Here is a 72089-nt window from a genome sequence, read left to right as displayed (position 1 = left end):
AAAGAAAAATATAAAAAGCAACAACAACAACAAAAAACCCCCCCACAAAAAACAACAAAAAAACTAACAAAAAAATTTTAAAATGAAAGATAATACTGTCAGCTAAATGATATTATAAAAAACAATAATAACGATAGCAATAACAAAAGACAAAAATAACAAGAGTGGTGGTGTGTATCTGTGTGTGTGTGTGTGTGTGTGTGTGTGTGTGTGTGTGTGCACGCGCCAGTGAGTGAGTGAGTGTATAATATAGTGTAGCTAATAAATCTGTGAGAGAGAGGAAAGGGAGAAACAGAAGAAGAAAAAAACAAAAACAAAAAAAGCCTCACCGAAAGAGATAATAATAAAATAACAGCCTAAGTGTAAAATTCACAGCCAAAAAAAAAAAAAAAAAAGAACTGAAGATGGTAATAAAGAAAACAAAACGGTATGAAAGAAGAGAAAAATGTATATTTATTCATAAAAATAATATGTAAATCAATCAATAAATAATAATAGTAGTAATAATAATAATGACGATAATGGTAATACTCATTGTAATAAAATGAGAAAATTGAAAAAAAAAATACAAAGATAACAGATAATACAGCCATTGTAATGTTATCACAGAAACAATTATAATAATACTGATAGTAACAAAGAGCAGAAATAACAGGAATAGTGGTGTGTTTGTGTGTGTGGAATTGATGCATTTTATGGTTAATAGATGCAGTTAGTTTTTCCATGGTAATGTGTTCTATGAAGAGGTCTATCCATACTGAGGTATTTAGTTTTTTTATGCTTTTCCAGTTAAGGAGGATGGTCTTTTTGGCGACAGTGAGAGCAATGAGTATTGTTTTTATGCTGTGATTGGGGAGTGAAATTGATGATAAATCGCCTAACAAGCAGAATGATGGGGAGAGTGGAATCAGGCAATTCAATATGAGAGACAGTTTGTCAGTGATTCCTTTCTAGAGGTGTTGTACGGGTGGACAGTGCCAAATTGCGTGGATGTAGTCATCTAGGGTGTTAGGGGGCATAGTGGGCAGTTACCTGAGTCTGAGAGACCCATTTGGTGCATTTTGAGTGTGATGTGTGGTCTGTACTGTTGATCTTGTACTGTATGAGTTGGAGGTTGAGTTTATTTGTAAAACAGTAGTCCTTGCTTAAGGGCGAGGACCCTATTGTTTTTCATGTGTTTGTTTCTTTCTTTCTTTCTTTTTTTATTATTACGCCACTTAAACCCTAAATTTGACCCCCTAAACATGCTCAAAAACTCACCAAATTTGGCACGCACATCAGGTCTGGTGAAATATTTGATAAAATGTAAAAAATTAAACCCTAAAGTGCCAAAATGTGCTCTCTAGCGCCAAATATGTAACTAAAATGGCCGCCACGGCCCATGGGAATGTCGTAGAGAGATCAAACCAAAACTCAATTATTTGTGTCATCAAGACCTACAAACCATAAGCTGACACCCCTGACCTAAATCCAATAGGAAGTCTGCAATTAGCCTTTCAAAATAAGACTTTGCCCCAATTTTGGCCCCCGAACAAACGCTATCTCCTCCGAGGGCGTTAATGGTATTGGCTTCAAACTTTAATAGGTGACTTATGACACTGTGCTGAAAAAATGTTGTTAAAAACTTTGTAATTACTCGAATGGTTTGGATTTTATAAGCCCTGAAAGTTGCAGTGCCACATCACACCTTACAATGTAAAACAATGGGGAGGCAATCTATGGACATGAACTTTGTGTCAAACAGAGGCTTCTGACATCTAAACTATAAGTCTGACCACTTTCAAACCTATATCAATGGATTTGCCACGAAATTTCCTACTAAAATATGATTTTTAATGTTAGATTTGGCCAAAGTCATGGGATTTATGAGGATATTTCACAAGAAGTGTTCTCTAAAATCCTCCTCTCCAACCGCTCCTGGTGATGTCACTCCCTCAGTGCTGTGAAACATTCTGCAATACACACTCATTATAAAATCACAGGAGGAGCAAGAAAAGACTTTAAAAGTCAAACTCTAATATCTCAAAAACAGTAAAAGAATAAACATGTAAATTCAAGATTTGTGGGTCAAAGTCTCGTGACTCATTTAAGGTTCAAATGTAGTCTGTATCTAAAACTATGTGGAAACAATAAATGTTCAAAAAGGTGTGGGTTCGCTCACACTCTCCATTCAAACATATGAGTATTTTTCTGTGTCCAGCTGCAGTTACTTATTGACTCTCCACACCGACAGTACACATGTCAATCAAACTTTCAAAATAAAAGCACACCACACTTGTAAGAAATATCCCTCATTTTTAAAAAGCAAAATGATCTGATCCTGACAGGCCAGAGTGCGAGGTCCCGACCAATGCTGCTTGCAGCTTTAATTGTATGATTGTCTTCCTTTGATAAAACTTGTTTGGTCAATATGGATTATGGATAGAATGACGATTTCAATTCTAATGGATAATGCTTTGCTGATGATTTTTATGTCTGTGTTGATTAGGGACAGAGGGCGATAGCTAGAGGGAAGCGTGGGATCTTTATCTGGCTTCAAAATTACTGAAATGTTAGCAGTGTTCATATGTAGTGGAATTTTACCGGTTTTTATTAATTCTATGTCATTCTGAAAAATAGGGGTGAAATGGTTTGCATCTGTGAATATTTTATCTAATGTTTCAGTTTGGGCTTCTGTTAATATAGGTAAGTCGATGTTATGAAGGAATATATCTGTATCTTTAAGATCTGGTTCATTACCTGATGTGTATAATTGTTGGTAGAATGATTGAAAGGTGTGTTTTACTTCCTCTGGTGAGATCAGGGTTTTCCCCACTGAGTTTTTTCTAGCTGGAATGATGTTTTTTTCCTTCTTTTGTTGGAGTTGATTTGTGAGAAATTTTCCTGATCTATTATCATATTCAAAATGCTCATGTTTGAGTTGTATTAAAATTTGGATTTTTCTATTTGCTATGTCAGACAAATCTAATTTATATTTCCTAAGTTTATTGAGATTTTCTTCTGTGGGAGTTTTGGCATAAATATTTTCTAATTCTTTGATTTTTAGTTCCAAATTATTATTATTTATTTATTTTTATTTATTTACTTGTTATCATCATTATCATTAATCTTTTTTCTTTTCTTTTTTTTCAAGTGGTTGAATGATACATGGCTATACATGTTATCACTGGTCAGATTTGGCAGGGGCCCAGAGAAAACTACAGAGTCTGACATTGTCTTTGCATATGTACACACTGACTTGACATTAATTTTAGTGACCTCTGATTGGCATAATCGGGAGTCATTCCCGCCGACATGAAAAACAATCGTACCATATTTACACTGAGCCTTAGCCAGCAGTTTTAAATTTGATTCAGTGTTACCTGCTTTTTGTATGGTCTCTTGTGAGTCCCTCAACTTTCAGGGAGTGCAAAACAAAATCACTGGATTACACCTTTACAATTATTCCCCAATATCACATGTGATGCAAGTCCAACTATAATGTATCATATGTACCAATACCAATCTAATAAATCTAATTAAAACATTCCAATGAAAATGTTCATTGAAGTTCATTGTAATTAATCCATTAAGTAAAATGCTGGACCTCCTTCACCTATTTATATATCATAATCCCTCATGCATGCTCCTGATAGCAGAAGGAGCAATCCAACAACAATTGAGATTTTCATGTGTAATTTAAGTGTAAGTGATTACTGAAAATCAAAGTGTAATGTGTTATACTGCTAACTGCTTCTCTTGTACAAACAGCAGGGTTTCCCATACATTCATTAATTTGTGGTGGCCCACCATAATATCAACATTGACTGCCACATATTGATTTTCTATTTTTAAAAAAAAATTTTTTTACTAAACTTAAAATGGGTGAAATGTGATTTCACTGTAGAGCTGTGTGCAGCGCATTGATTTGTTCAGCCCCTTGCCCCATTGTCACTCTCCTCTGTCTCTCCCTCTCACAAACACATTGACAATGAACATGATCATGCCCAGGAGGAAGGATTGTTGTGTTATCAATACTTAGTTGGATGACTGACACTACAGTTATAAACTAAAGTGTCTGCTCTGTGAGTCCGCAGCAGCAGCAGAGTCGCAGCACAGAGTAGTGGCGTGACCACACACTCTCGACCACACACTGAGTTATTCCTTAAAGTAGCTAAAACTAACTTGCAATACACACTGGCAGAAACCCTGCAACTTAGGTAAGTCTATGTTCTTAACATAACAGTGTTAAAATACATACCCTAACCCCAACAACTACTAAAAGGCCAAACTAGGATTGCAAAATGCTCCAGTATACAAATTGATCTGATATTTACTAACAAACCAGAAAGAATAAATAAAAGTTATAATTTAATCACTGGCTTATCAGATCATAACCTAACCCTATGTGAGAGAAAACTGACTAAACGTAGATTTAAGACCACGGCAACTAAGACAATGATCTCTTTAATGCATACCCAGAGCTAAGCAAGAAGAATTTATCAATTAAATTAACAGCTTGAACTGGGGTGATGTACTGTCCCCTGATGATCTGGTCTATGGCTGTGATACTTTTGCTCACAGAATCAACTCCATGAGGGAGAGATTTAATGTGAGGATACAGATAAATCTAAAAATAAAAACAATTTACCGTGGTTTAATGAAAATTTGTGGAAACTAATGAAATCTAGAGATGCTGCACTAAGGAAGGCAATTAAAACTAGAGACACTGACATGCTGATCTATAAAGGTTTACGGAACAAAGTTATCCAAGAGCTAAATCTCATTTTTATAATATTTTGAATGAGGCAAAAAGCAACAGTAAATTGATCTGGAAAAACATTGATAATCTCACAAGGAGGGACCCAAAATTTTTAGGAGATTTTAAACTCAAAGTACAGGGAAAGTTAATTGAAGATAATCTTACTGTTGTTTCTATCTTTAATATTTTTTTTCTTGAGTCTGTATATGAGTTAGGAAAAAAAATTATGAAAAGGAAACTTGATATTGTTCCTATAGATGCTACAGGCCAGGTTTTCGAGCTGGAAGAGACTAATGAGTTACAAGTAAACAAAATCATCAGCTCCTTAAAAAGCTCCAAAAGAAGAGATGCTTTCCAATTTGACACCATGTTTGTCAAATCACACAAAGATATTTTAACTCCCCCTATTGCTCATTTAATTAATTTGTCTTTTAAACACTGCTCCTTTCCTGATGACTGGAGATGTGCCATTGTCACACCTATTTTTAAATCTGGAGACCGCCTGAGGCCAGTAACTACAGACCTGCCAGTACTCTCAAAGGTTGCTGAGAAAGTTGTCATTAAACAGCTGACAACATTTCTTAATACAAGCAATTTTGGTCTACATTGTATGCAATTTGGCTTTGGAGCAAATCATTCCACCGAAACTGCTACCTTGCACTTAATAGAGCAAATTAAATCAAGACTTGACAAAGGAGCAGTAGTTGGTGCTGTATTTTTAGATGTGCGTAAAGCATTTGACACAGTCAATCATGATGTTTAATACTGAAACTCTCTAAATTTAACTTCTCACCTAGAGCACTGGCATGGATGTCTTCATATTTATCTAATAGGATACAATGTGTTAAAGTTGGTGACACACTGTCCAGTAACATGAAGTGCACAATGGGTGTTCCACAAGGGTCAGTGTTAGGTCCCCTGTTATTTAGCCTATATATTAATGATCTCCCTCAACAGTGTCATGATGTAGAACTACAGATGTATGCAGATGACACCGTTGTGTACACACATGCAAAAACAGCTGAGAGTTAGCAGAGTTAGCTGCTGCTAAGCTAACAATTGCATTGGAAAGGATCACACATTGGCTTGATCAATATTGTCTGAGTCTAAATGTAAACAAGATAATAGGTATGTTTTTCTCTAAAAAGATGATACAATCTCCTAATGCTGATATTTTCATCAAAGGTGAAAATACTGACATAGTTAGCCTACTGATTTTAAATATCTTGGTCTGACACTTGGTCCAAATTTGAACTTTAAGAAACATGTTAAAAAATGGTTAAAACCATAAAGTACAACTTAGCAAATTTTAGACATATTGGAAACTGTCTCTCTTTGGACACAGCCAGGATATTTATGCATGCTATGATTCTTTCCCATATGTCTTATCGCATCACATGTTGGGGGCAGGTTGGTGAAACAGCCATAAAACCTCTTGAGTCCTTACAAACAAACTCTAAAAACTCTGGAAAAAAAGCCAATGCATTTCCATCACTTTAGGTTACTGGAGAAATACAGTTTACCTCCTCCACTATGTGATTTTGTGTACACTCGCTCAGTAAGTTATATTAGATCCTCCAGAATATCCTCTCTACAAGATTGTACCATACCATTTCGTCGCACTGCATTTGGGCAGTCAGCTCTCTCTGTGAAAGCCACAATTCAGTGGAATATCCTACCTGATGATATGAAGAACTGTAGTTCAATCAATACATTCAAGTCCAAGAGTGTGTGTATGTGTGTGTTTGTGTGTGTGTGTGTGTGTGTGTGTGTGTGTGTACCTTGAGTGTGTGAAGCTCCTCAGTTATAGTTACAAACCATTCTGGCTATTACAGCTGTTCATTAAATAAATGAATAAATTTGATGTACACATCTGTATATATTTAAAAAGAGGGCATATGAGACAGAGAAAAAAGACTTTGTTGTCATTGACCTAGGTTTGCACTGGCATGGCGTTTAGCAGAACTCTGTCTGAGGGCATTACATAGAAAAACTTGGCTCAAGAACATGTTGCGTCAGATGTTTCTATAATTTCACACAGCCTACTGCTACTGTTCTCTCTCTACCATGTCTTCTACTGATAAATAAATGCAGCAAACAAGGAATGGGAAGGTGTAAAGTGAAAGAGAGACAGAGACAGTAATGAACAGATGTGGAAAAGCTGGTTGCTAGTATTATAATAAAAGTCTACCTCCATTACAGATGAAATAGCCCTACCCCAGAAGACAATCACAGAGGCTAAACTGCAACCAAAAATAGTGCTTATTTATGAATTCTCTGCTTTGTCCTCTGTATTGTTTGTGGGGATTAGCAAGTTTTGGCAATCTACAAACTCACACAAATTGGTTTTGAAGGCTGACTCATATTTTGTTGACTAAATATCTTTACATTTCAGAGTTTTTAGAGAAGAAGAAGTAACATATAGTGAAAGGATTTAGTATTTTTTCAACAATGTGGGTTTAGACCATCAGGTAAGGAGATACAATTTACAGAAAATGTAACTGAACAGTGGAATTGCATAACATATTGCAACAAATGATAAAAACATTATGAAAAATCTCTATCAAATCACCAATTGCAAACAAAGCCCTGCAGCCATCCCAGACAGTGCCAGTCAACTCCCTTAACCACTTCAGTTGGGGGGGTTTTAAGAATCTCTAGTACCTACAACCCAGCTCTGCGTTTAATATAATATATATTTATATAGCACCTTGGAAGTTACAAGGGTGCTTTACAAGTAAAAACAAGAAGTCAAAAGTAAATAAAATCAAAAACATAACAGCGGAAATAAAATAGTCAAGTTACACAACCACAAGTCAAAAGCCATAAAATAAACAGTGAAACTCTTTCATGAATTACTGGACATGAACATTGACCCCTGCATATGTCACTGGATCCATAACTTCCTGTAGAATAGACAACAGCAGGTAAGGGTGATCAACACCTCATCCTGCCCCCAACCCTCAGTACTGGAGCCCCTCAGGGTTGCATGCTCTCTCCTTGGCTCTTTTCACTATACACAAATCAACTCACATCCCACCACAGCTCCATAAACATCTACAAGTACGCAGATGACACAACCATTGTACGTCTCATCTCCAATAACAATGAAATACTCGACCATAAACAGGTTAATCAAGCAGTTATCTGGTGCACAGACAATAATAAACAGCTCAGTCCATCCAAAACTCGCAAATTTATTGTTGACTTCAGGAGCAAAAAACACTTCAAAAACCCCATTATCATCAAATCCAACACTGCCTCATTCAAATTTCTTTCTATTTCCTAGCACCCATATCTGCAATACACTCAAATCAGCTTTACTGTCCATGTCTGTTTACACATGGAAGGAATTTATCTAGTTTCTAGTGGCTTTCAATGTACATGCACACAGTTCCAAGATCAGTGTTCAGGAAGATACACAGGGACATACAGCCAAAACAAGGGCAAGAAAGCTGAACAAGGATAAGTAAACATAAACATATAACTATGATATGTCTGTGTATATATGATATATCCTCATATTATCTGTAACAATTCTGATGGCCAAACTCAAAAAAGACTCCAGCAAATTGTTAAAAGTCATTTTAAATAACTGGCTCTCTACTCCCATCAATAAAATCCCAATATACACTATACCGAAAACACAGAGCAGAAAGAGCTCATAAAATCATCTTGGACCCCACTCATCTGGCTCACCTTCCGTTCCAGCAGTTACCCTCCAAGAGGCACTATAAATCACTGCCAAACATTAATGCCAGACATATTCAACAGTTACATAATAATCTACATTATGTGAGTTGGCTGACTGAATCAGTCACTCAACATATTTTAAAGTTACTAAATAATCCATATAGCAGTGACCCTCATACTGCTAGTATACTATGTGTGATGCCAAGAAATGCCAACAACACACAAAAGAAAAAATTTGCAGAAAGTGGCTGTTAGGGACATTTAGTTAAAGGAGCATTAACTCGACAGTAGTGTTTATGCTTGGATGTAGTATACAGTATTGTGACAAGCAGTGTGGAATGAGAGGCAGGAAGCAGCTCAAAGGTAAAATACAGCTGGGGTCAAGAAAAGTAAGCAAACTAATGGTTAATCCATCCCACTGCTTTTTTGATATCTCCAACAACTCTGTCTTTTGCAAGTCTTAATAAGCTTGACATGATTAATCATATTTTAGTAAATCAGCAAGTGCTGACAACATGTAAGAAAATGGAGTCCTGGAGTCTTTATGAGGTGGTTTGTAAAAGGAATGCTCAGTGCTAGACACATATGAACACATTAACGGACATTACCCTAGGTACAAAAAGTATGTCTATGACTCGTGCTACATATTTAACAGCTTTACCATTAAAGCTAATTTTAAAAAGGTTTTACTCTTCTTTCTTAAATCACAGTGACACAGATATGAAAAACACAGACATCTCAAATCTTGCCAATGACTCATGGTAGTAATCCTCAGTAATCTGTCAAACAGCTCAAGACAGCAGGCTTCAAAATTCACTGAACATAAAACACACTGTGAATAAAACACACAAGCACTGAAGGAGGTTGTGATTGGAGTAACATCACTTAAGTACCAAGGAGAGCGCAAGCAACTGTTATGAACTGATCAATAGACTGATTTAACCATAGACTGTATATAAAGATGGATGTCATGACAGCTCCCCAGAGGTGAAGCCAAAACATCTCGATCGCCCCCTGGTGGCTGGCTGCAGTATAGGTCATAAGTCCCACCCCCTCCATGTTAGTGGATGGGACATGAGCCAAACTAAAAAATCAAAGTACACTTCAAATAAATTTTTCCAAAAGATGGTCTCTACCATTTCAGGTAGTTCTTATCATGCTGATGTTTGTCCAAGTGCTCATTTTTCTTATAAGTTTGTTTTTAATTAGTTATTTGACGCTATAGAAAGGGGGTCTGACATCATGATTGACAGCTGTGACAACTGCTCTCAAACCTCTGCCACTGGAGATAAACTGTTGGGCTATTATTCAAAATATTAGTCATAACTCATCATTTCATTATAATGTAATTATAATTTTAATCAAACCCATTCATGGGAAACCAAAAAGAGATATATTGACATAATAAGACAAATCAAACAAAATACACACAAGCCACCGCAACCAGGGAGAGAGAGAGAGAGAGAGAGAGAGATGGAGCAGCAGCAGGTGGAGGTGGAGATGGTGTTGATATGGATGTTAATACTGATGTAAATGCAGCCAAACACACACTTAACAGAGGAAAGAAAAATTAAGTGGCAGCCTGTAGGGATATCTGGCCTCTTATCTTCTAGTCCAACATTTAGGCTAGTTTCATCATGCAGTCTCTGACCATAAGAATGGTAAATGTTAAGTGGACTGCACTTATATAGTGCCTTTCTAGTCTTTTGACCACTCAAAACATTTTTACACTACAAGCCATATTCACCCATTCACACCATATTCATACGCTGACAGCAGGGACTACCATGCAAGGTGCCAACCTGCACATCAGTAAGAACTAATCATTCATACACACATTCACACACCAATGTCACAGTCATTGGGAACAATTTGGGGTTCAGTATCTTGCTCATGTGGATTGGATGAGCCAGGAATCGAACCGCTGATCTTCCAATTAGTAGACAACCCATTCTAGCTCCGAAGCCACAGCCACCCCTGCCAGAAATAAAACTGACAGGTTTAAAAGGCTTAGTATAGTTGCCTTTGAATGTGGAAGAAGAAGTAATACATCACTTTTAGCTTCTCTTACTCTGCTACATTTTTGTTTTGTCCTGTTTCCCTGTTTTCCTGCAACCAACTGTCAGAGGATCACCAAAGTCAGTTCTGTCTTAATACAATACTGATGTGCCGATGTATGTGGAAATGAGTCTTAGTTGCTATAACAATTGCCACTCTGTATCCTGGCCTTGAAGCTATTCCCCCCAGATTGCAACTACACCATAAGAAATGGGGGAATTCACTTCCACTTTCCCACACTGTCAAAATTCCTTCATTCACAAATCCAACATCAACATGACCAATGATATTTTTTTCTATCATTCTTATCTTTCAGACCAACTAGTGCTCTGCTACTCACCATTTCAGCCATGTCTGATCATTGAAGAAGATCCTGCTGACATTATATGCATTGCCTGTATGGGGTGTCCCTGAATACAAATACATTATTCGGCAAAGCACAAATAGTGGGTTTTTTATGAATATTTATTTTGTACAAATATTTTTACAATTATTTGTTTTTGGGAATTACATGTCTAATACTAGCACGCAGGTCAGTTACATTGCTATCGCAGTCTCTGTCCTCTTAAATTTTGGATGTAGCTAAAAGCAGCCCAGCTACATTCAATGCGGTTTCTGAAGCCCTCTATTGGATCTTGTTGAATAATGTCAAACTTCCATCTGTCCTCACTCCTCAATTTTCTCCTCATAGACTCCCCTCTCTCTAAACTAAAATCCACATTTAGCCATTAGGTATCCTTCTCTCAGATGAGAAAATGCTAACCTGCTAATCTGCAGTCCCTGGGCTCACTACTAATCTGCAGTTCCTGAGCATTACTCGCCACAGTCACAAAATGAAAGTTTTAAAACAGTAAGTGAACACGTCACCTTTCAAAGGAATGTATCACTGTTCAAATGCACCTCAGTACTTCCATCAGTAGGGGAATGCTTATAGTGCTGGGAAGTTCGAGTGTTTGAGCTGCTGGAGCAGCTCTCTGCTCCAGCTGCAGCTGCACACACAGAACTCTTTTTCTTTACGTCAGTGGATGCAAGACATCACATGGTCTGGCCTTTTATGTCTGTAGTTCCCTCTGACGGCCATATTGTCTCCATGCCATGTGCTCAGTCACCAGGTGACTTCAGCCATTTTGCCATTGTCTTCCACACACACACACACACACACACACACATACACACACATACGCTTGTACATAAGTACACTTAGCTAGATTAATATTGTGTGTTTTGCTCTTTTACCTTTTTGTTAAATAAATGCTTTTGGATATACCCGTTGTCTGTTTTAATGTTGCACAAGAATGAGTTTTGCCAACCTCTGCTCTGCAAAGAACTCCAAAATCCTTCAGTCTTAACTAGTTATTGATATGGTGATTTTGTTTATAGTTATTAAGTTAATTATTAATCAGAGTTCCAAATTGATAGATTGGTACACTTTGGACTGAATTGACTCAATTTTTCCCTGAGTCCAGGGTGGTGCCCTGTTATTATTAATTCTTAATAACAATTTTATTGATTTTAATAATTAATAATTATCTTGATAAACCTTAATTATTGCTGATTGCCAAACTTGTAGTCAAGGCCCAACACTAACCATATGTGCGTATCAAGTGGTAGTAGATCAATTTATGCTTCAAATGTTTTCCCAAATTATCAAGCTGTGTTCAAAGCAAAATTTTGCCTTGCGTTACTTGTTCGAATATGGCTCGTGTTTATTCACCAGAAACAGCCAAAATAAATTACTGTCCGTTAGCTGTAAGCTAGCTAGCAACGGACATACCAACTGTGTCAGTGGGTGTTTTGCTAAGGAGAAGCTCCCAAAACACTGTTTCTACAGTGGAAACCAAACAGAAGTGAAGACAAAAGGTTTTTGTCTTACACTGAAACTCTTTCTGGTTCTGGGGTAGATCTCATTACAAAACACTATGTTTTCAACATGAAAGTGGAAAAGTGTTTTTTTTTGTTTTGTTTTGTTTTTTTTAGGGATAAATTTCAATAACAATGTTTTTATAGCAGAAACAGTGTAAGACAGTCAGATGTGAAAAAAACATGTTATTTAACCAGAAACTCTTTGCGGAATCACTGTTTTTCTATGATACTGTAGTAAATCTGATGAGAAAGCACTATTTTTCCACCATAAAAGTGGAAAGGTATTTTTCTAGAGAGATGCTCCTAGAACACCTAGAAGAAATGGAAAACGGGCAGCAGTGAAGGATAAAAGTTTTTCTCTGTGTACCCTCAAACTCCTCATAGAATCACTGTTTTTCTATGATTCTAGGCTACATCTGATGAGAAACCACTAATTTTTCACCATAAAAGTGGAAAAGTGTTTTGCTAAGAAGAAGCTACCAAAACACTGTTTTTAAGGAAGAAACAGTGGAAACTGTTATCATGGTGGATAAAATCATGATTTTATCCACCATGAAGGTGGAAAGGTGATTATCTAGTGAGACGCTCCTAGAACACTGTTTTTAAGGTAGAAGAAATGAAAAATGGGCAGAAGCTTATAGGAGCTTATTTTGTTAATAAGTCATGTCTTTTGGATCTTTCAGTTGTGACTAATGGGAAACATTTGTTGAGGACAGAATTAAAAGATTTGAAAAAAGACTGGTAGGCACAGTTTGCATTGGTCTGGATGTACACATTTTCCCAGGATAGACCATCAAATCAATTTTTGAAACTACTCATATTTCGTTTTGTCAAATTTTCAATAAGTTACTTTGTCATCAAGATTGGAAAGTGGTCTGAAATATCAGTATACAGTATACCCGAATGAATCACATTATTTAGTGAATTTGTCTGTTACTGTTATGTGTTTCACTTTTAAAAAGATGACATTGAAGTCTCCAATGAGACAACACAAAAGTGTTTCAGAAAAGTCATTGTCATTGTGAGCTATATTGTTGAGGAAACATAATTTTTCCACCGTGGAAGGAGAAAGTTGTTTTTCTTGGGTCCCAGAACACAGTTTGTACAGTAGAAAATTGAAAAACAGACAAATATGTAGAATGTTGTTTTTTGTCTGACTTTTCTGAAAGACTTTCGAACAATGTTCGAATGTTCTGATCATTGTGAGCTAACATGATGAGAATACACATTTTTTCACCATAGAAGTAAATAGGCTTTTTCTTGTGAGAGGTTTCAAAAACACTGCTTTTACATGAGAGAGATTGAAAATAGGAGAAATATGAAGAAAACAGCCTGACTTTTCTGATATTCAAAAATGACAGTTTTTCTTCACCGTTTGGCTGGATTTGATGAGAAAACGCAATTTTACCACTGTAACGGGGTTTATAGTAGAAATTTTGAAAATGGAGAAATATGAAGAAAACAGGTTTCTGTCTGTCTTTCCTTAAATACGTTCAAAAATGACAAGTTTTCTTCATTTTGGGCTGGATTTGATGAAAAAATACTATTTTACCACTATAGTAAGGTGCTTTCTTGTAAGAAGCTCACAGAACACAATTTTTACAGTAGAAACATTGAAAAACAGACAAATATGAATAATACAGGTTTTTGTCTGACTTTTCTGAAACACCTCCCAAAATCACTGTTTTTGATCATTGTGAGCTATTTTGATGAGAGAACACTGTTTTCGCCATGGAAGTGGAAAGAAATTAAGGAATTCCTATCTTGCTTTCTTCTTTAGTTCCTTACTTTGACAGGAAGTAAAGGAAGAATGTAAAGAAATGAGTAAGGAAGAAAAAGAAGAAAAGAGGGAAATAAGGAATTAAGAAAGGAAAATAAAGAACTAAAGAGGGAACTAAAGAAGTAAGGTAAGGAATGAAGGAAATAAGGAAATAAAGGAAGAAAGTAAAGAAGGAAGTAAGATAGTAAGGATGGAAGTGAGGACGTATTGAAGTATAGAAGGATTTAAGAAAGTAAAGAAGGAAGGGAGTACTGTTACAATAAAGTTAAATAAAGTACTGTTGAAATAAAGTTGAATAAAGTACTATTATAATAAGTTAAATTAAGAAGTGTTCCAATAAAGTTAAATACAGTACTGTCATAATGAAATTAATCAAAGCAGAACCACTGGTGCTTTTATTCTGAAGTACCTGGCTTGTCTTGGACTGGAAGTGTAGTTGCTGTAAGCATGAAGCTTCTGGTCAATAGACGGTTGGATAACAACAGTTGGAAGTTAGCTGTTAGCAGTTAGCAGAAAGTTAAACTGTTAAATGTGAGGATTTATCACAATACATTTATCATAATACATCCATGCTATTTGTGGATGTTGAGGATAATGAGCCCAGGAGGAAAAGTTTAATATTTTCAAAAACACTATAATTCCATCGGGCCTAACAATCTGTCTGTGTGGGTGAGGGAGCACACATACGGACCCAATGACCTCTGACCTAAAGACATAATTATAATATAGAGCCCTCCAATAAGTAGACCAAATGTCGACTAAGGCTAACCTTAGTCAGCTGGCACCTATACCCAGCTTATTGTTCCATCTGCTTAAGCATACCTGTGAGATACTAACACAGACTGAGAACACTTCTGCCACCATGCAAGCCATCAGATTAAGCAATATTCTGCCTTTTTAATCAGACCTTTACTTTTATCCAGAATCATTGTATGCACACTGCCACAACTACTACACTGATGTGCTAGGACCCTGCCTCCACCACCCTGGGGGTCTTTAAATAGACCTGCTTGGTCTGTTAGCTGCAGCTGCCTGTGTGTGTCTACCAGGGTTATACCCATATGGTCCAAGTTTCGTGTCAATACTGATATTTTTAGACTGGAGCTGCTGATAGACAGTATTTTCTGCTGAGTTTTAATACTGCATCTTTAAATCATACAACTTCTGTGCCAAAAACAATGTTGAATAGCCAGTATTTTCCTCATTACTTGAAGCTAAAATGCACATTTGAAAGCTATTATAATAAAAAAAAAAAGTGGTTGGTTAGCCGCCCCTCAAAGCTTTGTAGATTTTACTGCTGTTTTTTTCATATCTGAGTAAAGTTTCCCCACACCACACTAGAAACAATTTCCCAGGTGAGACACATAATATAGCGTATTTAATATAAAATATAGATATACTAAATTAACCTTAACTCTAGTCTCTCTCTTTCTCTGTGCATGCTGAGAGTTGTGGGTGAGCGTGACTGGTGGTGAGTGCATGTGACACAGATTTTCTAATTTGATTCTATTCTTATTCTTGGTATAGTTTCATCTTTCCTTCATCTTTTGTTTCTGCATGATCAGCTAAGTGTACTTTTTCATGCATTAGTTGGTTTATTGTGCTGTACGCAGTTGGTTTTCAGCGAGGATGGCATCCGCCAGGATGCCACCTTTGTCCATCCAACACAGGATTAGGTGATCGGTACTCATTAGTTGAAATTAACAATTTTTTGGATGAGACTTTTGGCAAATCACTGAAGGTGACAGAGTGCTGTCAGGATGCTGATATATTTATTAGATTTGTCACCATTCAGCAAAAACTTGTTGGATTTGAAGTGTTGAGGGAACGTTAATTAGTCACTTAGATTTAATAGATGTATGGAGGGTCCACATCCTGCTGTTACGCAGTATACTTGGGTTAGAGTGCCTAGCCAGGTTAGGAGGTATACTTCAGGTATACTTCTCAGAGTATTAGGTCAAGATTGGTTAGCAGTTCAATAAGACCAGTAGATTTCACTGATCATCATCACAATAAATGTATGTGTCTCTCCTGGTAAGACAGTAAAATCTTATTGGCATCTCAACACTAAACTACTCTAAGACAGTGCTTTTCATTGGAGTTTTGGTCTCTTTGGAAAAAATGGAAGAGTAGAAAGGGTCAATTTGAGATTTTAAGCCAGCTGTGGGAAAGGTTCAGGTCAGAGTTTTCTGGCAGCAGTATACAGCTTTTTCTACAGCTAAGGTCAAAGCAGCAGTCCAGCAGCTAGATGACATAAAGAAAATTGAGCATGGATTGGGAATTAATACCAGCCCTGGCAGTGATAATAGTTTGGAGAGGAAACAGACAGGAGTTTGGTGTCTTCTTGCAGCAGATGGTTAAGGGGGTGCTGGTGAGATCCTGCTTGCTTAGTGTTAACGAGATGAAATGCTCCAAGTCCCTTCTTTTTCAATTTGGAGAAAAATGTAGCAAGGAGGAAACACATGACCTCCCTTACGCTTCCTGGAGGCAGGGTGACTACAGACCCAGGGGAAATGATGAAACATGCTGCTGACTTTTGTAATGTGGTCCTTTGGGCAGAAGACTGTTATGATTTATTATTATATTTTTGGAGGGGTCTAATATAATCTTCTGTTGAATTGTTGTATCTTTTAGTAATTTAATAAAGGAATTTTTAAAATTCAAAATTCTCTCTCTCTCTTTCTCTCTCTTGCTCTCTCTCCCTCCCTCCTTCCCTCCCTCTCTGGTTAGTCTCTTGCACTGCTTTCTTCCCCTCTGCTCTCTACCATTCAGCTCCTCCCTCCTGACTCTGTCTCTCTTCCTTTCTGTTCTCTCTGTTCAGTCATTTATTGTCCCAGGTCTTCTGTAATTCATCTTGTCTTATTTTCTATAACCATATTTATTTTTTACAAAGATTTGCTGAACCCACGCATTCTCTAGACAAAGTCATTCTTTAATCATGGCTGACAAAAGTCATATGCTAATGAGAAGAAAAGAGAGAAAAGAAAAAGAGGCAGCTGAAATGACCAAGGATGCAAAGGAAGTGAAGAATGATGGAAAGAGAGCAGTGGATAATGGAGAGGTACCATCAGCTGAAGTGGTAGCCACCAATGGTACAGTAGCTAATGGTCAGAATGGAGATTTTCAGCTTGAGCCAGTGGAACTACCTCCATTTGAAATCATCGCAGGGTAGGTCCATATCATCAACTATTTCATGCATAGACAAGTTGATTAATGTAACTGTTTAATAGACAGAGCTAAGGCTATCCATGGCTGAGTTACCTCATTATCATTGTACATTTCCTTTATTGACACAGTTTGTCTTTGGTCTTGTCTATGGTTTGGCTAATGATGCGTTTACTTTGTCTGAAATCTGATTCTCTGATCACACCAGTGAGCAGTAGAGAGGATCCACAGATCCCACATGCTGACTCTGAGAAGCACATAGTTGACCTGAGTGAACCACCTGACATTTAGGAGTGCTGATGTGAATCTTAAATGTCAGCCAAGTGCTTTACAGAAACTAATATGATAAACTTACCTTTTGTTATATCTATAATAACAATTTAATGTTTGAAACTTTGCATGTCCCAGGCAACAAGTTTGCTCTGAGGAAAACTCCTCACAGGATTCCAACTCCCAGTAAAAGCCAATAAATGTTTAAAGGGGATGAAAGAAGTGACTGTGATGATAATGTAATCTTTCGGATCCTACCCCATATCCAAGTGTGCCTGGCAAGCCTGGCCACCAAATTATCAAAAGTGCGTTTGGCATTCCCGTGCCACACTGGGCATGGAGCACTTGACTGTGAGTCATGCTGCGCTGCAGAGTTCATGAAAATAGAACCCAAAATGTCCAGTGTAGATTCAGACCTACTTCTAACCTCAATTAGAATTGGATAAAAAATTTACTAACCTACACTGCTGTTTGACTATCACTCAGCAAGAGGAAAGAGGTCCTTCAAAAACAGAAGCCATACAAAAACTTATCTTCACTGGAACATTTTTAGTAAGAAAAGCAGCTTTATGAGGTGGAAAGAAAACTCCTAGTCATGGAGTTAAGGCTGGATATACGCAGAGGCATTCTAGGCACATGCCTAGGGCCTCATTGCCACTAGGGGGCCCAGACTGAGGGGTAAAGAACATCAACCACTTGAATTAAATAATGTTTAACATATATTTTAAAATATTTTAAAACTATAAAAATCTGATTTCAATGTTTATATATTCATTTATTCATTAATTTTTTAAAACATACACAATGTTAGCCCCAATGTGTGGGGAAAAGTAATTCCGGTTCAGTGGAGATCATGCTTGTATGTTAGCAGCAGCAACATATAGGCTAGCAGCTTTACGTTATGCTTTCGGGTGCAGCAGAGCGCAAAAAAAGAGAAAAAGGACGAGGAAGAAAGAAAACAACAGAGAGTTACTTCAATTCTAAGTTATTAAACTGTCTTTATAAGCTAAATACAGTTAAAACAGATGCTTAATATTTTTATTCTGTTTCAGAGTAATGACTTCCACTACTCAGTGCTTTAGTCATACTGCAGTATGAAGTCAAAATTTGGGAAATAGACTGCTAAAATGATGTTGATCAGCACAAGAAATTCTGCTTTTTGATTTGGTTCAGTTCCATTAATCTATGGAGACATGGCTGCTATGCACTGTGCACTGTGAGGGAAGTCAGCATTATGGATATACATCATTCTAAGTCAAACATATCAAATGTATGAGTGTATATATGTGCATAATGCAGCACAGCTGAGCACACTGGAGTCCACAGGTGAGACAGCAAACAGAGAGACAGAACACAAAAGTGATGACAAATGATTAATTTAAAAAAAGTACTAGTCTTGTTCAGAGATGATAGAAATCCCTTAAGGTTTAAAATATTGACAATACAATCTCACACAGTGATGATCATCCCTATTCTCCTCCAACACTGTTATCCTGAAATTCTTGGACATAAATTCCTGGTTGATTTTGCACTTTGTACATTGTTTTTACACTTTGTACACACTGCACATTGTAACTGTTTGGCTTCTAAAGGTTTTCTCTACAGCAGGACAGTTTCAATTTCTCTTTAGCCCTGCTGAGACAGATTATGGGTCAGCGGGAACCTTTTGCTGGTCTCATTTTCAGTTCTGCCTTCCCCTCTTTGGTTCTATAGTAGTGGAAGCTGTACACTCTCTGGCTTGAGACATGTCCTGGTATAACAGAGTTCACGTTAGGAGATTTGCTTCTGTCTTTTGAGACCATGTCTCATCTCTGGCTTTTAAGATTCTTGTTGTAGTATTACCAGTGGGCAGATATGTAATATAGATTACTAGATGTAACAGACTACCACACCAGCGGAAAGGGGATGCTTGGACTGTGCATAGGTAACTATTCCAGTGGACTTGTATTGTCTGATCTAACTATTTAGCTTGTGAGGCATGGGCTCTTTTTTGCAACCATTAGTTGTTATTCAAAGTGATGTCCCTATATTTGGAACAAGGAGTTAACTTAATCTATTTATTAATCTGTTTATGCCCACCAATTATTTCTTTCCTTATTTATTGACAAAACAATTTTTGACCACTCAAGAATTGATAAAAATGGTCAAAAATCCCTCCAAAATACCACATTAAGACACCAAGACCTTGAGGAACACCATAGAAAAATTCATGCTGTGATTTAGTATCAAAAACTTTTGACATTGAGATTTCTGTGAGAATTGCATTTTTCAGCAATTGGATGGAACTTTTGTTCTGGAAATTGCTCAGAAACTCCCTTATTGTCAATATATCTAGGAATGCCCCAGATCTCTAGTTTGTGTTTGTAAAGTTTCATGAGGCTGTGATTATCCTAGAGGTCACAATAGGTCATTTTATACAGTGAGGTCAAGTTTCACAATGCAATGGCTACTATGGCTTCTCTGGGGACTAACATCATCACACATGAATACAATTGGGCTCATTAAATACACAATGGTCTCAGCTTTCCAGTCATACCAAATTTATACAATTCCGAGACTGTTTAGTGACCCCAATATGCAGAAATATTCAAATATACCATTTTTAGAATAAGTGAAAATAACACATTTATACTGCTTGCAGAAAAACTGCATGATTTTTGCCTGAAACTGCATTGGATCAGCATAAAGCGGACATGTCTGTAAAGGGGAGACTCATGGGTACCTATAGAACCCATTTTCATTCAGATATCTTGAGGTGAGAGGTCAGAGGACCCCTTTGAAAATGGCCATGCTCGTTTTTCCCTCACCAAAATTTATCTAGCTTTGGAGCACTATTAACCCCCTTCCCGACAAGCTATCATGACATGGTTGACACCAATGGATGACTTAGGTCTTCTAGTTTCATATGATACCAGAATCATCACTCTAGCTTTAAAACCTGCTGCAGCCTCTGAAAGAAAGTAATGTCAGCCAAGGATGCTGGAGTCCTTGGGGAATTTAAGAGGTTAATAGCAGTGGGCTCAATTGATCAGCATTTGATCTCATAACATTTTTCCACACAATGAAATATGTTTTGATTGCAGTTCCAAAGGTTTAACACATCATATTTGACTACAGTAAAAAGACATTGCCTTCCCTACTGCAGAGCTGGGTCACACAAAAACTGGGCTAATAATAATGCTGTGGAATTCCAGTGTCAGCCATCCAGATGGTGTAAAATTAGATTTGCCTCTCTTGCCATGCTGCCCCCACCCTGACAGCACAAGTTTGAAACTGACACTCGACTTACTATCCTTCATGTTTGCCATATGCAGACAACAAAAACAGGTGCTGTGATTATAACATCTATGTCAGATTATATTATCTATTTAAACGCATGGTTAGCCAAGTAACTACTACAGGCCTATATTGTATGTCATTGACAACTATTTCCCAATTAATGCAAGTGGTAAATAAATGCTGTTCTTTCTAACCTTGCAAGTGCCCAACGAACTTCACTATGGCCCTGTTTACACCTGGCAGTAACATCTGTCTTGGGTGATCCGATCACAGGTGGACAGCTTGATATAATCTGTTTGCACCTGGTGTTAACATGCCTCTCCACATGCGTCTTGACCACTTGTGATTGGATCTCACTTACCCACTCTATGTGCAAATAAACACGCATACCATTTCCGTTTTCAGAAACCAAATTCATTGTTGTTTTTAACTGTTGGGAGGACCGGGGGTACCCTCTGTCCAAAGTTGTGATCAATTTGTTTGATAACAGGATAAACAAATATACAACACATTGTGTGCCCCCTCACGAAAATTAAATGCCCATCCTGTTGATTTGCTCTAGCGCCATGTCTGAACATATCTATTTATATATATTTAACAAATATAGAGTTACATGCAGCAATCTCCCTGCAGCTGCTTCTCTCCATTGAGTGATGCTGTGGGCATTTATGCACGAGGCACAGCAGCGTAACTTCGCTGATTATTTAAATCTCCGACACGTCAACAGCATCGGTCGGGATCTAATGTTAGTTAATTTTTTGTGTTCTTCTATACATCCAATAGGTCAGCTGTTACACACACAGTCCAGGTTCATACAGTGAAACTGTTTGGTCCTCTTGATAAATCCTGAGCTCATTATGGCGAGCAGTGCACCAAAACTAAAAAGTGTTGTTATCAACTTGACAGGTCAGAGGAAACTATCCAGCAACATTTAGCTTCCGAAATTTTTTTCTGACAGACAAGGGAAAGAATAATGGCTTAATTTATATTCCAATTGTCAATTTGATGAGGAAAATGGGTCAGGGGAATGAGAAAAACAGGGAAAAAACAGGAAGTGAATTACATTTTTTTTTAATTCACATGAAAAATGGCAAAACAAAATAATGAATTTCTTTATCCTATCCTCAAACAAGTTGAAGACAGCTTTGGATGGGTTCACGCACCAGGAGGCAGCGATGCACTCTCAGTGCCTATTCTGCCGGAAAATAGATTGTATTTTTTTCAGATTGTATTTATTTATTGATTGGGACAGTGTGCAGTTTTAAACATAAAAGATGCACTGTACCTGAGTTAGCTCAAAGCTAACTTGCATCCGCAGTCCCCCACAAAAAACACACAGAACACACCATACAAAATACAAAATACAAAGCTACACACATAAGCATATCACATACACCCACAATGTCAATTAGAAATTAATTATGTAAATTTGTCAAATCAAAAGCAAGACTGTCTGCACTAATGAGAAGACCATAGATGGAGTTTAGACTCAGTGGTCACACAGCTGATTGGTCTTTAGTAGATTTTTTAATTTGGTCTTGAATGTATTGATTGAACTACAGTTCTTCACATCATCAGGTAGTGCATTCCACTGAGTTGTGGCTTTCACAGAGAGAGCTGACTACCCAAATGCAGTGCGACGAAATGGTATGGTACAATTTTGTATAGACAATATTCTGGAGGATCTAGAACTTACTGAACACGTGTACACAAAGTCTCATAGTGGAGGAGGGGCCAAACCATTTAAAATTTTATAAACTAGGCACAAATTTGAGAATAATCTAAAATTCTCAAAGCTCAGTAAACTGTATTTCTGCATGCATTGGCTTTTTGTCCAGAGTTTTTAGAGTTTGTTTGTAAGGACTCAAGAGGTTTTATGGCTGTTTCTCTAGCCTGCCCCCAACATGTGATGCAATAAGACATATGGGAAAGAATCATAGCATGCATAAATATCTTGGTTGCATCCGAAGAGAGACAGTTTCTAATATGTCTAAAATTTGCCAAGTTGTACTTTATGGTTTTAACCGTTTTTTAAACATGTTTCTTAAAGTTCAAATTTGGATCCAGTGTCACACCAAGATATTTAAAATCAGTAATGATGTCAATTTTTTCACCTTTGATGAAAATATCAGTGTTAGGAGGCTGTACCATAGTTTTAGAGAAAAACATACCTTTTGTCTTGTTTACATTTAGACTCAGACATGATTGATCAAGCCAATGTGTGATCCTTACAAGTGCAATTGTTAGCTTAGCAGCAGCTAACTCTGCTAACTCTCAGCTGTTTTTGCATGTGTGTACACAACGGTGTCATCTGCATACATCTGTAGTTCTACATCATGACACTGTTGAGGGAGATCATTAATATATAGGCTAAATAACAGGGGACCTAACACTGACCCTTGTGGAACACCCATTGTGCACTTCATGTTACTGGACAGTGTGTCACCAACTTTAACACATTGTATCCTATTAGCGTTAAAATATCTTTGTGTGATTTGACAAACATGGTGTCAAATTGGAAAGCATCTCTTCTTTTGGAGCTTTTTAAGAAGCTGATGATTTTGTTTACTTGTAACTCATTAGTCTCTACCAGCTCGAAAACCTGGCCTGTAGCATCTATAGGAACAATATCCAGTTTCCTTTTTGTGATCTTTTTTCCTAACTCATATACAGACTCAAGAAAAAAATTATTAAAGATAGTAGCAACAGTAAGATGATCTTCAATTAACTTTCCCTGTACTTTGAGTTTAAAATTTTGGGTCCCTCCTTGTGAGATTATCAATGTTTTTCCAGATCAATTTACTGTTGCCTTTTGGCTTATTCTTAGCTCTTGGAAAACTTTGTACTTTAAACCTTTATAGGTCAGCATGTCAGTGTCTCTTCTAGTTTTAAGTGCCTTCCTTAGTGCATCTCTAGATTTCATTAGTTTCCACAAATTTTCATTAAACCACAGTAAATTGTTTTTATTTTTAGATTTTATCTGTATCCTCACATTAAGTCTTTCCCTTACAGAGTTGATTCTGTGAGTAAAAGTATCACAGCTATAGTCCAGATCATCAGAGGACAGTACATCATCCCAGTTCAAGCTGTTAATTTCATTGATAAATTCTTCTTGCTTAGCTCTGGGTATGCACTGAAGGATCATTGTCTTAGTTGCTGTGGTCTTAAATCTACTTTTAGTCAGTTTTCTCTCACATAGGGTTAGATAAGCCAGTGATTAAATTATAACTTTTAGTTATTCTTTCTGGTTTGTTAGTAAATATCAGATCAATTTGTGTACTGGAGCATTTTGCAATCCTAGTTGGGCATTTTAGTAGTTGTTCTAGCTGGAATTACTTTGTGATCATTTTTAGTTTTATTCCTCCTGTTCACATTAAAATCACCCATAAGTAATAATTCTCCTTTAAGACTCTTTTAAGACTTCTGTGAGTTGATCATAGAAAGTGCCATCTGCAGAAGGGGGCCTATAGACACCTATGATGTTAAAAGACCTTTGTTGGGATAACATTATTTTTATCCCAACATACTCTGATGTGTTACCCGCATTGTAAGCCATATGTTCAGATTTGATGTTGTCTCTCAAATAAAAAAGCACCCCTCCTCTTTTTCCATCAGGTCTGTCTCTTCTGAAACATTGGTATCCGGGCACCGTGAACACACTCGTTCAACCATGTGTCAGTCAGACAGAGAAAGTCCAGATTTGAGTCAGACACAAGATGAGTTAGCTGATTGCTCTTTGCGGTAATGCTTCTGATGTTAAAATGTCCACTAAATAGCCCCTTCGGTTTCAGCTTCGGGTCCCATAAGACATAAGACTTTTGACACACAGTGGTGTCAGCAGCAGGTTTTGTAAGAGAGACACTGGACCCATCAAGACTTCCACAGCCCAGTAGTGAAAAGTTATTCATTGAGACATCATGCCTTGTTTAGTCTGTTGAGGGAGAAGCCCGGCTCAGAAAGTTGCTGCTCATTTGTCACCGGCACCAGAGGAGTCCCAGACACACTTGGGCACAAATCAGCATCAAAGTTCTGCAGCACTCCAGGGGTCACTGGTCCAGGATTTAGCTGAACATCTCCAGAGAGCAGGATCAGCATGAAGAGGAGACCTGCTATTCTCCCTAAGTTATAATGAAAACTCATTGTAGGAGCGTCAGCTAGTCCAAAAAGCACTCCATGAAACACCACCCAGGTGTTGATGCTGACGAAACACTGCTTTGAACTTGATGCAATTTTTGACAGGCATGCTGCTCTGTGGTAGGATAAACGGCCTTGGATGACAGTCTTATGTAGCAATCCCATTCAGGATCCCAGTGGCAAGAGGGCAGAAGCTCCTCTTAAGCCCGGTTAGGAACCCCAGAAGATCCATGTGGCCAGGACCGTTTCCTTAGATGTTGAGATGGATGTACAGATGGTCTTACTTGATGTTTAATCTGATGTTTACATTTGAAAACCTGGACTGGCCTGGTAGCAGAGTCGGCAGGGGGGTGAGCTGACCATCTCCCCATTCCCATGAGTGACCCCCAGTCATATGCCATCACTTCTTGAATCCAGGGTGCATAGAGAGGCTCCAGCATGTGTGGATTACATTACAAAAAAAACCTCTTCTGTTAGCTTCTTTAGTGCTGTATCTCCTTTGGAATATTGGTAACAGCAGGTAGCAGTTGACAGCTAGCTAGTTGTTTTGATTTGAGGCCCAGACCACCTGTGGTCTGAGTGATCAGATCTCAATGCGTCCTCAATGCATCTTGGGTGTGTTCACACCTGTATTTAGAGCTGTCCACTTGTGAACAGATCACCTGAAACGGCTGTTAATACCAGGTGTAAACAGGGCCTATGCCAAATTGTTAATGGGGATAGGTTTTGATAGCATTTTATCAAATCCGAAACCAGTATCAAATCCACTTATCAAATCTGAATCCTTTGGAATCCCTTATCAAATCTTATTAGATTTTACAACCTGCACCTACAACAGGACTTGAGTGGTATATGTTTTTTCATACCACAATACCTTCCCAACATTTCACTGAGGAATATGGTATATGACGGTATTTGAAAAGAAAAAACAAACATGCTGAAGAAGTTCTGCTAGACTTACCTTAACAATCAATGATCTTGCTCTCAAACAATCGGTTGGATTTCTGACATAGAATTCAAGGATTCAAGGATTCAAGGAAGTTTATTGTGATTCATCATGTACCAACATGTTGGTACATGAAAGGAGACAAAATTAGGTACTCAGGCCCCGGTTCAGAAAATAGCAATAATAAAACAATAAAATCAGAAGATTCACACGATAAACACATTATAATAAATAGTCAATAAATGTATAAATATGAATAAGTGTGAGGGGAGATAAACAGTTAGCCAAGTGGCCTCAATTGCACACACCCATTAACAGTGGTAATAAGCAGCATCACTCAGTAAGGTGCAGCAGTTAAACAATGAGGTACAGCAGTTAAAAATCTAATTCTTAGTGTGGCACAGCAATTCTATGTGATGCAGAGTTTATCAGTCTCACAGTTGCTGGGAAGAAGCTGTTCTTTAGCATGGTGATTCTGGCCCTGATGCTGTGCAATCTCCTGCTTGAGAGGAGGGGTGCAAACAGTCCATTTGCAGGGTGGGTGGAGTCCTTCATGATGCAAGAAGGATTATTCCTGCACCTGCTGATGTAAATACGTAGGCTGTTGTCAATAATTGTCTGTGCAGACTACCTGCTACCTGCTGCAGTGCCTTGCAGCAGAGCAGTTGCCGTACCACACGTACCTCACAAGTGAGGACACTCTCTACCACACACCTGTAGAAGGAAGTAAGGGCTGAGATGGCAAGGCCAGCGTGCCTCAACCCCCTTAGGAAGTAGAGGCATGGGTGGGCCTTCTTTACTATGCTGACTGTGTTGTTGCTCCAGGTGGGGTTGTCAGTGATGTGCACCCCCAGGTATTTGAAGCTAAAGACCGCCTCAACAGCTGCTCCTCCAATGTAGATGGGAGGGGGGGTGTTGCCACCCTTCCTGAAGTCCACAATCATCTCCTTTGTTTTCTTCATGTTGATGCAGAAATTGTCTGCTCTGCATCAAACCTCCTGTTGTTCCATCTCCTGCCTGAACTCATCACTCCCACCACTGCAGCATCATCTGCAAACTTGACAATACTATTGCTCGGATACTTGGCTGAGCAGTTATAGGTCAGTAGGGTGTACAGCAGGGGGCTCAGGATGCACTCCTGTGGGGAACCAGTGTTAAGGATAATGGGGGATGAGATGTTGTGGATACTAACAGACTGGAGCCTATTTGTTAAAAAGTCCAGTACTCAGTCGATTAAGGATGAGCTCAGTCCAAGTAATAACAGTTTGTTCATCAGAGTTTGTGGGATTATGGTATTGAATGCAAAGCTAAAGTCCAAGAAGAGCAGTCTGATGTAAGAGGTCTTGTTCTCCAAGTGAGTGAGGGCCAGGTGAACCACAGATGAGATGGTGTAAGCAGTGAAGTGGTTCTTCATGTATTCTTCCTGGTGCTAGGAGAGGTACTAGAATCCTCAAAACCAGCATAAAAGGTGTTGAGGGCATCAGGAAGAGCCCTGCGGCATTCTGCATCTTTTTTGTTGTAGTCAGTGATGCTCTTGAGTGATGCTCAGAGAATGCAGATGCATCAACAGACCTGAACACAAAGTCCCGGGCTTTCAGAAGAGAATTGACCTCTGCGTTCAGCCAGGATTTCTGGTTGGGGTGGATGGTGATTGTTCTGGTAGTGGTAACATTGTCGACACTCTTACTGATGTAGTTGTTGACGAATGATGCATACTTCCCCAGGTCCACATCTCCAATGGGTATTGCTGCCTCTCTGAAGATCTGCCAGTCAGTACATTCAAAATAGTCTTGGAACATAGAGGCAGTGTCACTAGGCCATACAGTGATGATCTTTTGTGTTGGTTTGCTGGACTTAAGCACAGGATGGAAGGCAGGAACCAGCATGATGGAAATTTGGTTGGAGAAGCATTTTGTTTCCTCGGGTTGCAATGGTGATGTGCTGGTAAAACTTTGGTAGAATATCCATCAAGTTGATGTGGTTGAAATCATCCATAATCAAGTAAAATGCCTCCAGGCGCTTGTTTTGGAGTGAGCAGATGTTATCATGAAGCTCCATGAGCGCATCACTAGCGTTAGCATTCAGAGGGATGTAATGTCATGAACTGGCTCAGAGTCAGCGACAAAAGAAGGGAATCGCACACAATAAAGCCTCTAAAATGACATTTGTCAACAAAAGTATGTGATGGGTTCAAACAAACAAAACTCTAACCCATCTGGCTGGTGGAAGCCTGGAAGGAAGAGAAGAGTGAGAGGTTCACAAAGAAGCCACCAAATAGTGAGGCCTAAATTACCCAGGTGCAGGTAATTTTTCTGACGTCCTGTCCCAGATAGCAAAATTGCTGTGGCCCATATCCGGCCCACACCCGACACTTTCATGTGGCCCACATACTGCATGGAATGATGGCACTTGGGCGGTCCACTCCTGTTTGCCAGATCCGGGCCACAAGCGAACCATAGCAATGCCACATGTAAACCAAAAACTAAACAAATAAACCAGATCTGGCCCACATCTGGACCACAGTTCATTTTTATTCTGGCCCTGATTGGGCCCACATTCCATATCCTCATCTGGCTCACATATCGTGTGGAATGATGGAACTTAGGCGGTCTGTTCCTGTTTGTTATATGTGGGCCATTTTAGGCTCACATTCAGATAAGCCAGTACCAATTGTGCCACATCTTTACCTAAAGTGGCCCGATAATGTTCAGCAATATTTGGACCATATTTACTATTTCAAATGTGGGCCACATTAGGCTCACACTATGACAGCCAGTGCTGACTGTGCCATATAATTGCCAAATGTGGGCCAAATTTGTTGTATAGTATTTAGGCCATATTTGCCATATCATATGTCGGCCACTTTAGGTTCACATAAAGTCAAGCCACTGCTTACTGTGCTGTATCTTTGTCAGAACTGGCCTAGGTATGTTCTAAGATAACCGGGCCACATTTGCTGCACCATATGTGGGCCACTTTTGGTTTACACCCACATTAACTATTGTTGACTAGGCCAGATCTTTGCCAAAGGTGGCCCACATTTGTTTTGTGATATTTCGGCCATATTCACTATGTATCAAATAGGCAACCTTAGGGTCACATCCAGTTTACACATTGCAGAGAGCACCACACCTTTGCCAAAAATGGCCCACATTTGTTTTGGGATATTTGGGCCATATTTGTTATTTTACATGTAGGCCACTTCAGGCTCACATCCATTTTATCCGGGTCAGAAGAAGGTCAGCAGTGCCGTATTATTGCCTGAAGTGGCCCACTTCTGTATGGTGGTTTTGGTTTTGGTCTGCTTGGAAGAGTAGCAGCCCGTTGATCTGAAAAGCAGAGTCTGGCATGTTGCTATTTAGCCAGGTTTCTGTCAGGAGAAGTACATACAGTTCCTCATCTCTCGCTAGATGCATAGTCTAATTCAGTAGTCAATGTCCAGTGAGCAAATGTTGGCTGGGAAGAGTGATGGAATTGCTGGCCTGTTCATGTTTGCTTTTGGCTTGGCTAATAGAAAGGCCTGCTTGCCCCTTTTCTGGTTTTGTGCACAACGCTTCCTCTTGCCTCTGAGCCACTGTACTGTGCTATGCCAGTCCACTGTCCTCAGGAGCTGCAGTCTGCCTAACGCTGCTCTGAGCTTCGGTGTAAGTGTGGCAGCCCAATTGTTGTTAATGTTCAAAAGTTTTGACGAACTATACCTTACCGCACACTTACTCAAAAAAGAGATGCTGAAAGTAAACTTATCACCAGGAGCTAGAGAAGCCATTGCACTGCTGCGTGCCGCCATGTTTACCAAGGTTAGAGCATGAACATCTTTGGGCGGCTGTCTGCAGATTGAGCAGTTTCACAGTCTGGTAAAAAATGCAGTTGTATCAGTTGGCCCAAATATAAGACAACACCATCATTTAACAGCTTCAGTGCAGTCATGAGTGATTGATGACATGGAGAGACAGAGATGTTTTTGAAAAACAAATGTCAAGAGTATAGCAAGTAATCAAGGTTTGAGAAAAAGTTATTTTAAAGCCATGGTGATCAATGAGGCACAGCTGTTAAACAACTACCAAGCAGCCAGGAAATAGTGTCACTGGATGCCAGAAAATGGTGAGCCCAAAAAGAAAAAGATGCTAACAGTGAGAGATAAGCTTTCTGTGGTTCCAAATGTGGCCGCTTCCAAGACCTTGCCAGGAGAGTGCATGATTATATGACTGAGAAATGTAATGAAGGAATGCATATTTCCAGAGCTGTTATTCACCTGAAAACACAGGAAATTGCCAAGCAGCTGAATTTTAAAAAAAAACAAAACTTTAATCTTTATTTAATTAAGTAGTACCATACAACATACCAACAGCCAAGTTCAAACCTAGCCTTGGCTTGTGCAAGAAAATGATGCTCCGAAATGAAATATCCCTTGAATGCAGAACCACTCTGGCCCAGCGTTTGCCCTCAGATGTCAGTGTAAAAACTATTGGCTTTCCAGCGGTATGTGATAAACTTAAGAAAAAAATATCCACTGGACCAAACTGGAAACGTTCAGACCCCTGTGTTTTTTGACATGCCAGCGTCTGTGACTGTCCACAAAAAGGTGAAAAATTGTTAAGTCAACTGGAAGTGAGAAGGTTGTGTCACTGTCATGTTAGCATGCCTAGCAGACGGAACCAAGCTCCTGCCATATGTGATTATAAAACACGACGGTGCTGGCATCATTGTCCATGCCCAGGAAAAGGGTTGGATGGAGACAGAGCTTGTCCTCGAGTGGCTTAAAGGACAGGTTCACAGTTTTTCAAGTCTGTCTTAAAACAACAGTCAGGTACCCAGATGGTGCCCAGGTACCCAGTCAGGTACCCACTGAAAGAGGTCTTCCTTGCTGTAATAATTCCTCCTGTTCATACTGGCTATTAAAAGATCCCCTTCAAATGTGCTTTCAATGTAAATGATAAGGGCCAATATCCACAGTGTGTCCACACAGTCATTTTGTGCAAAACTGTATTTAAAAGTTTATCTGAAGCTTATGTGAGGCTTCAGCAGTCTGAGTTGACCTTTTTGCCATTTTAGGTGCAGGTGTGCTGGAGTGTTAATTCCAACGGGAGGCTCTGTTGTACTCTTTGACAAACAGACCTTTTGCAATTTGGGTCAACTTAGTGCTGAATCGGACTTTACATGTCCAGATCAAAGTACTAGGTGAAATTGCGACCAAATTGGAAACAGTTTGCCATTTCGGTCAACTTCGTCCCAAATGGGTCTTTTCATGTCCAGATCGAAGTTCTGGCTCTGACTCCGTACAAATGGGAAACCTTTTGCCATCTGGGACACCTTGTTGCCAAATGGGTCTTTTCAAATCCAAATGCCATATTTTGCTCCAATGTGAGTCCAAATGTGTCCACATTCAGTGTATTGCTCCAATGGAGTCCTGATGTATGTGCAAAGTTTTGTGAATTCTCGAGAACTCCTTGCATCTCAAAAATTCTAAAACTAATTAGGGGGCACTATAGAGCCGACATACCACACCCAAGCCCATTTTCAATGTGAAATTGAAACCCTTTCTAGTTCAAACACGCTTGTAAAGTTTTGTGAGTTTTTCCTAAAGGCCTCAAAGATGAGCCTATTAAATGAAAATTGACACGCAAAATACAAAATGGCTGACTTCCTGTTGGGGGAAAAAATTCTACATCAAATTTAAAGGTGAGGGCTTTAATATGAAATTTTCTATGGGGCACCTTCAAGTAATTTTGCCAGACCCATAAAATATACATTTTCAAATATACAACTTCTGACACATGCAAAATTTCATAAGTTTTCGAGCATGTTTATCCCCAAAAATGCAATTCTTATGGAATACTAATATTAATAACAATGATAATAATAACAATTCCTTCAAATACAAGAGGGACTTCACACTATTCGATGCTTGGGCCTTAATAATAATTCCTTCAGTTTCAAGAGGGCCTTCACACCGCTAGTTGCTCGGGCCCTAATAAACCGGCACAAACTCAGTAGGGTTCTACTCCTCCGGGGTAGATGCCTCATTAAAACCATGAAAAAAGCCACATTCGCCCAGGTGGCCACGTGATATCCATGGCTGAATTCCACCATCTTGTCTGCAGCCAGGTCCACATTTTATCCCCTTGAGTCCCAGTGCCCTCACAGACTTGATGTGATGACCGTGAACATGTCAAAGTATGTATAGCAATAGTCCATGAGGGCTCAGTCTGCAAGTCTGGAAGGGATATATTTGGATTCAGCAGCAACTTCTCTTCTTTAACCTTGAAATAATAGCTTCCTTTGTCAGAACACATTGAGCCTCATGCAAGAACATTTTTGGAAGTCAGATTCTGTCCTCTCTTCACTGGACTTAAATTTGTGCATTTGTTAGATTTCATAATTAACATTATTGATGCCCCCAGTCGCCATATAGGGCTAGGTGTTCCGCTCCACTGGAAGGCAAGCTCAATTCCCAAAAATGTTCCCTAAGAGTAAAGAGAAGAATTTTTAACATGAAGTCCTGCTGTTGGAAATCAGTACACACAATATAATAATTACTGATATTGTATACTGTCCAAATATTTTAACAAATTAACAAACTTTTTTGGCAACATTGTTCTTGACGACTTCATGCCAGTAAAGCCCCTTTGAATTGAACTGAATATTACAAATTTATCAATACCAGTAATGGCTGACATAGATGCTAAAAAAAACCCTTGCTACAGCAAAGTGGTCCAAGACTAATATGAGAGGCAGTCAAGAAGGTGACAGTCACAGAGATATTAGAGGAGAGAATATTATAGCCTGCAATAGGTGATGTTACACTGCCATCTGCAACAGAAGATAATACTGGACAGAGATCTGCATATAAAGGCAACAGTCTTGAAAAATTGTGAACCTTTAATCTGGATGAATTTCTCTGACGGTCTTAAAACAACAGTCAGGTGACCAAATGAACATTAAAATAGGTTTTTTCCTGTCATAACCATTCCTCCTGTTCATATTGACCATTAGAACACCCCTTCCTTCATAATGCACTTACAATGTCAGTGATGGGGGACAAAATGCACAAGCTACCGTCTGTGCAAAAATGTATTTAAAAGTTTATCTGAAGCTAATATGAAGCTTCAGCCATCCAAAAAAGTCAAATCAAGTAGATATCTTTCAATGTTAGTCTTTTTAGTGCCAAAGTCCCTCTTTTTGTTACTACCACTGCAGCTCAACGGGGACACACTGTCCGAGAAAACACAAAGAGGGAATTTGATGATAAAAAGACTGAAAATGTGGCAGGTATCCACTTGATATAACTAAATCAGACTGCTGAAATAAACTTTTAAATGCATTTTTACACAAATGGATGTATAGACACATTGTGGATTTTTGCCCCCTAAAAAAACATATTTGAAGGAGATCTTCTGATGGTCAGTATGAACATGAGGAAGGATTACAGCAAGGAAAACCTCTTTCAGTTGAGCACCTGACTGTTGTTTTAAGACAGACAGGAAAAATTGTGAACTTATCCTTTAAGGCATTGTGATTTGAGGTCAAATTAGCGTTTTTTGCCTTGTGGGGAAAGGCAAATTGGTGAAGACACAAATTCTCTTAAACCTTTCACATTTGCCACTTACCAGTGAAAACTGTAAGATGCCAATTTTTCTTCCATTTATTTTGTTTTACACAGGGACCGGATTGATCCTTTTGTCTTTAGGTTTCAATTCAAGAATGTGGAATACTCCTCAGGCCGCAACAAGACCTTCCTGTGTTACTTGGTGGATAAAGGGAACACAGCTGATGGACTGCTGAGGGGCTGTCTGGAGGATGAGCACACTGGGTCTCATGCTGAGGAAGCTTTCTTCACACAGTGCCTGTCGGACTATGACTCTGCACTCAAATACACAGTCACCTGGTATATAACTCTCTTAAACTGCCAGATGGTATGTGGCATAGAGAATGTGGCAAATTAAATTTGTTACTTATGTTTGTATAGACATGCAATTTCCTCCAGTTTGCAGGAAGCTCTGCTCTTAAATGCACAAATGAGGCTAATATGTATTTTGGAGCTCTGGTCAAACATTCACAACCACACTCTTATGTTCAAACATAATTTCAACTGTAACTGACAAAAAATTTAAAAGAAAATATCTATCTAACTTATGTATAGCCATACATGCATATCAAACATATTATGGCTCTGATGTACATACAATTGCAATACAGTAGTTTTATGTTTTTTTGATTTTATCTGATGAGCAGAAAACCAAATATTTTTTGTTTAAACAGGGCTAAGTTTTTGGTTTAAACTGTTGGATATTGCTGTTGCCCTATGCCGGGTATTGGAGGGCTGTGCATCCAGTGACCTGGAGCTCCAGAAACTATTGTGAAGTAACCTCTGAAATTTAAATGTTTGGATGACAGTCATGGAGTCCAGTATGAATGTAACAAACAATTATTCCTCAAATAATTGGCAATAGCTCTTTCAGTTCTAAAATGCTTAGCATAATAATATATGTTGACTCAATGTCTCTTAATACAAAATGTCAAATTGGTGTTAACAGTCTCTTCCAATACCATGTACATTATGCATTAAAAGGACATTGATCAGGAATTAAAATGCCCTGATGTTTATAACAATGCAACAAAGTGTAATTTCCCTTACAGTAACATTTTGCATGCAATATCACATATGCAACAAGTCCTCAGAATTAAATGTCAAAATACGTAGTTGGTCCATGCACTCCAGAATGACACACAGAAGCATTTTCTGATTTGATGCCGATTTAGCAGTAAAAGGCAGGACGACATTGTTGTCTGTGCCTGTGTTGTGATTTGGCGCTATATAAATAAAAGTTGATTGATAAAAAATTGACTTCGCTGAGGTAAGGGGACCTCTGTTGTCATGGTTACAATAATAACCATGTGGTTAAGGGTAGGGTCTTCAGTCCGTCTTCAGTATTTAAGTCTGATGTTTTGTTTTAATTTAGGCAGATGTAGTTTTTAGATATGTGAAATGTAACCATAAGGGGTGGGCAGAATATCTTTTCATCTTAAGACACCAAACTCTGATAGGTAACTAAATCAGCGTTACCTATCAGAGGTTGGTACTCCAGGGATTTAGTATTGTGCTTCAATAAAGTTGGGGGACAGTTATTAAAAAATGGTCCAAATCAAAGCAGCAGAGGACATGGTCCAAATCAAAGCAGCAGAGGACAAGATTTTTAGTCTTTAGTATGGTTCAAGCTCCAAAAGCCCTGAGTTCTACATGTCCCATAAAGCAATACGATAGTATTTATATTTATATTTTTTAATATAGTTTTTCTCCACATTTTTAAACTCCTCACCCTTTTGGTGAAATGTATTTTTTCCATTCCCATGCTGAGATTCTCTCAGACTTGACAAAGCTCCTTCAGAGCCACAGAAAAACTTATACAACTGTTTCATAATGGGTTGTTTTTGAAAATACAAAAAAAAAGAAAAACAATCTCCATTCTGCCACCTTCCTTTTAGGTATGTGTCCTCCAGTCCCTGTTCTGCTTGTGCAGCAAAGATAGCTGAAGTGTTGAAAACCAGGAAAAACATCAGGCTGAGCATCTTTGCTGCTCGTCTGTTTGAGTGGGAGGAAGCAGAGATCCAGATAGGGCTGAAGGCCCTGCACACTGCTGGTTGTAAGCTGAGGGTGATGAAGCCCCTGGACTTCTCCTACACCTGGGACACGTTTGTGGAGAATGAGGAACAACCTCTGAACCTTTGGGAAGACTGCAAAGAAAACTATGAGTATTACCATGAGAAGTTGGCTGACATTCTAGAGTGACCACAGTAAGTGTGAAAGCAAACACTTGCTTTTTTTGGGATTTAGCTTTTGATAGAGACAGTAGAGATACGGACAGAAAATGTGGAGAGAGACAGATAGTATGACAACAACAAATGTCCCTGACAGAAATGAACTGGGGACACTGCAATTACATGGTGTGCAACTTAACCACCAGTTGCCCCATATCTGATGTTTTTTTTTATAATGTGGGTATAATGTCTTATTTATATTCCTATTTTATTTTGCAAACTATGCATTTTCACAGCATTTCGGACCATTATCATTACAATATTTAGGTTCACAGTACACCCAGACATTTGCAAGAGGAAAAGTGAAACAAATATGCTCATTGATGAAGTAAGCACAATATCCTGAGGTAATCCTTCACATTTTCTTGAGTGATCACACTGTGCGTCATAGAAAATAATAATCACATAAAGTAAAATGAACTCTTATTTTCTCATCCTCTCATAGTCAGGATGTAGCCACTAGCCAGCTGTAGGGATAGGTATTGTAAGAATTTTATCTTTATCTTATTAATACTCCTTATTCATCTGGTTCTTTATCGATACTCCTTTTGGTTCTTTTTTTGTCACTGAAGAACTGTTTTGTTTTTAATTATTTTTAAAAATAATGAATTCAGAACAGGATAAATATGACTAAATATTATTTCTAGAGCAGCAATGCAGCAAGGTTTACAACTGCAAAGTCACTATATAAACTTAATGATATTGCACACGAAACAAATCTGAAATGTCAATAAAATAAATGATATTCATGGAATCAAAATAGAAAAGAATGAAGAACACAGAAATCAGTCACTGTCAGTCACTCATCCTGTCCTCTGTCCTCCTCCCTCTGTTGCTGATGTGGATTCACTGTCTGCAGGTACTGCTAGAAGTGCTGCTAGGAAGTTTGTGTGTTTGAGTTGTCTAAGTATACTCGAGTCCTGACCTCTAAATGTTTTGAGTTTTTTGAATTTGTGTGAGAGCTGCGAAGCAGCTTTTTTCAAAAAAATTTTGCCATTGAAATGAATGGATGGAATGTTCAAATCCTCTTCAACTCACTCCACTTTGACATTCAACTACTTCCATACACTTTCAGCCAGAGACTTCAATTCAGTTTTAAACGGGTCACAAGACTTTCAGCTATTAAAATTGTATTCAGCTTTTTGATATCTTTTAAGGCTTTTACACAATCACAGTTCAAGCTTCATGAAATGTTCAGCCTTTCTCAGATTTTTACATTAGTGTTCTGTTTCTGTCTAACTTTAAATAGTTTTAAAGGGTTATTCCATCCAAATACTGCTTTCTGTCCAACTACTTATAGGTTTAAAGGTGTATTCCAACCAAATACTGCTTTCTGTCTAACTGATTATAGGTTTGAAGGTTAATTCCACCCAAATACTGCTTTCTGTCTAATTTTTTATAGTAAAAGGTGTATTCCACCAAATACTCCTTTCTAACGTTTTGTAGGTTTAAAGGGTTATTCCACCCAAAAATGACTTTCTAACTACTTATAGGTTTAAAGGTTTATTCCATGCAAACACTGCTCTTTGTCTAACTTTTTATAGATTTAAAGGATGATTCCAGCCAAATATTACTTTCAGTCCAACTTCTATTAGTTTTAAAGGACACACACACACACCTACACACACACACACACACACACACACACACACACACACATTCATTGTTTTTGGATATCACCTACGTTTTGTCTGTAATTGCTTAGCAAACTTTTGAAGGCGTGGGCTAATGCACTTAATGGGCCATAACTCAATACTAATTTGGATTGCAACCAAATTTGGGAATATTGTACACAAGGTGACATTATAGAAATGTCTTACATTTCATAAAATTCTCCCCAAAGAGGGCGTTAAAGTAACTTTATAACATGATATTTCTGCAATTCGGTTGTCTTTAATTAATCTTTTCAACTGCTGCATACTTTGTACTAAAAAAAACATTCAACTGTCAATCTGTGCAGCTCATTCAGCAGATGTGTGCTTGTATTTTTCTGAAATGTAAAATGTTTCAGTGATTTTATATAATTTTTTAAAACATTAAAATTAACTAGAAAATGCAGTTTCTGTAGAAACTGCGTGTGATTGCTGAAAGTGGATTTAGACTGCATAACTGGAAGCTGAACACTATTGAAAAATCTACCAAGATTAAAATCAGCAATGGGTGGAACTGAACCTACACCCTCATGTTTGTAAGACAGACATGCTATGCACTGAGCTAACATGTCATACAGCAATGTCAGGCCAGATTTTGGTGTTTAGTCTGTCAATTGCATGAAATTTATCAGTAGCAGTTTCATTTAGCAGATTGACATCACCTGTACTCCTTCATCCTTCAACTCTACTGAGTTCTGCCCTAAGCAGGGCTCGAGCTCACAACCTTTGGATCTAAAAAGAAGTTCATAAGTGACATGAGCTTAAACCACTGTACTACTCACCCATCCTGTTTAGCACAGGAAAAGATGTGTTTAACAAGCATATCAATCCACATTTTAGGTAATAATGTTAAAGTAAGCTCTGTGCAGCTCATTCAGCAGATGTTTGCTTGTATTGTACTTTATTGTAACATCTTACAGTGATTTTATATAATTTTTTAAAGTATTAACATTTATAATGGTGGTCTATGGGAGGAATTGTCCAACTAAGTTGGAGCCTTTGTCACTTTGACACTCAACTGCTCAGACGTCCCTTATCCTACAGAGGCCATAAAAACTTTAAAATGTTCAGGTCTCACTCCCACAGTTTTAACTCCTCAAGCACATATTTTGTCTCAGTATGTTGCCACAAGCCTCTTCTCTCTTAAAATGTAAATACATTTCACATAGGACATATAGTTTTTGAGATCTAAACCTTAATTGATAGGGAGTCCCTGTCCTGCTCTCATTGACTGCAATACTATCTGCAGGATGTGTGTCTCCTCTTACTCCAGCTCCTTTAACTTACAGATCCTCTCTTCCTTCAAACACTTTTTATATATATCATTCATTCTCATAGTAAGCTAGTCTTGCTTTCACTAATGATGTACAAATCTCTGAGCTCCAAGCTCTAGTTTTTTTTAAATTTTCCTCAACAAAAGCGGAACTTTTTTCTCCCATTTTAAGGAATGTCTGTTGGCTCAGTGTTTTGGAACACTGTTCTCATGATCAGCTTTCCCCATTAGATGACAAAGTTCTGTGTTCAATACCTGCTCACTGAAATGCTCCTCATAACATTGCTCTCATGTACAAAGTCACTTTACATCTTTATCATGTACCATAATTCAATTAGACTTGAGTGCTCTCTAATATTATCACCTGAAATGTGGCTTGATATGCATGTTAAACACATCTTTTCCTCTCACAGAAAGCATGTATGTGTAGTCCAGTGGTTTAAGATTGTGCTCCATTAGAGTTCCTTTAAGATACAAAGATTGAGAGTTCGAACACTGCTTAGGGCATAACTCAGTAGAGCTGAAGGTGAAAAAATGCAGACACCCGAAGGTGCTGTCAATCTGCTGATTGAGACAGCAAAACACAGTCTTTGTGATAAAACTTCTCTCTTTCTCTGTTTTAAACTATTAGTCAACTCAAACCTTCAGGTTTCATTTACATTTCAAAATTGTGTTCATCTCAGAAACACAACAAAAAACAATACATACAAAAACAACATCAGATACTTGCATGCACACACATGCAATGTCATCATGCAGAAACCTGTCAGGTCACGTGGGAAAAGGTTTTTAGAAGGACTTGGGAAAATGGCATTTTGATGCTAAAACATATGTATTTTGACCACTTGTTAAGGCAGCCTGATAATAATGATTTGCAATAATCCAGCCTAGAAGTAACAAATGCGTGGACTATTTTTTCTGCATCTTCTTGATACAGGATGTGCCTGATTTTTGCAATTGAAAAAAGGCAGTCTTTGAAATTTGTGGGAGTTGGAGGACATCCTTATCAAAAAGAACTCCCAGATTCCTTACGGTGGTGCTGGAGGCCAGGGTAATACCATCTAGAGTAGCTATATCATAAGATAATGTGTTTCTAAGGTGTTTAGGGCCAAGCACAATAAATTCAGTTTTGTCTGAGTTCAGTAGCAGAAAATTGCAGGTTATCCAGGTCTTTATGTCCCCAAGGCATGCCTGGAGTCTAGATAACTGATTGGTTTCATCTGGCATCATTGATAAATATATTTGGGTATCATCTGCATAGCAATGAAAATTTATGTATGTATAAATTTAAGTGTTTCCGAATAATATTACCCAAAGGAAGCATATACAAAGTATTGGTCCAAGAACAGAACCTTGTGGAACTCTGTGTCCAACTTTTGCTTTCATGAAGGATTCATCATTAACATGTACAAACAATCTGATAAATAGGACTTAAACCAGCTCAATGCAGTTCCTTTAATGCCAATTAAATGTTCCTGTCTCTGTAATAGGATTTGATGATCAATTGTGTCAAATGCAGCACTAAGATCTAACAAGACAAATACAGAGACAAGTCCTTTGTCTGTTGCAGTCAGGAGGTCATTTGTGACATTGTTCAGAGTGCCTGAACAAATCCATTTCTCTGTGCCCATTCATAGCTATCTTTGGTGCTCCTCCAGACACACTCAAACTAACAAAGGCAGAGGCCGACAGTGTCGTCTTTGTCATCTTGCTTTCCAAGCACTTAATACTACTTAGATGGAAAGAAGCACATCCACCTACCATTGCACACTGGATACCAGATGCAGTCTATTTTTTTAAATTAGAGAAAATAAAGTATTCGTTGAGAAGTTCTATAAAGACCTTTAATAAAACATAGAATCCCTTCCTGAATCACATTAAAGAAAAGATTCAACTACCTGCTGTCCCATAGTCAATAAGATTAAGCCCTGCTCAATCAATTTGAAAACCACCATACTTCATTCCTCCTGATTTTCATACTTCTCATATGATATTGCCCACTTGTCTTTGTTGTTTGTTTTCGTTTTGTACTTTTCTTTTGTTGGGTTATTTTACTTTATTGTACATTGTCATCTTTTTTTATTGTTTTTGTTTGTTTGTTTGTTTATGTTTTTTTCTGCCACTATATTTCAGTATACAGAATGTGACCTTGAACTGGTACTTTTGTATCAGATTTCGATAAAATCCTTATAACCAAAGTATTTAAAAAACAAAAGAGTAGGGCATTGAGAGTTTATTATTCAAATATTTGAATACCGACACCTATTTTCATTGATACGTTTTTCCATTTTATATATATCTTTATTTATTTATCTTAGGACTTGTGCTGTGTGGTTGTGTGAGACTAAGTTGTACCGTGTTTTTTAATGCACCAACCAGGAGCAGCACTCCTAATTTCGTATTATCTACAATACAATGACAAAAAAGCCTTCTATTTCTATTTTCAATTTCTAATTTAGTGATATAAGGAAATGCTATACACATATCAATTTGAACTTACAACAGTATACATAAAGGCACATAATCTGTAACATAAACCAGGTAGCTTAAACTTATAACAAAGTTTATGACTCCTTTATTAGTGTTAATAGCCATCAGAATTGACTGTCTAGATTGTAAACAATAATGATAAACTGGAAACATTGAGGCTCATATTTCAAAATTGAAAAATGATCTAATATTAAAGAAATTTTACTACTAATCACGGGAGAACTGCAGAGTGGCAGTCAATTAGGCTCCAGTCTAATTAAAAAGGGGACCTGGATGTCTCTGGTCAGCCTGGGATCTTGCTACACAGCATGGTGTAGTCACCGCTCAGAACTGGCTAGAGGTAAAATGGACATTGTGGTGGCAGTGGTGCAAAAGTTGGATATCCAATTCCTCTGTGTGGTAGAAAAGATGTTACTGATGTTTTAAAGGATGCTTCTGGAAGAGATCCACTGGGCAGGCTACAACCATTGATTTGGACTGTTTTCTGTGACTTTTTATAATGTGTCAGTGTTATTAACAAATAAAATCTTATAAGAGAACATTTCAGGGTACCATCTGAAGTAAAATCTACTTTGAGCATGTTATATAAGCATAAACTGTTGGAACTGCACTGGTGATCATGGGATTACTGCAGTGAATTCTTGTCACCCAACAGTCTCAGACACATGTATAAATTGTGTTGTTTTTATGTAGATTTTTCCCATTATTTAATGTATTTGGATCTTTTGGAGAATATTTTACAGTAGTGAACATGTTTTCTTTTTTTTCTCATGGCAACACAAACAAGAAAAAAGGGTCGTTTAATTAACTCCCTTTTTAGAAAGGGAAAACTAACCATCTACCTTAGCAGAGGGCAAGAATAGAAAGAGGTCAAGACATGATTCTTTAATCATACTCAAGAATGCAGTGAAAGCACATATAATGCTGAAGTATTACTCAAAAAAAGAAAGACATGGTCACTTTTAAAAATATTTGGTTCATTAAATGTGCTTTTATCTTTTAATGATAATGATGAAATGTGTTTTTCTGATATATTAACATCATGTGTTTGCAGTTATTAAGTAGGGCATTCACCAGTGCACTGTAATAAATGTACATAAGTATCTTAAAAACTCAAAACTCTCTCTCTCTTTCTCTCTTTGTGTTGACACAGGAATCCAGTTGGGAATTTGTGCATCTTCAATCATCACCATTACTTCTTACCCATGATTCATACATAGTGACACAATCATAGAGCATATGAATCATTGCTAGTGGAATACCTGTGTGTGCCAGTCTGTGTGTGTTGCCTTTACTTTAGTGTGTGAATGAATACTGTAATCACATTTCCTGTATTATGGTGAAAAAACCTCCCAACGACATCTGGCAGCGATCCCCACATCTGCCTTCCTATCATGGTTTGTTCTGGTATCAGACATTAGTGGTTTACAGTCTGTGTTAAGTATGTTTTCTTTTTGTTTTGATTGTTTGCACATTTTTTTGCACACAATGATTTTTATGAGGTGCTACAATGTTTTCAGTTTGAGGAGGTAAATGACAGAAAAAAAGACAGAAAGTCTTGTTCATATTCATCATATGTTGTTTATGTAGTGAAAAAAGAAACCTGGACTCTGAACCTGGATTTACCACTCTCAGCTGGACTTGGCTTTTCCATCCAGTGATAAAAGTGATGAGAGACCTGGATAAGGTGCCACGTGCCACAGTATCCTGGTTTCAATGGGACTACTTTAGCTAGCGTACTTGGGCTTCTCAAAACCAGCATAATGGCTTTGGCTAATTGGCTTTGATATGCATTGTGTTGAGATTAGAACTGTGTGAGAAAGCAATGATTAGAAAAACAGTATTACACCTTTAGACTGAGGCATTTCTGCTCGCAATTCATGCACATTGTGAAAAACTGTCCAATAAATGCCATTCACATTTGTTTCACATGACCAGACGAACCTGTTAGGGAACTCTGGGACAAAAAGAAACCCATTGGCCTCTACTGGCAACCTAGTTGGCTTCTCAACAAGAAGAACCCTTATAGTTTAATTTGATTGTAGTGCATTTTGTCAAATACATTTATAAAATGAATAGATTAAATAAACTATTGGAATCCAACTGACACACACTGAAGTTGAAGCTTTCTGGGCTCCTGGGGCTTTGCGGCTAATTCAGCCTTTCCTTTTTAGAGTGCATCAGATCCAAATAATGTATCTGTATTTGCCTTCTGCCTCCTGTCTATTCTGTTCTTTCAGTAATAAACTGATTACAATAATCTGTTGCTGTTTCTTGTATGCACACTTCACAACACATCAGCAGATCTTTCATCAGTCTTTCAGCAGCTGACTAAATCAATCACAACTCCATTTGTTATTCTTTTCTTCATCAAAACAGACTTCCTCATCAGACTCTCTAATCACAAATACAAATTCAAGCTGCAAGCAGCAATGAACAGTCCCTTGCACTTCACGCATGTTGGAGGGAGCAGCAGTCAGTGGAGTGGAGTTACAACAATTTCCTGTTTCATGTTTTGGGCAAAATTGACTGGCACGCCACACCAAGGCCATGAAAACTCAAAAGCTTCACAATTTTTACATCGCAAAAAGGGTTTTAGATGTCTCTTACCAAATTTGAAATGGCTTGGGTTAAATCTCTAGGAGGACTTCATTAAAGTACAACGCCTGTAAATGGCTTCACTTTGCGAAAAAAATGCAAAGTAGATTAAAAATGGCTGTTGGACTTAGGGTATGGCTCCAAGAGTATATATATGGTACATCTGCCTACCATTTCATACATATACATGAAATTTAAAGGTGGGGGCTTTGAGTTTGAAATATTCTAGGGGGCACCCTCGAGCCATTTTGCCACACCTAAAAAATGCTAAAGGTACTTAGGGGGAGCTATAGAGCCGACGTTCCACACCCAACCCTAATTGTGATACTTATCGAAATACTCACTAGTTCAAACATAGGTGCAAAGTTTTGTGAGTTTTTGTGCATCCTAAAGGCCTCAAACATGCGTTCATAAAATGAAAATTGACTCACAAAATCAAAAATAGCTGACTTCACGTTGGGCCAAAAAATTGGAAAAAATATAGTGAGAGCAATGATTCCACCGAATTTCATGAACAACAAAACAACTTCATCCTAACATGGCCCTGCTTTTGGGGACACTATGGAGCCTGCTGGCCATGCCCAAGCCCAATGACTGTAAAGATACAATTTCCCCCAACTTATGAGGTATGTGCAAAGTTTTGAGTTTTTGAGCACTTTTAGTCCATCAAAATGTGATTCATTGCAGAGAATAATAATAATTAAAGCTGTAAGCAGCGATGAATGGGCCCTCACACCTCATGCGTATCGGAGGGAGCGGCAGCAGTGGTATCATGATTGGAGGTCTGTTGACATGGCTCTGAATTGTCAGGATCATCAGACACTTGTGTGAATGGGTGAAATATTGTATGTGGCACTGGTGACGACTCATTGGAAATTATGTATATATTTGATGAACTATATATCATTTAAACTTCACTTCCTGTTGCATGTAGGCAATAATACATAAGTGAAATATTAATGCTGAAATACATTTACCAGAAGGTAATTGACAGAAATATACATTTTCATGAATATTGGACATTGCATGTAGGAAATAATTATCACTTCGTTAAAGTATGCAGGCTGGAAATGGCGAAATCGGCGTCAAAATTGCAACTTTGATCCAAAATGGCTGACTTCCTGTTGGACTTAGGGTATGGTTCCAAGAGACTTTTTGGTGCGTCTGGACATGACACATATGCATAACGAATTTCGTTCTTCTACGACAATCCATATCAAGGGGCTCCATTTTCTTAATTTTCTAGGGGGCACTGTCGAGCCATTTTGCCCCGCCTTTTTGCAAAACTTGTAAAATATCAAATTTTTCACCAGAACTTACATGCTCGCCAACTCTCGTGACTTTTGTGGTATGTGCATCCGAGAAATAGGTGATCAAAGAGTTATAATAATAATAATAATTAAAGCTGCAAGCAGCGTTGAACGGGCCCTTGCGCCTCTCCGTACGTCAGACCACAACGAAATCGAAGGGCTTCTGTCATGGGCATGTAGATGCCTTCAGACTCGGGCTATTTTCAGACAGTGCAAGAAGGAGATAAACAGCACATGAGAATTTTCTGAAGGGTGAGACATGTCTGTCTTGCTCACACCTGTGTCATCAAAATTATGCAAGTTTTGGGCCCATTCACTTGAATTTCAATTAGTAAATTGAAAACTCCTGATGAGTTTGTGTGTAAAACAAATTAATTTCCTAATTTTCATTAAGTCTATTTTTAGAAAAGTACTTTTGGCCCACATGACCTGGTCAAAGTTTGATTGAAATGTGTACTGTCAGGTGTGTAGAGACAGTAAGTAACTGCAGCTGGACACAGAAAAATACTCATATTTGAATGGAGAGTGTGAGGGAACCGCTAGGTGCTCGGGCCCTAATAAAGAAAAAACTGCAGTACAGAGCTACAAATTTTAGTTTTGATGGTATTTTTCTACAGCACTTTATCACTTAACTGTCACCCTCACTCCATTTTTTTCCCTTCCCCTCATAGGTCAATCCCACTACAGAATTATAAATATAAGACCTATAATTATTGTAAAATAAATGATAATCACACCAAACTTCATACAAAATTTGTATATAATGTACTATGTGTATATAGGCCTTTCTGCTGTATCCTGCAGAAATGAGCTGCATTCAACCCCCACACGAGTGGCGGCTGGTGACTCAAAAAATTGGGGAGGACAGGAGAAAAACCAACATACTGCATCAAACTATATCATTGTCCCCCACCTGATAAAATTGGAGGGGTGGGGGACAATTTTATATGCCAAATAAACAATTTGCTTTTAAAAACAAAAACCCCTGAGTAGTGTAAAGGCTGCTTCTTTAAAGACATTTAACATATACATATTGTTTCTAAACAAAGAAGAGCTCATTTTAGCCATGGAGTAGTTCAAATGTATGATTTTACCAACAAAGTGAAATTCAATATTGTTCTATTGTGACAACAGATTTATGTTCTCATCAAAAACAGACAAGATATCACATGATTTACATGTGTTTCCTATGTATTTTCTTAGTATACAGAAATATATCAAGTACCACAAAGCTTATAATGTGATACAGGAACAGATCAGTTCTGAATACTAGAAAGACTGAACACTAAAAACATTCACAGATCTAAAAGTGTGGGTTCACATCAGAAAGTATTAATGCATGTATCATATATATGACTTATACACTCTTATCTATGTGCACGACATACAAAATATGGTCTACAAAGCTGACATGTTAACACTAGGGGTGCAACGGATCACAAAACTCATGGTTCAGATCGTATCACGGATTTGAGTCACGGATCGGATCATTTTTAGGATCAGTAAAAAAAGGGGGAGACAAATAAAACTTTGTTTTCTATTTATTCTGTAACACACTTACAGAACGAAACAGCAATGAACTTTTGCCCATGGTCTTAAATGAAAACATTTCAGACAAACAACATTTAAGATGTCCAATGTTTAAATAAAATACAATAAAATATATGAAATATTCAATGCTCAATTATTGCAATATGAGGCATGATACCTTCCTCTTTTAAACACATTGGTGAAAACAAACACGTTGGTGGTGGAAACATTCTCTGTCCACATCATCAAAACTTGATGATAACTTAGAAACATGAATACACGTCCTGTACTGCATCTTGTTGAACGAGCCACCAAACAAACATTCACCACTAACGTCAGTTAGCAGCTAGATGCTAATTAGCTGCTCAGCTGCAGCACATCAAACAGCATGTAAGCATTCCTACAGATGTCACTTCAGACCCGTTAGATGCTGGTGTTGGGTTTGAAAGGAGTGTGTTTGGTTATTAGTTATAATTCATAATTATCAGAGATAATTATGGATTATGAAATGAGAAATTATTCAACTTAATTAATAATGCGGGGCCCCATCCGGAGACCGGGACCAATGACCAAACTGTGTTGGGACTACATGTGGACCACAGTTTACCACATGTTTCAAGACTCCAAGAAACCTGAGCCCTAGGGGTTCGCACCCAAAGTGTGAATCTCCACCCATGGATCCAGGTTATCAAAACTAGAGATTCCCCTCTTATCTTTCTCTTTTATCCACGACCTGCAGCAGGAGCAGCTCCTTCTCCTTCAGCTGCAGGAGCAGCTGCTTGGTCTTTCACACCTCCAGCAGCTGCTGGAGCAGCTTTCTGATCTCTTGTGTGGCCTGCTCAAAGCAGACACACACTTTCTTCTTTACGGCAGAAGACGCAAGAGCCTGCCTAAGACTCAGAAACTAAGTTTCCTTATGCCAGCAGCTAACACACAAGTCTGCTGGCCAGTTTAACAAGTACAGGAGCCGTGAAATGGAGTTAGCTTGCCGCTAACTCTACACAAAGGAGTGACCTGGGCCCTCTGCACGACTGGAGTGCTGTCTCCCCAGCAATGCCTGCATCTTTCAGCTTCAGAGCCAAAGCCTTCTCAGCCTGACTCACCCACGGATTCACCGACTACAAAGCAGGACACCACAAAGCATCTCTTCCTTCATGGACTGGTAACAACTGGGCATAGCCTAGCAACACAGTAAAGCATAGTACGGCTAAGCAAGAATGTTTAACACAAACAATGTACTGTATGTGTATTGATTTAGTTAAGGTTATACATTGAAATGTTGTTGTGATGTCCTTGTTGCCTATAGTCAGCTTACTGCATAGCCACACCGCTAGGTTAATGTTAGCATGCTTAACACATGTTACATCCAATAACTAGGCCCTGCATGCAACTAACCTCATTTTAAGCTGGCACCTTTAGCATATACCAATTGGCCTTGAATAGAGAACCACACAGTTAAGAGGTTAAAACCTAGTTTGGTGAACTTTGGTTCAGGCAGCCCATGTGGTTCAAGACACCACATGGTCTGGCCTTTTATCCCTGTAGTTCCCTTTATCAGCCAAATTGTCGGCATGCCATGTGCTCAGTCACCAGGTGACTGCAGCCATCTTGCTATTGTCTTCCCTACACACACACACACACACACTCTCACACTTGTATATAGCTAGTACACTTAGCTAGATTAGTATTGTGTGTTGCTTTTACCCTTTTGTAAATGGAAATGTTTTTGGATATACCTGTTGTCTGTTTTAATGTTGCACAACAATGAGTTTTGCCAACCCCTGCTCTGTGAAGAACTCCAAATCCTTCAACCTTAACTAGCTATTGATATGGTGATTTTGTTTATAGTTATTAAATTAATTATTAATCAAAGTCCCAAATTCATAGATTAGTACACTTTGAGACTATATTGGCTATCTTTTTCCCTGAGTCCAGGGTGGTGGTTATTAATTCGTATCAATAATTTTATTGATTTTTGCTGATAGCCAAACTCGTAGCCATGGCCCAACAACTGTAAAGTAGCCTCATAAACAAATTATTCAATTAGAGGGAGCTAATACCTGGTATATCAGCACCACTAAGTGAACATGCATAAAATATGCACAGTAATGACAAGAAGACTTCTCTTTAAAGCTATAAATGGGATTTATTAACCTCCACAAGGATCAACAAAGTCAACAATTGCTTCAATCAATAAATACTATGCTACCAGCTAATACTAAGTAAAACACACATAAAAACAGCATTTGATACCTTTTGCAGGTATCAAATGAGTGCTGGGTTGCAAACAGCAGTTTCTCATGGATCCGGTAACATTACTGATATTCTGAAGAACACAGGTCGAAGTCTTGTCTCGTCCAGCAAGGGGAGAAGCTCCAAAAGAAAAGGAGGAACAGCACATGTGTACGAGTCACTTTCGTTGGTGATCCAGCTGATTGAAAAGGCAAACCTTCTCCTGAGCAAGAATACCTGAAAGAGAACGAGACTTGCTCCCAACCTGTGTTTAAAAGGGAGAGTGACGTCACAGCTCCATTGCCATGACTCCCCATGATGTTGATGCGTCTCTGCCAATCAGAGACTGTGTTGAGACCATTTCCTGGTTAACACCTAGGTGCAAAAATGGTGAATGCTGGGGAATGGATCAGCCTTTTGGTGCTGGGCCTTTGTTTCAGAAGAACAAGGATCAACAAAGTCAACATTGCTTCAATCAATAAATACTATGCTACCAACTAATACTAAGTAAAACACATAAAAACAGCAGCTGTGTAAAGGCAAACAGGTAAACCAAAGCGTGTATGTGTGTGAGAGGATGTGAGAGGGTGTGTGAGTATGTGTGAGTATGTGAGTATATGTGTGTGTGTGTGTGTGTGTGTCACAAGATGGCCGATGTGAATCATGTGACGCTGCACATAGTTCCGGTTAACAACACAGATAGCACTGACCGGTGGTCGGTGGCGTTTCTGCACTCACGTGTCTGATGGCGGATAACAAAGGGGCAGGACAGCACTATGTCCTGTGTTATCTGACCATCAGATGTGTGGAAAATGTGCGTGATTAGGTGGGCATGTAGGTGTGTGTGCGTGTGTGTGTATATGTTAGTAAAGAGAGGGAAAGAGAAGAAGGGAGATCGACTCTCAGTCCCACGACCGTGAGGAGTGAGCAGCTGTTGCTTTATCTACAGAGAGCGAGTGTACGGATGGTAGTCTGTACGGACGTTGTCTGGTTGTGGACTGACAAAGCAACTTACTTTTCACTTGCGGTGGCACAAACACAGAAATCCCGCATGGGATAATACAAACAGTTTAGTGTGGTGAACATAAAACTAAACAGGCAGCAACTTAAAAATACTTCTCAGAGTACAGCAGCAAATGGGACTCGACAGTCTGTTAAAACACACAACAATACGAGCACTAAGCTCATAAACACACAATTCTAATACTATCTCTGCCCAGACAACCTTTTACTTGTGTCGCTCTCCGGAGCGAACCGGTGTGTGTGTCTGTGAAAGTCCATCAGTGATATCCGGCAGCGGGTCCTCCAATGGGTGGAACTGTCCTTGTTTCTCGAGGCTGACGGCGCTGGTTTCTTGGTGGGGTAGCGAAGAAACGCAGGATGGTCGACTCAGTCGGTAGACAGTGGGGCGTAGAAGTTATCCACGTCTCTGTGGAGAAAAGTCCTTTCTCCCTTCTGCAGGTATCAAATGAGAGTGCTGAGTTGAAAACAGCAGTTTGTGATCAGCCTTTTGGCGCTGGTCCTTTGTTTCAGAGGAACAAAGGAACAGAGACGGCCTCGTGGCCAGGCCTCAGGGTTTGCATGTAGGCCCATCTTTGTCTGATTTTATGTGGAGGCCCAACACTGGTTTGATTGTTACCCTTCAAAATCCCTGTTGGCGACACTCTGTCTTACTTACAGCAGTTTGTTTACTTTGTCTTAAATGGGACATTAAATTTTGCAATTAATCCAAAGTTTATATGCCTGCCGAACCGTGGGGGGAGATCCGTATGGATCATGGATTAACTATGATCAGTTACACCACTAGTTAACAGTTGGTATTCTAGTTACTTTAAGCTTATTACTCAATATACGGCTCAGCTTAAAACCGAACTAAAGAAACTGTCAGAAGCAAGCAGCCAGACCTCCTGCACACTCATTCACTAATCATACAATATCAACAGCTGACTGAACAACTACTCAATTAAAAACGGGATCAATTCCACATGACTGAGTGAGTCCAGACAGCTCACTGTAACTTCAACAAGCAAACTACCCACAACACATTATATATGTATCTCTGCTGTATTCTTGTTAAAGGAGATAAACTCACACAACATCCACACAGAGAGACATTTAACCATCAGAGATGAAATTAGCGACCAAAGAGACTCACGTTATCTGTTATCTTCTTCTTTCTATCATGGAGATGAAGTACTCATGTCCTAACATCCATTTGTGACTGTTGGTCATCTTGTTTGTTAGTTAACAGAACTTTATGGCTGCTGCTTAACCAGTCTGATATCATAAGCAACAATGATACACAAGGTAACTCTCCTGGTTGTTTCTCCGGTTGCTTCTCTCTCCGGCCGCTCCCTGGCGGTGTCCTGCTGCTGCTGCGCTGCACAGTCCAGATAATTTCTTTAGCTTAACAACAGTCCTTAACAGTCCTTCCATGGAGGTATAAAGAGTCCTTCAGGCTGCTACAACAAGCCAGCTGTTGCATTGGCAAATGCAATCAGCTATCTACTGCTGCTACTCTGCCTTACAGTGGAGAGAATTGAAGATGAATTCTGGAAACTATCATTGGACCATCTCGATGTCAATATTGCATTCTGGTTGTTGATTGGTTAAGGAGGCTGTCCTCCCTTGGAGCATCATTTTACATGTCACTTCCAAAGAAGAGAGAAAAAATATAATGTAAATAATACTGAGATTTGGTATAGGTTTATTTCAACAAAATATTCTTTTTTATATTTTGAGCTCGCTCTTGCTTCTCAAAAAATAGAGGAGGATCAACCTCCTCTGCCTCTATGGACCAGCCTTCACTGTGTGTGGCACATATCCCTCCCCTCCTTTCTTCCCTCCTCTTTCTCTCCATCTCAGTCGGAGAGGAGAGTGTAAAAGTATACTTCTTGTGAAATCTCCATATAAATCCCATTACTTTGGCCAAATCTTACATTAAAAATCATATTTTAGTAGGAAATTTCATGGTGAATCCATTGATACAGGTTTGAAAGTGATCATACTTATAGTTTAGACGTCAGAAGCCTCTTTTTGACACAAAGGTCATGCCTCCCCATTGGTTTACATTGTAAGGTGTGATGTGGCATGGCAACTTTCGGGGCTTATAAAATCTAAATTGTTTGAGTTATTACAAAGTTTTTCACAATTTTTGATCAGCACAGTGTCATAAGTCATGTAGTAAAGTTTGAAGCCGATACCATTAACGCCCTCGGAGGAGATAGCGTTTGTTGGGGGTCCAAAATTGGGGAAAAGTCGAACTTTCATGTGTGTATTGCGCTATAGAGCACATTTTGGCACTTTGGGGGATAATTTTTACATTTTATCAAATTTTTCACCAGACCTGATGGGCGTGCCAGATTTGGTGAGTTTTTGAACATCTTTAGGGGGTCAAATTTAGACACAGAACAGATACAAGAGGGTCTTCGCCCCTTTGGGGCTCAGGCCCTAATAAAGAAACAAACACGCGAATTACAATAGTGCCTTTGCACCTTCGGTGCTCAGGCCCTAATTAAAGCTGCAAGCAGCGATGATTGGGCCCTCGCACCCTTGCGCACATCGGGGCACAGCGCAGTTGAAGGGCTTCTGTTACGGGCATGTCAATGTCTTCAGATCCGGGCTGTTTTCAGACAGTGCAAGACAGAGATAAACATCACTTCCTTTGTCCACTATATTGCCTGCTGCTCGGGCTGCTTCGTTGAAATTTCATAGGGGACACTATTCAGCTAGTTTGCATCACTGATGGAATATTGTCATGTAGATGTGTTCAGGCCTGGATGCTTATCAAACATGTAAAGTTTGGTGCAGACTGGAGCATTTACACTAAAGTTAAGCAATTTCCTCTGTCATGGTGAAACATCAAAACTCAACGCCACACTATGGAAACGCGTTTCAATGATAGCTAAATAACTTTTGATCATAAACTAGTCTAGATGACACACACTGATTTTGAAGTCATTATGGATTCTGTAGGAGGAGTTCGTTAAGATACAGGCATGCAAAATTGCCAAAATTGAGCTCCAAATTCAAAATGGCTGACTTCCTGTTGGACTTACAGTATGGCTCCAAGAGGCTTTTTTGTGCGTCTGGACATGATACGTATGCCCTGTGAATTTCATTTTTCTATGTTAATCTGGAAGGCAGGGCTTCAATTTTGAAATTTTCAAGGGGGTGCTGTTGAGCCATTTTGCCACGCCCATGCCAATGCCTTATACGGGATTTTAACTGGTGTCACTCCAGACATGTGTGTCAAGTTTCATAACTGTAAATTTACCCCTTGCCCCTCAAAAACAACTTTGTAATAATAATAATAATAGTAATAATAATAATAATAATAATACCTTTGGATACAAGAGGGCTTCATGCTGGTCAGCACTCAGGCCCTAATAATTCCTTTGGATACAAGAGGGCTTCGTGCTGGTCAGCGCTCAGGCTCTAATAATAATAGAGAAGAATTCCTTCAATTACAAGAGTGCCTTTGCACTGCTCGGTGCTCAGGCCCTAATAATAATTATTCCTTTGGATACAAGAGGGCTCTGCGCTGGTCAGCTCTTGGGCTCTAATAATAATTACTTCAGATCCAATAGGGCCTTCACACCGCTAGGTGCTCGGGCTCTAATAATAGAAAATAATAATCACTTCAATTTCAAGAGGGCCTTCGCACCGTTCGGTGCTCCGGCCCTAATAATAATAATAATAATAATAATAATTCTTTTTGATACAAGAGGGCTTCGTGCTGGTCAGCACTCGGGCCCTAATAATAATTCCTTCAGCTCCAATAGGGCCTTTGCACAGCTTGGTGCTCGGGCCCTAATAATTCCTTGAAATACAATAGGGCCATCACACCGCTAGGTGCTTGGGCCCTAATAATAGAGAATAATAATTGGTTCAATTTCAACAGGGCCTTCGCACCATTCGGTGCTTGGGCCTTAATAATAATAATAATAATAATAATAATAATAATAATAATAATAATAATAATTCCTTTGGATACAAGAGGGCGTGGTGATGGTCAGTGCTCGGGCCCTAATAATTCCTTTGGATACAAGAGGGCTTTGTGCCTGTTGTCAGTAGGTGGTGCTATGACTATGACACAATAATGACATGTAACTGTGTTCAGTGTGTTCTGTTCTGTGACAGGATTCTTATCAAGCATGAGAAATTTGGTGCAGGTTGGATGATGTACATTCAAGCTACAGTCACTTCCTGCTTCATGGTGAAACATTGGAAGGAGTGGAGGCAGGAGTGGCAATGGGGAAGGATGGGAAGAATCGCTCCCCCCACAAGAACAGGCTCTCTCCCAATCGGTTAAGTAAAATCCAAACTCAAACACGGAAAAAAAAGGGGGATTAAAAGGAAGGGGGAGAGGGGAAAAAAAAACAAAAACAAAAACAAAAATATTACGAATTGACTGTACCTGGGATATCCTCCTGGGATATATCACTTTCCCTATTTACTCCCCCCTCTCGATTTCCCCCTCCTTTTTTTTTCCTTTCTCTTTCTTTCCCCCTCTCTTCCCTTTCCCTCCCCCCCCGCTCGCTTTCTCACTCCTTCCTTGCTTCATCTCTGGGGGGAGTGGGCCGGAGCGCCGCGGCCAGTGTGGTGTGGCTTGGCGGACGGGAGGAGGAGATGAGTGAATAAAGACATCACCAGCTTCCCCTACTGAGACAATTCAACTTAATTATTCTTTTTTAATTCAAAAGTTTCCTTTCCTTTTTATTTATTTATTAACTTGTTATCATCATCATTCATCTTCAACAGACTGTGCTATACCTGCCCTAACACAAACATTTCATATTATACGCATTAACATCTGAAGTTTTCTTCTCTGCTGTTAGCTATAGGTCCTCAATGCATGTTTGTCTTTTTCATTTTGTCTTTTTTGTCTTTCAAATCCTGTCATGTCATCCGTTTGCTTACATTCTGTCTTGTTATGTCTTGTATCACCCATTTTGTCTCATCTCACTAAATATAAAAACATTTAAAAAAAAGAAAAACATGATCAAATCTCTGCTCGTCAGTCCAAAATGGTGGCCATAGATTACACTGGGAGACCAACAACAGAATTAGAGCTTTGTGACCAAAGACAGAGTAGTAGATTTTCACAAGGTGACTGCTGCTATGACCCATCTGCCAACTAACCAAGTGATAATCATTTTTATTGTTATGAAATCACAGGAAACACACAGGTTGACGCCGACATTTTAAGTGTGCTTAAGTGTGCTGTTGTTTTTATTTCACATATTTTCATGTAGATCATAATTCTCTGCTATTTACGAAGTGCTACGATTTATCAGACATTGATCTGACATATGTACATAACTCTATAGTTGTTCTGAATGAAATGAGTCACATTTAGAAAAATAACAGCATGTTTCCCCCACCTTAACAAAGTTGTATCATCTTCATAAAAAGTTTAGTAAACAGAAGAATCCTAATTGAAATCAATGTTTGGTGTGAGCAGCTTTGCCTTTGAAACAGCATCAGTTCTCCCTGTACACTTGCACACAGTGCTTCCAGTGTTTCAGGTATTTGGCAGGTTGGTTGTTCCTGCATCTTGGAGAAGTTGCCACATTTCTTCTGTGAATTTCGGCTTCTGTCTCTTCATGTAATCCCAGACTGACTCCATGATGTTGAGATCAGGGCTCTGTGGGGGCCAAGCCATCTGTTGCAGGACTCCTTGTTCTTCTTGTTGCTGAAGATAGTTTTTTATGACTCTGGCTGGATGTTTGGGGTAGTTGTCATGCTGCAGAATACATTTGGGATAAATCAGATGCCTCCCTGATGGTATTGTATTATGGATAAGAATCTAAACATTTAAAGTTCCTAAAACTTGTGCATGGCACTGTACATCACTGGATGCTTTCCATGTCACTACCATATGCTTACATGGCTCCTTGCTTTCCTCACTCATGCCTTTTCCTCGCATCTTAGTTCCTCCCAGCAGGGATGAGAGAGAGGTGAGGGAAAGATACAAAGACAGAGGAATTTAAATCAGGAGACGGCAGTTACTCATGGCGCACAGCAACTCAAGCGGTCATACGTTGCCTTTTTCTTTTTGAGCTCCTCATCATCTGTGACAGTGGTAATAGGCTGCCTGACAGATTCAGTCCACAGTCTGTTTCTGTGGTGAAGATGTTGGAAGACGCTTTGGACTCATTTTCACTCAACATGAATTTATTTCCTCAGCGAGAGAAAAACACGTTACACGAGTCTTCAGAAACTCCTGCAGGTTAAACTGAGCTAATGAAACTTTTGGAGCTGACTGACTCTAGCAGACTCACTATTAATAGACTGAATCAGAATCAATATCAGCTTTATTGTCATTGTTCAAGACAACAAAATTATAGTGCATCTCCCAACACATAGAATTGACTGGAAGACACTCGCTAGCATTGCAACATCAAGGCTGCAAACAACCCATAATAGAACATGCCCTGTAGGAGTCGGTTTTACACCAATACTTTCTCCATTCAAATAGAATACCTGATGTTGTGAACACGTAAATGGCTAGTCCTCGTAATTTCCATAATACGCTTATGTTCTGGCCAATACAGTAATGACAACAGTGACTGTGGCTGTATAGGACTGAAGCTGTATACATTATTTTATGAGTAAATATGTTGTTAGTCACTGTTGGTGCTTTGATTTCTGTTTCCACAGGTAGTTTGATTAATCTACAGTATTACAATTATGCAATATTATTAATATTGCATTAATATCAGGTGAAAAAAACTCTGCAGCATACGATACACCTGTGCTTCCTCACTCAAAGCTCCTCTTGGAGCCTCCTCTTTCCACAAGGTGTATTTAATGGACTGGACTCAACGATGGCGGAGAGAGATTGATTTCCAGCTCACGGGCCACAGGACAGAGGATTTAGCATGAGTAGAAGCAGAATAAGCAAAATGGAAAGCATCCACTATACTTGTTATGAGTGTGTTATGCCAGAATAATGCTTGCCTCCAACACGCAAAATAAAGCATAGCTATGTTCAGGCAGACCACTGAAGTCAGACTTGTATTGGCTGATTGACATCAGCTCTTTCTCATTTGCTTCACTGCCATTGATTTATTCATAGTTGTGTGGTTGGTAACACCCAGTAATATTCATTCAGCAGAGTGTACAGGGCAACCATTGTAATGCTAATCACACTCATGCCAACACTGTTACCTGCTGCATCTCCCTCCACCACCCCAACCTGTGTGGTATATCATTTAGTTGATTTAACTAAGATTAATGTTCCTTTGTTTATTAAGGAGATTAGCTCTCTAAGCAGAATCCTTGTTGATCCTCAGATTCTTTACATCCCAGATGGTTAGTGAAACAAATAAGAAATTAGGCTACAGGTAAAATATGTTTCTAGGAGTCCAACTTTATAACAGAATGCTGCCTTTATGACAGAAATAATCATTATAATCTATAATGAATGTCAAGCTTAATTATTTTTTGTCATGCAGGAGGAAGAGAATTAATGAACAGAATTCATTAAATAAGCCACTGAAGAAATAATACACGGTAATATGATCAATTTGACAAAAACTTCCCTGTTTTGTTCAGAGGCTGCTGAAATATGTTAAGCTTTGATAAAGTTTATCATATCAGTATTTCATAATATATCATTTATGGCTCTGTATGTAACAATTTTGAGGTCCTATCTAATAATTTTGTCAACCATCATTGTAACCCTTTTATCAATATAATAATAAAAGTCATAATTTGATGATATGCAGTAACCTTATTTGTGCCACAGCAAACAATAGGGAAAAACAGGAGGCTTACAAATACAAATGCCTTGGCAGAGCAGAGCAGTGTATGAAGTGTTAGATCAATCCTGTTACCAATGGCTGAGCATTAAGTTTTATGGTACATTTCTCCCTGTCACGTTTGTCCCTGGCAGATGGAAATGTTGTTAAATCCCCTGCTCTACAGCACTGATTGATCTGATCAACAAATAAGACATTACTCAGATACCATCCATCATCACACACCTGCACACATAGCAAAACATCTCCATTTACCACTTCAAGTAGAGAAGCTGCCACGTCCTGGGTGAAAAGGTGCAGGAATGCAAGTGTGCATACATGCATGACTGGCTACATTTCTTTTATGTAAAGGAGCATTCATACAAAGCCACCTTCCTGAGATGTATTGACTCAGCAGAGAAACCTCCTACAGAGCTACATATTTTGGCACAGAAAAAAAGTGAAAAAGTAGAAATCCTACTTGGGCAGTGTTCTTTCTTCACTTTCAGGTGTCTAAAATTACACAGAGAAGATGGTGTCACTGCTTATGTAAAAGATGTTTCATTTTTTTTCTGTGATTTATTTAATTTGTGTGCATGTCACCATCACATAATACAGTTGAAGTAGTTTTCTAACTTGCTGCAGGTCAGTTTTTACTTGAGGAAAAAAATGAGAGAAAAAATGAATTTGCAGTGATTAAAATATGACACCTAATGGTCTCCATTTATGTGAAACTACTAATATTTATTCTTTTTATATTAGGGAATAAGTGATGTTGTGAACACGTAAATGGCTAGTCCTCGTAATTTCCAGAGTAAAATTATACGCTTATGTTCTGGCCAATACAGTAATGACAACAGTGACTGTATAGGACTGAAGCTGTATACATTATTTTATGAGTAAATATGTTGTTAGAGTCACTGTTGGTGCTTCGATTTCTGTTTCCACAGGTAGTTTGATTAATCTACAGTATTACAATCATACAGTGCAAGTCACAGTATTTTAGTAGTGCATGATCAACAACCAGCATAAAGTGGTGGACATGCATAGTGAGACTGTCCTCCCAAGAAAAATTACCCGAAACATCACATATTTACGTTACAAGTGAGAGAAACCCTCTAGTGGCCAGAAAGGAGGAAATCAGGTGACAATCAGTCTGTGTAGAGAGGAGGTCAGGGTGGATGGATGGGTCAACAGAACATCAGACTTTAACCTGAGATCACTGTTCCTTTCCTGTTTCCAACCACGAGTCAACCCTGTTTCTTAAAAACCATGTCCACGATCATCCCCTAACCTTAAGGAAATAGTAACTTTATTCCAAACCATAATGTTTCCTCAAACTTTATGAATATGACTGGTGATTTTCTATATTTTTCTTATTGTCAACAAATCTCATGTGCAGAACCAAACAAACAATTAATTGATCTACTTACAAGTATTGTTTGTTTATCCAGAGCCTAATATCTCTTATTCCTTTATGCTGTAGACCTCAATCACGTTTTCAGTCTCCGGAGAGTAGTTCCATGTAAGCCCAGTGCCCCTGTGCATGTGCGGAAAAGTAGTTCTGTTTACATATTCTCTAGCTTGGTGTGCGACATGGCAAAACATCTTGATTTACTTAAGTTCTTTGAGAAATTTACAATGTAGTACAAATCAAGAGGTTATGATATGTAGCACAACAAGCTCGCAAAGCTCTATAAATGGAACTGTGTTCCAAAGGAAGGAACATGTCACCCAGTGCAGCAGTGTGGCTCATTGATGTGTTTTAATAGTTTCTGGACAACAACAGAGCTCTACAGCACAGAGGAATAAGACGTAGTAGGCTTTGGATACACACATAATACTTGTTATTTGGATGAGTTCATTGTTGGTTTGGCTCCAAACATGAGATGAGAAGAAAAATATAGAAAATTGCCAGAAATATTCTCTAAAAAGTATTTATTTAAACCCAAATCATTATGTGTCCCTAAGCCTAACTGAGTGGTTTTTGTGCCTAAACCTAGCCAGACATTAAAGCCCCCCTCCAGCCAGACTAGATTTGATAGAGGAAGAATTACTGTGTAAAATGCAACTGTGCAAAAAACAAAACTGTGAAAATGTGCATGAAGTGCAAACGTGCAGTGTGTGGACAGTGTACCGTAACAGTCTACAGTGTGAGTGCTGATTGTGAGAAGTGTGTGCATGTGTGTGTTTGCATGTGTGTACTATATCACTCTTGTTGAAAGGGTACAAGGCACAATTCTTTGACTTGGCAAGAAAATGCCTGTAAGTCTGTTGCTGCATATACCAAGAGCTTATCTGGGAATTTTCCAGATACATTCCCTCATCACCTCCTAGCAGTTTTCACGCATGACTTCAGTGTTCTTGACTGTGTAGTTACTGTGGCAGCTTTGACTTACATATTAGTGTTAAAGTTTGCAGTCTGTTGCTCTTGCAATAACAAGTGAGAACGGAAATTGAAAACCATGTTTAGTTCAGGTTTATTTTGTCTCAATGTATATATTGTCATATTTACCAACCCTACTTATTAGCAGTAATTTTTATGCACACAGATAATTTATCACTAAAGCAAATGTGTATGATCCATGGGTGAACAGATTAAGAGCGCTGCCAAAACACTTGTGTGTGAGTGAAAGAGAGAGATTGAGAGAGAGAGAGAGAGAGAGAGAGAGAGAGAGAGAGAGAGAGAGAGAGAGAGAGAGAGAGAGAGAGAGAGAGAGAGAGAGAGAGAGAGAGAAGTAAAGTAAAGTAAGTAAAGTCTTACTTATTATTTCTTTTAAAATAGATGAAAATGAGCAACCTAACTGCTTCAAGAAATTCCATTTTTATGATTTTCTGACGCTGTTGCAGCATGGGGTGATGGGCTGATCAGAACTGATGTTGGTTAAAAAAATAGCTCATTGATAGTGCAAAATAGAATTAACATAGTATTTTGTAGCAGTTTTAGGAAACTCAGATTGTTGCCATATATTGTAGGCTACATTGTTCTAAGCCAGATAAGTTGGCAGTTATACCCAGAGTGAAGTCGCTGAAGACCAGCAAAATCATCCTGAGTCCTGTTCATCCGGTGTGATACGAGGATGCAACACTAGCCAACATATTAAGAGAACATAGGCTATGGTTCTGTAAATGTTAACTGAATATAATAAATATCGTCACATGGCCACAGACAGCCAATAGTTGCCTACAGTAGCCTAATCACCCTATGATCATAGTTAATTTAATCTCATCAGATGTTATCTGCCTAAACAGAAAGGTTGAACCATAAAAAATATCTATCTCGGCTATAATGTATCCTAGTTTTTTCATCACTATTGGACAAAATTATAAATAGGCTAAGCCAGCCATCAGTCACCTCCTCTAAATAGATGACATCAAGCTGGAGGAGAGGAGGAAGAGATACAGACTATACACTAAGCGGAACGAGGGAGGCCAAGGACTGGTGAGCGTCAGAGCCACTGTCCAGGATGAAGCAACCAAGATCCAGGAATACATCAGGAAGATGGCCCCCAAATATGAGCTGCTGAGTGAATACCTAAGGCAGTAGAAACCAAATGGTGCACAGGAGGAGGAGGGACAAGCCCCTACACGGCATAGACTACCGACAGATGGAAGAAGTGGCTGATATAATGAAATCCTACCAGTGGCTGGAAAGGATTGGGCTGAAAGACAGCACAGAAGCACTGATCATGGCAGCACAAGAACAGGCACCTAGTACAAGATAGATAGAGGTGGGGATCTACCACAACAGACAGGACCCCAGGTGCAGGCTGTGCAAAGATGCTCCTGAGGCAGTTCAGCACATAATAGCAGGGTGTAAGATGCAGGCAAGAACAGCGTTCATGGAATGCCATAACCAAGTGGCTGGCATAATGTACAGGAACATCTGCACTGAATATGGGCTGGAAGTCCCAAGGTCAGAATGGATGACATCTCCTAAGGTGGTTGAGAATGATCAAGCTAAGATCCTGTGGGACTTCCAGATCCAGACTGACAAACTGGTGATGGCTAACCAACCAGACATTGTGTTGATTGACAAACAACAGAAGAAGGCAGTGGTGATAGGCATAGCAATCCCAAGTGTCAGAAACATCAGGAAGAAAGAACACAAGAAGCTTGAAAAATACCAAAGGCTGAAAGGGGAGCTAGAAAAGATGTGAGGAGTAAAGGCAACAGTGGTGCCAGTGGTAATCAGAGCACTGGGGGCTGTGACCCACAAACTGGGAGAGTGGCTCAAGCAGATTCCAAGTACAACATATGAGGTCTCTGTCCAGAAGAACACAGTCCTAGGAACAGCTAAGATACTGCGCAGAACCCTCAAACTCCCAGGCCAAAAGGAAGGTAGCCAAAAGTGACCCCTTCTTTAGCAAGAATGGTAGTGCAAGAGGCCATGAAGAATCCAAGGATCACCACCAAGGCCATCCTGATGAATCTGAGCAATTCTGGTACCACCATCTCAAGGCAGACACTCCATGGACGCTGACCAAGGAAGACTCCACTTCTCCAAGACAGGCACACAAAAGCTTGCATAGCCTTTGAAAAAGCTCATCTGGACAAAGAAGAAAGCTTTTGATCTGTGGTTGGATGAGACGAAAATGGAACTGTTTGGACACAGGGACATGGGTGAAAGAAAGGAGAAGCATTCAACCCCAAGAACACCATCCCCACGGTGTGTGCCTGTCTTGGAGAAACTGACACTGCATCAGCTGTTCTCAATTTATAGTTGATTAGAATGCTCTAGAACATGGTAGAAATTACCAGGACCATTTTGAACAGTATAGAAGCTTGCATTTTCTCAAATTGTGAAATTGTGACAATTTCAAGGGGTGTGGATAATTTTGGACATGGCATTTTTTAGTAAAAATGTTAAAAAAAACAAACAAGTAGTTAAAATTTATCATTAACATCTCTAACACAATGTCTTTCCGTTGTTTGTCACATGCTTATGTCATTTTCAGCCAGAAGAAACCTATTGGTCAAATATAAATTCACTATAAATCAAAATTTGGCATGGCTATGAATAATTTTTTAATTTATTTTTTTCTTAGGGTTATGCCTGAATACAACTACATTATTCAGCAATTTATTTTGTACAGATTTTAATTTTTTTTTGTGGGGGGAGAAAAAAAAAACCATGTCAAATAGCAGTTACATTGCTATCTCAGTCTCTGCTCAGTTGTTATGTCTATCAGCTGGTCTCAACAAGGGGACACATCACTTGTGTCAGTAGCCTACTGGTACAAGCAAAGTGCTCTCAAGGGACTCCATAACCTGTTGTTCCCTTTCTCCTTTCCACAAAGTTAGGTTGTAAAAAATAGGCAATAAATGAAAAGTGCAAAGCAAGAATTGCCTTTGAAGTTCTCCTCTACACATTACACACTCTGCTGTCTCTGTGTTATGGGTGTAAAAATAAGTAGAGGTCTGGCTGCACATTTGCAATGCACTTGGTTTTCGCTCAATAGTCAGTGCAGTCGTCTATAATCTGGGAGACTGGAGTTTGAGACCCGGTGTGGGGACCTCTTTCATAAGATAGTTTATTCATAAATACTTATTTTAACACTTTAATATCCTAAAATTACAAGCGTCATAAAAACAAAAAGTGTATTTTTACACATATTTCCACTTTTATTCAAATATAAATAATTTTGCTGCCTCAACAAACAAATATGTCCTGCACATCCCCAATATATATATACAGATGGGTGACAAATTAAAGGAAAATCCAGTACAGGCCTGAATGCTTGACCCCTACAGAGAGGGGATCCGGTAGTTCTGTAATGCTTTGGGGGGCATTTTGGGTCCCCTTGTCCCCTTAGAGGGAAGGGTCACTTCAAATCAATACAAAGTTGTTCTGAGTGATCACCTTTATCCTATGATGAAACATTTCTATCCTTATGGGAGTGGTCTCTTTCAGGATGACAGTGCCCCAAGTCATAGGGCACAAGGGGTCATTGAACGGTTTGATTAGTATGAAAATATGCTATGGCCTTCACAGTCACCAGATCTCAACCCAATTGTACACCTATGGGAGAATTTAGACTGACATGTTAGACAGCGCTCACCACCACCATCATCAAAACACTGAATGGGGGAAGAATTTTTTTGAAGAATGGTGTTCATCTCTCCAGAAGTGTTCCAGAAGAGCTCCAGAAGAGTTCCAGAGACTTGTAGAATCAATGCCAAGGCTGAGGAACACCATTATTGTCCAATCACTTCAAAACCCCGCTTTGAACGCACTATTGCCAATAATTGGTTTCTACCACTAACTAGCTGGACATGAAAAATTCAGCTTGATTTTATCAGTTTTCTTAATTCTGACAAGCAATATTGAATCCCTTCTATGTTAAAGCTACAATAACTATTTTCTGACATTGCTTTTCACATTTTCATAACTTCTAATGACCACCTGCCATCAGAAGGTTTTTCTGAGCAATGGTGTCCTACTTGATAAACCCTGTGCCACCAGCGGCCAGTCTGTTGTTATTCCATCTGTAACGGGTATAGGATGGACCCAATAGCAGCACAAATGACACTGGTATAAACTCAGCAGTCTTTATTTCACACAATGTCAAGGCAATATTAGCACGGTCGGAGAAACACAGTTTTTGAACCCCGATCTTCCACTCCCACAGCGAACAAAGACCAGGGAACAGGCAGGCAGAACTCAGAGTCAGGGACAGAAGGCTGGTGGGTTTACCGGGGCAGAGACGAGGAGCAATGGTCGAAGACAAGCTGATCAGAAACCAGGAAGGCAGTCCAGTGAAGAAAGCAAGATGACTGAGCATAGTAGCGTAGACAATCTGACAAGGAGGGAGTGGGCCGAGGCAGCTTATATACTGGCTGATTGCAGATGATGAGCAGGTGGGAGCGCCAGGTGAAGGTGGTTGAACTAATGAGGGGTGTGGCAGAGCAGAGAGTGAGACTGAATGATTGGATGATTCCCGCAGCAACAGGTGAGGGGGAGAGCAGACTCTGACAGAACCCTCCCCTCAAGGGATGGCTCCCGACATCCCTAAAAAGGCACTATAAAACAGGGCAGGAGATGGGACTACAACTCCTGGGAGTCGGACCAGTCCATTTCCTCAGCCGGGTGGGTGGAGGGGGTCTGGTGGAGGGATTCTCCATCATCTGTAGCTTCCCCCAAGGAACGGTCCCCCAGAGGCCGGTCTGGTGGAGGCAAAGTGCGGGCTCCCCGACGGGCAGGCATCTTAGCTGGCTGGTCAGGATGACACCGATGAAAATCAGCAATGAGGTTGGAGTCGATGATGAACCGAGCAGGAACCCAGGATCTCTCTTCTGGGCCATACCCCTCCCAGTCCACCAAGTACTGAAGGCCTCTCCCCCGCCGGCGGGAGCGCATCAGGCGATGCACCGTGTAGACTGGACCCCCGTCAACAATGCGTGGAGGAGGTGGTGGCGGTGCTGCAGCCGTATGCACATTGGAAAGGAGAGAGGCCGGTGGCAGAGCAGATGAGGGAGTTGTGGGCATATTCTACCCACAACAGCTGTGAGGACCAGGAGGAGGGGTTCTGGGAGGCCATGCACCGCAGGGCCGTTTCCAACTCCTGGCTCATGCGCTCCGTTTGCCCATTGGTCTGAGGGTGGAAGCCGGAGGACAGACTGGCGGTGGCACCCAGGAGACTGCAGAACTCTCTCCAAAAAACAGAGGCAAATTGAGGCCCACGGTCTGACACCACATCGACAGGGAGGCCATGAAGACGGAATATGTGGAGCAGGACCAACTGAGCAGTTCTCTTGGCTGAAGGGAGCTTGGGCAGAGGCACGAAGTGGGCCATTTTACTGAAGCGGTCCACAATGGTCAGGATGACGGTATGGCCTTCAGAAGAGGGAAGGCCTGTCACAAAGTCCATGGAGATGTGGGACCACGGGCGGTGGGGAACAGGAAGAGGCTGCAGAAGTCCTGCTGGGGCCCGGCGGGAGGTCTTGTGTTGATTACAGACTGGGCAGGCTTTGACGAAGTCCTGGGTGTCCTCTTTCAAGCTGGGCCACCAGAAGCGCTGGAGGAGGGCGTGCTGTGTCCGTCGAGCACCAGGGTGGCAGGAGAGCTTGGAGGAGTGGGCCCACTGCAGCACCTCGGACCTCAAGGCTGGAGGGACGAACAAGCAGTTTGGCAGGCAGGAGCTGGGACCAGGCTGTCCCTCAGCCGCTGCTCTCACCCTCTCCTCGATGTCCCAGGTCACCGCGGCGATAAGACAGGACCCAGGGAGGATGGGCTCTGGCCCCTTTCCAGATTCCTCCGCTCTCTGGAATTGCCGGGACAGGGCGTCGGGCTTGGCATTACGAGACCCAGGGCGGTAGGAGAGGGTGAAGTTGAACCGGGCAAAGAACAGGCACCAACGGGCTTGGCGGGAATTCAGTCTTTTAGCTGATCGGATGTACTCCAAGTTCTTGTGGTCAGTCCAGACCAGAAAAGGCTCTTTGGTACCCTCCAACCAATGCCGCCACTCTTCAAGAGCCATCTTCACCGCCAGCAGCTCCCTGTTGCCAATATCATAATTCCTCTCGGCAGGCGACAAACGCCGAGAGAAGAAGGCACATGGGTGGAGCTTCTGGTCAGTGGCAGAGCGCTGGGACAGGACAGCCCCTATCCCGACATCAGAGGCATCCACCTCCACAATGAACTGGCGATTAGGGTCGGGCATCTGAAGGATGGGTGCTAAGGTGAACCGTGTCTTGAGAGTTTGGAAGGCTTTGTCAGTGGAAGGTGACCACTGAAAAGGCACCTTGGAGGAGGTCAGGGCGGTGAGAGGAGCTGCCACGGAGCTGTAATTGCGGATGAAGCGGCGGTAGAAATTGGCAAAACCCAGGAAGCACTGAAGCTGTTTGCGGGACTCAGGAACAGGCCAGGAGGTGACGGCAGAGACTTTAGCTGGGTCCATCTGTACACTGTCTTTTGCAACTATGTACCCCAGGAAGGACACTGAGGAGGCATGGAACTCACACTTCTCAGCTTTAACAAACAGGGAGTTCTCAAGGAGGCGCTGGAGGACGGCTTGGACATGGTGAATGTGTTCATCTCTGGACTGGGAGAAGATGAGAATGTCATCCAGGTAGACAAAGACGAACCGGTTGAGCATGTCTCGAAGAACGTCGTTTACCAGGGCCTGGAAGACAGCGGGGGCATTGGTGAGGCCGAATGGCATGACGAGGTACTCGTAGTGCCCTGTCGGGGTGTTGAAGGCCGTCTTCCACTCGTCTCCCTCTCTGATGCGGACAAGGTGATAGGCGTTGCGCAGGTCAAGCTTGGTGAAAATGGTGGCCCCCTGGAGCAGCTCGAAGGCGGAGGAGATGAGTGGCAGCGGGTACCTGTTCTTGATAGTGATGTCATTTAGCCCTCGGTAGTCAATGCAGGGTCTCAGGGTCTTGTCCTTCTTCTCCACAAAGAAAAAACCCGCCCCGGCAGGAGAGGAAGAAGGACGGATGAGACCCGCAGCCAGAGAGTCATTGATATAAATCTCCATGGCCTTTCTCTCAGGCTCAGACAAGGAGTACAGGCGCCCCTTGGGGGGTGAAGTCCCAGGCAAGAGGTCAATAATGCAGTCGTAGGGACGGTGCGGAGGCAGAGATGTGGCTTTGGCTTTACTGAAGACCAGGCAGAAGTCATGGTACTCCGGCGGCACCCTGGAGAGATCGGGCGAGGAGCTGGGGCTGAGGGAGTGAAGTGGCAAGGAGGCTTGCTGCAGGCACCTGAGATGACAGGAGGGGCTCCACCCTTGAATGGCCCCCGTGACCCAGTCGATGTGAGGGTTGTGAAGACGGAGCCAAGGATACCCCAGGATGAGAGGCAGACGGAGTGAGCTCAGGATGTGAAACTGGATTGTTTCGTGGTGGTTGCCAGAGAGCAGCAGATGGACAGGGGAGGTTTGATGTGTGACGTTGCCCAAGATGTGTCCATCTAGGGCTCTAGCGGGAACTGGTTGTGGCAAGGGAACCCGCCCGAGCCCCAACTGAACGTCAATAATGCAGGCATCAGCCCCAGAGTCAATGAAGGTAGCAATGGTGTGGGGACCGTCCGGAAGGAGGAGCCGGGCCTGGAGCAGAGCTCTTTGGGGACAGGGAGACACTAGGGAAGTTGGGCTCACCAGGATCTCCCCCATTACTGATGAGCCCTGGCTTTTGCTGGACATCTCGAGATGAAGTGCCCTGCTGCTCCACAGTAAAGACAGAGGTTGGCCTTACGGCGATGCTCCTTCTCCTTTGGGGTGAGGGAGGTGCGTCCCAGCTGCATAGGCTCAGGATCCCCTGTCTGCAGAGCTGAAGAGGAGGCAGAGTTGGCTGCGACGGCACCCCCATGGGGGCGGGATGGCAGAGGGCGATGGCCTCCCCCTTGACGCTTCTCTCGTCGCCGGGCCTGGATGCGGAGGTCGATGCGGGTGGCCAACTCAACCACCCCATCCAACGTGGTGGGCAGGTCATGGGAAACCAGTTCATCCTTGATGTAGTCGGCCAACCCGTGGAGGAATGCGTCGCAGAGGGCCGAGTTCCACTTGCTTCGGCTGGCTCTGGTGCGAAAGTCTATGGAATAGTCTGCCACTGTTCTCTCGCCCTGTTTCAGTCCAATCAGACCTCCGATTGCCTCAGGACCACAGGTATCCAAGCCAAACACCTTGCGAAGCTCTGTGGCAAACAGGTCAAAGGAAGCACAGGCTGGCGACCGTCTCTCCCACTCGGCTGTCCCCCATAACCGAGCTCTGCCCATCAGATGGTTGATGACGAATGCAACCTTCGCTCCCTCAGTGGCGAAGGTGCGGGGCTGCAGAGCAAACAGGAGAGAGCAGTTGGTGAGGAAAGGGCCACAGGTCTCTCGGTCACCCTCGTAGCGCTCTGGGATTCCCACCTGGGGCTCAGGGGCATCCATGGGTGGCAAAGGGGCTGGAGCAAGTGCAGGAGCGGTAGCAGGCGGAGCAGGAGGAGAAGCAGCCCCGGAGGCTTGAGGGGCTTGGGTTAGCAGGGCTGTTAACTGTTGCAGCTGTCCAGATAACATTGTTAGCGCCTGCTTGTGGGCTGCTGCTGCCTGTTTGGTTTCAGTCACTGCTGCTGTCATCATGGCCTCATGCTGTTGAAGGACGCCTTCAATCCTTTCAAGGCGACTCAGCGGTGAGGGTTCGTGCGCTGGATCCATAATTGGTCAGATTGTACTGTAACGGGTATAGGATGGACCCAATAGCAGCACAAATGACACTGGTATAAACTCAGCAGTCTTTATTTCACACGATGTCAAGGCAATATTAGCACGGTCGGAGAAACACAGTTTTTGAACCCCGATCTTCCACTCCCACAGCGGACAAAGACCAGGGAACAGGCAGGCAGAACTCAGAGTCAGGGACAGAAGGCTGGTGGGTTTACCGGGGCAGAGACGAGGAGCGATGGTCGAAGACAAGCTGATCAGAAACCAGGAAGGCAGTCCAGTGAAGAAAGCAAGATGACTGAGCATAGTAGCGTAGACAATCTGACAAGGAGGGAGTGGGCCGAGGCAGCTTATATACTGGCTGATTGCAGATGATGAGCAGGTGGGAGCGCCAGGTGAAGGTGGTTGAACTAATGAGGGGTGTGGCAGAGCAGAGAGTGAGACTGAATGATTGGATGATTCCCACAGCAACAGGTGAGGGGGAGAGCAGACTCTGACACCATCATTTATTTTCTTTGTTGGTAAAACGTGGCCTGTGCTTTAGTTCTGCCTATTTAATACGTTTATGCATTTAAAAAGGTTTTTTTTCAGTTAATCTCTTAATAAATTTACATCAATATTGTGCTGTCAGAACAGTGTTTGTAGGTGAAGTAGGCTACTCACCTAAGGTTGCAGCCAGATCACACAGGGTCATTGGCATTTCATTGGGGGTCGTCAGTTTTTGGCCGAGCTGAAAAGCTGCAAGTCGTCATCATTTTCACCTTAAAAATTGTTTATGAATCTATCCCTAACCCTAACCTTAACCACTCCCACTGTCTACAAATCAGAAATAAACATAAAAATGTTCTTCCATGTGATCTAACATCAACCTTTACCTATCCTGTTTAACAACCAGGAAAAGCCAAAGGGTGGGGACATGCTGCCCTCTAGTTGTCAGAAAATGGTTATTGTAGGTTTAATATACTTAAATAAATTGTTGGGATGGCTGTGTTTGAAATGGAATAAAATCCATATTGTCTTGACTGGCCCCAAGTAATTCTTTCAATAACAATCTCTCTCTAGACTTGTGAGGACTGTCAGGGTGAGACAGTCTGTGGGGAAGCACAGTCAGGCAGCGGAGGAGAAGGCAATAAATCGGCTTCCCATAATTGGCAGAAATGGCCGATGCCGATATTTCATTTTAGAGCTTTTATCAGCCGATACTGATGATGTGCTGATAATATCGTGCATCCCTACTTAAGACACAGCATCCTTTCAATGGTTTCTTAAGGTGATTCATCGAATCATCACAGGGTTTGACCGTTAGATGGAGACAAAACAGATCAGATATGGTTGTCTCTAGTAACAGTGTTGAAGAGCAGGTAGTTTTGCCTTGAAGTCTCCTGACTGACTGACTGATGACTGACTTTCTTACCAAATAACTCAAAAAATAACTTTGCCAGCCGAAATGACATTATACTTAAAGTTACTAAGTGTGAAAGTATTTCAATATAAAGTTTGTTTCAACAGAGTTTCAATACTGCACATAGCTTAAAAGAAAAGAGTTAACTTAGGAGATCGCAATACGAAAGGAAAAAAGGTATGGAGAAAGTGAAGTTGGTGGAAGCCCTTAGTGATGCAATGTACATCTCCTTGGAGATAACAAAAAGGAAGAAGCATTAGAGCAGGCGCTGACACACTATTTTATCCTGGCCGGACATTCTCCCACGCAAACAGCAAATACTTTGTCTAAGAGAAAACAGGTGATCTCCCCTAAGTTGATTACTCGAGATTAAGTTTAAAATGTTTCACCATAGTCATACACATTACTTAAACATTCAGAAACAACATATGTCCATAATGTAGTCACTATCCCAATACCTCTGTTGCACAACTTCATCAGGATACGCAATAGAATTAAAATGCAGTTTTTGTTGGCTATACCTCTATTAACATTGTCTCTATTACCCCTATCATAATATTTCATACCAAAAGTTAAACAGCAATCAGTTCAGTCTAATGAAAATATACTATAGTTACGTGACAAACCTACTTTTAATGTTAACTGAATTCTATTCTATAACTAATAATGTTAATTCCTCACTTATCAAAGTAATCCTCCATACACACATCAAATTTCTACTACAAGTCATATAGAGTTTAACAGTAATTTAGTAAAAAACATAGCCAACAAATATTATACTTATTACAGTGGCAATTTAACATATACATGAGTATCTTATGAGATGAGTATCTATCTATATTTCATCACAGAAAATTCAGGGTTAGACCATTTTGATGGGAATTACTTCCAATAATATATAGGTCACAATATGATTATACCCTTAATAAATATTAAATCAAACTTTGGCATAAGAAACACAATAAACTTTAATTTACGACTGGCATCTGGCAAACGTTCTTATCTGAAGTCACACCAGAGTGAAAAACAAAAGGGGGAGGATAAGTGTGATGGTGTCATGAGGGTGAGTGGAGCAGGTGGACGGCAGGCAGGATACGATGCAGAATATTAAATGAAATGATACAAAAAGTCACTGGAGACACTGAGACACAGGAACACTAACCAGAAACACAGAACAAACGCAGAACAAACGCAGACGACTCGACAAAGACCGAACTGTAAACTGGACTATAAATACACAAGGTGTGATTGCAAGCTGAACACAGGTGAGGGAAATGAGACACAGGTGAAACACATGAGGTCATCAACAAAGGTGGGACCCCCCCCCCCAACCCCCTTAAGGGACAGATCCCAGACGTCCCACAAATGCCATCAAGGAACACAGGATGGATGGACGTCACAAGACGGGGGGAGGAGGAGGCCAAAACCAACATTCCACAGGCCAGGACAAGGTGCAGGTAGCCAGGGAGGTGGCACTCGGGCAGGCAGCTAGGACACTGGGAACCTGAGAGGTAAACGGCCCGGGGACTGAACAGGTGCAGAGCAAAAGTTCAGGTGGAAAGCCTGTGGGCCGGACAGAGGCAGAGTCAGAGAGTTCAGGGGGACAGCCCAGGGCCCGAACAGAGGCAGAGCAAGGAGCCCCAGGCGAATGGCCTGGGGGCTGCACAGGGGCACAGAAAAAGGTCTCAGATGAGCAGCCTGAGGGCAGGACCAAGGGAAAACTGAGGACCTCCGGCGGGCAACTGGAGGGCAGGGGCAACAGCTGAAGCCACTCTGTAGGGCGACTGGGGTGCAGGACAGAGGCTGCTCGGGAGGATGATCAGGAGGCAGGACAGACAGGTTAAGTCGCTTGGGAGGGCGACCAGGGCACAGGACAGACGGCAGAGGCTGCTTGGGAGGATGATCAGGAGGCAGGACAGACAGGTTAAGCTGCTCGGGAGGGCGACCAGGGCACAGGACAG

At 40.3% G+C, this 72089-nt stretch overlaps 1 protein-coding gene across 1 annotated transcript; it reads left to right on the top strand.

The window, feature by feature from the left end:
* Nucleotides 1-16883: 16883 nt before the first annotated feature.
* apobec2a (apolipoprotein B mRNA editing enzyme, catalytic polypeptide-like 2a) lies at nt 16884-43420 on the top strand. Its single transcript, XM_067588520.1, has 4 exons — nt 16884-17303; nt 33590-33814; nt 35413-35721; nt 42314-43420. Exons 1-3 carry the CDS (start codon nt 17074-17076, stop codon nt 35714-35716), a joined length of 759 nt encoding a protein of 252 aa, XP_067444621.1. The 5' UTR covers nt 16884-17073; the 3' UTR covers nt 35717-35721; nt 42314-43420.
* Nucleotides 43421-72089: the final 28669 nt, after the last annotated feature.

Source organism: Thunnus thynnus, chromosome 4, assembly GCF_963924715.1.
Source record: "Thunnus thynnus chromosome 4, fThuThy2.1, whole genome shotgun sequence".
Lineage (NCBI taxonomy): Eukaryota > Metazoa > Chordata > Actinopteri > Scombriformes > Scombridae > Thunnus > Thunnus thynnus.
Note: the sequence above shows the minus strand (reverse complement) of the source record. Positions and strands in the feature narration are given on the sequence as shown.

Coding starts and splice junctions, on each gene's coding strand:
- apobec2a (XM_067588520.1), top strand. CDS start 17,074: ATGGCTGACAAAAGTCATATGCTAATGAGAAGAAAAGAGAGAAAAGAA. Junction 17,304..33,589: donor CCATTTGAAATCATCGCAGG/GTAGGTCCATAT, acceptor TGTTTTACACAG/GGACCGGATTGATCCTTTTG. Junction 33,815..35,412: donor CTCAAATACACAGTCACCTG/GTATATAACTCT, acceptor CCTTCCTTTTAG/GTATGTGTCCTCCAGTCCCT.